Below are 72,089 nucleotides of genomic sequence, written 5' to 3' on the forward strand. Positions count from 1 at the left end.
AATTCAATTCCGTATGCAGCAGGCATGGAGGAGAAGATGGAATGCAGGAAAGGGGAGCGAGCCATCCACAAAGCAGGAGCAGAGAAGGAAGAGCCAAGCATAAGCAATCAGTGTTGCAATGAAGGGACACCCCAGTCTACAGAGGGAAGGACACCTGGCCTAGGGGCGAGGTGGCTTGGGTCACAGGAGGCCTGATCAGTAACTCAAGAAAGGCCACTGAGCAGAAGAAAGGCTGCAGGGCGAAGATTGGTGCTGAGAATGGAGAGCGTGCCCCAGTTAGGGAAGCAGGATCTCGTGGCAGCGAAGTGTCCGAGTTAGACTACAGTCTAGGGTCTAGGTCTTAATATCAGCCTATTATCTCAAGCAAGTGTGAAACAAACCAAAATTGCAAACATAATATACAAACAGCCCCTGAGGGCATTACTAATGTAACTTGGCTGAACACATGATGGAAACAGAAAGTTTATCCTTCAGGCACCAGAATAATAGTGATTTAAACATTCATATCTGGAGGCACTTGGGTTACTTAGTCAGTTAAGTATCTGACTTTGGCTTAGGTCATGATCTTGAGGTCCTGAGATCGAGCCCCATGATGGGCTCTCCACTCAGCATGGAGTCTGCCTCTCCCTCTACCGCTTCCTCTGGCCCGTGCACACATCCTCTCTCTCTCTCAAATAAATAAGTAAAATATTTTTCAAAAGTTTGTATCTGTATACCTAAACACAAAACTGTAATATATTTCAATATAGTTTTATCCTGTTGTATTTTATATAAGAAAAAAAAATCCTTGAGACAACCCCACGCGTGTGAAAGTTTCTTTTGGTGCTAATACCCTTGAAGCTGTTTCTTAAACAGCAGACACACTCCCCCAACACAGGTTAACCTCAGGGACTTTGCACTTGCTGTGTCCTCTGATTGGAAGGCTCTTGACCCAGAGAGCCACATGTGTGTTCTCTCTCCTTCTAGGGAAGCCATCATCAGTCACCCTATCTAAAATGTCAGCCCTTGGGGCACCTGGGTGGCTCAGTCAGTTAAGTGTCTGCCTTCAGATCGGGCCATGATCTTGTGAGTCATGGGATTGAACCTTGTGTCGAGCTCTGTGATCAATGTGGAGTCTGCTCAGGACTTTCCCCTCTGCCCCTGCCCCACTTGTGTGTTCTCTCTCTCTCTCTCTCATAAGTAAATAAAATCTTAAAAAATAAAAATAAAAAATAAATAAAATTCCAGCCCTCATCCTATTGCTTCTTGTCACCCTTCCCTGCATTATTTCTTCCTTTGCATCTGTTATAGTAACATATCATATTCTGTTTGTCTTGTTTATTGACTATCTCAACCCACTAGAATGAAAGCTCCATGTGAGCAGAAACACTTATCTGTTCTATTTCTAGCACCTTGAACAGCCCTTGATGTGTAGTAAATGTTCAACCAAGATTTGTTTTGATGAATAAATCTAAGAAGAAAACTGGCTTTAGAATACCCCAGACCTGAGTTTGGCTCTAGTATTTTCTACTTATGGCTTCTGTGAACTTAGATTCCTCCCTCAACCCAGCTCTCTGAGTTTCAGTGTCCTCATCTATAATATGAGCTAATACAACCCACCTCTCTATGTTGTAAAAAGGATAAAAGAACTGTTATTGACATGGGTGGTGAGCCTGCAAGGAGCATCAGTTGCTGTCCTCTTTCCAAAGGGCCCTTCCCGACTCACAGACATTCCCGTCAAGAAATCAAGGTCCAGAAAAAGTCATGTTAGGAGCTGCTCCTAAGCATGCAAGCTCCACAAATGAGCAAGGAGTAGAGTGAGCCCAGGGTGAGCTCCGTGCTAGAGGCTGCTCCAGGGCAGTACTCTGCCCTCCAGAGGTACCAACAAACCACCCAGTGAAGGCAATACCTGGCATCCCGAGGGATTCTGCTCTGTTTTTGGAAACTGCTGTGTCTTGAAATGTTACTATGCAAATGTCAGAGACTCAACAGCACCATCAGAAAGCCAGGTGCATGGGCTTTAAAGCTGCCCAGCTTCTCTGAGGACCCGGCACTATCTTTCCCTCTGTTACTCCCTTGAACACAGTTGACTCCTCCCGGGTCCAGTTTCCTCAGCTGTACAATGACTACCAAGCCGAGACACTGTCTGGTTCAAGAAGGAAGACCATCCAGAACAGGCAAAAGACCCATCACTCGCCCACCTCTGAGTTTCCCATGGGTCATCACTTTGGGATCTCACCTAAGCGAGCATGGCTGCTTTCCCAGAACCCTTCACTCTTACTGCAAACCACAAACTCCACAAAATGTTTTAATTTGAAAAAAAAGCAGCATTTTATTGAATCCATACATCTGCTCTTACCAACCTCATTGTGTGTTAGCTGCCTGTACAATGAGATTATTGCTATCAGCTTTTATCTTAAACTTCAGCCTGGCCAAAAGAATCTGCAGTAATGCCCCCTTGGCTAAGGACCCACCAGACCCCAGGTAAAGAGAGTGCATTTCCATCCTCTTGGGTAATTAGCAGTAACACGTCAGGATTCGGTGAACTTGCTTCAAAGGAAGTTCATATGTCAGCATATGCAGCTGGTTGGGACAAAAATCAACAGTTAGTGCAACTTGCCAGCCATCTTAACAAAACTTAAGAATGATCTTCTATTAGATTTACTACCTCATTTACCAGACCATCGAAAGCCACTCAACCATTTATAAATAGTTTATAGAAATCATTGGCACAAGGGTCTGGGTATATGGGCATCATAACTCACTTTAGTGCCCCTGGTATGTTATGGGATGGACCACCAAGGCCCCACAATCATACTGGTTTGCTGTGATCTGAACCACACTGGCGAATCATGTCATCCTTCTCATCCTTCCTGTCCCTTGGCCTCCATTCCACAGAGAGCCCTGATCAAAATAAAGGCTGCACAAAAATTGCCCAAGGGGATTAAAACATATTTAGTTCCAATAATGTCTTATATTCTTGAGCTAAGAGAAGTAATTGGTGAGTCACAAAACAGACTTGGAATACCTGATTCATATTCTGTTATTTCCACTGATAATTTTAAGGGAAGAAGGGAATTTTCAGTAGGATGTGTTCGGGTGCCAGTTATTTGAAGCATGAAAACTACCTGTAGGCCTTTAGTTACTACTCAGTTGCTAACTTTTGACAACAATGCCTTGACATATATCAAATTATTAACTATAGTTTTAAGCATAGACACAGAACATTTTGGGTGCCTGGGTGGCTCAGTGGTTGAACATCTGCCTTCAGCTCAGATTGTGATCCTGGGGTCCCAAGGTTGAGTCCCACATCAGGCTCCCTGGAGGGAGGCGTCTCTCCCTCTGCCTATGTATCTGCCTTTCTTTCTGTGTCTCTCATGAATAAATGAATAAAATCTTTAAAAAAAAGAACATTTTTACATGGACTGTTTGTTTTCTTATGGCTAAGTTTTTAGAGTTCTTTATAAATTCTGGACATGAGTCTTTTATCAGATAGGTGATTTGCAAATAATTTCTCCTTGTCTGTGTTTTTTATTCTTGTTTTCTAAAGAGTGCTTTTGAAAAAGCAAAACGTTTTCATTTTATAAAATACAGTTTATTAATTTGTCTTTTTGTTGTCTAATGAATCTTGCTTAATCCAATGATCACAAAGGCTTTCTCCAGGGTTTTCTCCTAGGGGATTTATTGGTTTAGATTTACACTTACATTTATGATCCATTTTGAATTCATATTTGGATATGGTACAAGATATTTTAAAAAGAGGGTATTTTTCCTTCTTTTTTCTTTTTTATCTATGTGTATTACTATTTGTTTAAGAGTATCTTTTCTCCATTGAACCAACATTGCATCATTGTTGGAATTCAGTTGTCCATGTATGTGTAGGTCTATTTCTGGAATCTACCTCATTCCATTGATCTGTTTATTTGTCTTTACACTAACACCACACTGTCTTGATTATTGTAGCTTTATAATGAGTCTTGAAATAAGATAGTCTAGTTCTCCAACTTTGTTCTTCTTTTTAAAGATTTTACTTGCTATTCTATTTTTTGAGCATTTTTTATTTGTATTCATTTTCTTATTGAAGTGTAGTTGACATACATACATTATATTAGCTCTAGGCATACAACATAGTGATTCAGCATCTACACATACCAGGAAATGATCACCATGATAAATACAGTTACCATCTGCCACCATACAAAGCTGTTACATATTTGCTATTCTGCTTTTTTTCATATTTGCTACACTAGATCCTTTGAAGTTCCATGTAAAATTGAGAAACAGTTTGTCAATTTCTACAAACTGAAAGGATGCTTAGATTTTTATTGGAATTAAGTGAAACTTGTAGAGCAATTTGGGAGATAATTTCTGATCCATGAACATGGTCTGCCTATCTATTTATGTAGGGCTCTTAGAATTCTTATGAATCATGTTTAGTTTTCAGATCTCTCACATCTTTCCTAAGATCTTTCCCTAAAAGTTCCACATTTCCAATGCTATTGTGAATAGTATTTTTTAAATTTCAAAATCCAACTGTTCAATGTTAGAATATGGAAATAATAATGGTCTTTTATATACTGATCTTTTAACCCTGCAACCTTATTAAACTCATTTCTTAGTTCTAGAAGTTTTCTGGTAGACTACACAAGATCTTCAACATAGACAATCTTGTAATTCAGGAATATACAGTTTCTTCCTCTCTGATCATACTGTACTTTATTTCTCTTCTGTGCATTGTTGCACTAGTTACACCTCCAGAGCAATGTTGAATAGAAGTGGCAGAGAGGGCATCCTTCTTGCTCCTCAACTTAGGAGGAAAGCATCCAGGCCCTCCCTACTGAGGATGATGTTTCTTCATAGGTACATCTTTATCAAGTTGAGCAACTTCTCTCTATTCATAGTTTGCTGAAAGTTTTTATCAAGAGTAGATGTTAGATTTTGCTAAATAATTTTCCTGTATCTTTTGAGATTATCATGTAGTCTTTCTTTCTTAGTTGGTCAACATGACTTATGTTAAACAAACCTTGCATCCTGGAATAAGCACTGCTTGATTATGATACATCACTATTTTTAATATTGTTCTACTAGATTTGCTAGACTATTGTCTAAAATATTTGTATCTATGCTCATTAGTGATATTTATCTATAGCTGTCTCTTCTTGTAATATGTCTGTGTGGTTTTGATATCAAGATAATGCTGGCATCATACAATGAGCTGAGAAATATTCTCTTCTTAAAATATTTGATGGACAGTTTCCCAAATGATACATGGAGGGTCAATGAGCATGTGAAAAGATGCTCAACATCATTAGTCATTAGGAAAATGCTAACACATTAAAACCCAGATGAAATGTCACTACACTTAGATTAGAAAAGCTAAAATTTGAAAAATAAAATCAGCCATACCAAAATTTTGGCAAGGACACAGAGCAAATAGAACTCTCATTTACTGCTATTAAAAATGTAAAATGTCACAACCACTTTGGAAACAAATGTGACCAATTCTTGTAAGGTGTAATACAACTAGCATATGATCCAGCCATTCTACTCCTGTATATATTTACCCAAGAAAGTTGAAAGCATACACTCCTACAAAGCCTGTACACAAATTCTAATCCTTACTTTTTAAAAAATTAACAAAAATTGGAAACAGCTCAAACGCCCATCAACAGATGAATGGATAAACAAACTGGTACATCTTTATAACAATATACTACTAAGCAATGAAAAGAATGGCCCTACTAATACACAACTTGGAATAATCTCAAATTGTCTATCCTGAGTGAAAGAACCCAGACAAAAGAAGCATGCATATTATTTATGACTCCATGTATATAAAATTGTAGAAAATGCAAACTGATCTAAAGTGACAAGGTGGCAGAAAACAGAGACGTAGGACAGAGGCTGGAAAGGTTGAGAGGGAGGGATTGCCAAGGGGCATGAGGAATCCAGTAATGATAGATATGTTCATTTCTGGATCGTGGTCTCAGCTTGACAAGTGTATTCATACATCAGAACTTTATCAAATTGTGCACTTTAAGTACATGCAGTATAATGAACGTTGACAATGACTTGTAATGCTGTTAAACATAAATAAATACTATTTGTAAAGATTTAACTTTTGTGTAATATCTATAATTCTTTGCTGACCAAATTTAATGTGTCTTTATTGTAGATTTGGGAAAAAGAAAGTGCAAGGAAGAAAATGAAAATAATCCATCACTAAACCATTCCAAAATAATCACCTTTTAAAAATTCTATATACTTTCTTTTCTTTGGTTGTATATACATTTTTAAAAGATTATCTTATTTTGAGAGAGAGAGAGAGAGAGAATATTAGCAGAGAGGAGGGGTAGAGGGAGAAGCAGACTCCCCATGAGGAGCCCGATGCGGGATTTGATCCCAGGACCTCGAGATCATGACCTGAGCCAAAGTCAGACACTTACCTGATGGGGTCACCCAGGTGCCCCTGTATATACATTTTTCCTGCAACTTTCAGATTATAAAGCAGAGGCTGTTATGTAATCTACTCTTCTAACTTAATAAACTAAGCTAAGCATTTCGCTATATCATTAAATCTCCTACAATGCAGTTTTTAATGAGTTCATAATGGACTGCTACTTATTAAGCCAGTGTTTTATTAGATCTAGAAGTTAGGTCTAATTTCTGTTTTTAAAAACACTGTAACAAACATCTTTATGTATATAATTTGGAACATTTCTAATTATTTTCTAGCACAATACTTAATTTTCTCCATGTTTAGGAAAAAAAGTAATTTCTTAGTTAAATAGATAGTAGGCCTTTTATACCTTTTTTTTTTTTTTTTTTTGTCCATGGTACCAAATTTCCGGGGCGGGGGGGTTATTTTTGACAGAATTTGTCCTTTTCCTTGTTAAAAATCAATGCATGCCATCCTTTTTTATATTTTCGGGATCACATATGTCCAGGAAAAATACAAAAATTCATTTTTAGAAAAATAAAATAAGGGACACCTGAGTGGCTCAGTGGTTAAGCGTCTGTCTTTGACTCAGGTCATGATCCTAGGGTCCTGGGATCGAGTCCCACATCGAGCTCCCCACAGGGAGCCTGCTTCTCCCTCGCCTGTGTCTCTGCCTCTCTCTCTGTGTCTTTCATGAATACATAAATAAAATATTTAAAAAAAAGAAAATAATTGATTTAGGATCATTTCACTGCTTAGTGAAAATCAAGATCATATGTTAGAAAAAGCTATTATTTTTAAAGAGCTGCTTATCATAGACCCGAAACCCAAGAATTAATTTCAATATCTAGTTGTTGCTCTTATTGTTATTTTTTTTTAATTGCCGTAAAACCCATAAAAGGCTCACACTGCTAGTGTGGCCTCATTAACACCATCTCCTGACTAGCGGACAGGGAAGGTGTCTTCAGTTCCTTGAGTCGACTGTGATTTTCTCAGGACTGGGAGGAAGCGATAATGGATTGTTAGGGAGCGTGCTCTGAGACAGTGGTGGGACACACAAATAAATTAGCGTCAAGGCCTCAGGCTGAGATACTAATTAACTCTGGCTGTTTCTGCTAAGCTTGGCCCCTCAAACCTGACTTCACCTGGCTGGACACTCAGATTCTCCCCAAGTGGAGGCCCTGCCTCGAGGAGGAGGGAGAGAAGTCTCATGATCTCTCCTCCCTGAAGAGCCACATGCATCCTTAATTCAGTGCCTTTGTTTAATCTGTCAAGGGAGGCAGGGGGAGGGAAGGAGATGCAGGATACAGAAGGGCAAGTAACCCAGGTATAACATTCCAGTGGTTGCCATTGCTCTGTCCTTCTAGAAGATGCTGTGAGTGCCATCAGAAAAGGCTGAGAGGAGGGTACCTCAGGAGGCCCTCCTGCAGGTCGCGGTATACACAACAGGTCCTCCTAGTGACCTGGCTACCTGCCCTTGTCCAAACAAGGTTGCCCATCAGAATCCCCAGTGATCCAAGGGTCTTCACCAACCTCCTCTACTCTTCGGGAACATATTCACCAGAACCTGGGCTGCACACAGCTTTGGTCTTGTGTGCATGGGTGCTGCTGAGTAGTCCAAGCAATGAGCAGAATTTATTTCAGGGCCTATTTGTGCAAGCTATGCATTCTGATTTACACCTGATCCCTGCAGCTGATGGCCTGTGATAGAAGGCACGGAGCACTGAGTGTGAGGCCCAGAAGATCCTTTATGGGGTAAAATGAAAGCAATTGTCCAAAGCTAACCCCAGGGTGACCTAAGGCCCTGCTCAGATTCTACTGACATGGAATGGGGAGCAAAGTTGAGTGGTGATCTAGGGAGGGATCCTGCAGGGGTTCAAGGCAGGTGCTCCCAGCCTTAAGGGCAATCGAGGATGTCTTTGGGGGAGTCAACACACCAGACAGGAAGACCATCTGTCAAGGCTGTGTCTTCGTAGCCAGGGAGCACCCACTTGCTGCTTTGCAGTAAACAGAGGAAGGAGGAAGCAGGACTTCAGCATTTTCTCCCGCCGACGCTCAGGATGTCTTCGGAGGGCAGCCTCCAGATACAGATGCTCTGCTAGCGGTGTATGTAGATCTTCTCTCTGAGGAATAGTCACTCCTCTGATGTTGGTGCAAGGATCTACATTTCTCGTTGCCTGCAGTCCCACATGGATATAGACGCAGGATGCTGTGTGCAATTAGGCAGAAGAACTCAAGCCCACTTTGCCCCTTCCTTTCAAGCTGCATGCTTAGCCTTTGTATTGAGCACTCAAAAGGGCTGTGATTTTTTTTTCTTTTTGAAAAAAAGAAAAAAAAAAGATGTGTGATTTTTTTTTTCTTTTTGGATCATTCTGCTCTGGTTGAACTCATTTAACAACTTTATCTGAATCTTTTATTGAAGGTGAATTAAACTGGATACTTATACAACTGTAATAGCCCAGAATCAGGTTTTCCTTAATTTACACTTGACAAGATATACAGAAATTCCTTGCAGCTCTACAGGAGGTTCCCATTGTATGAGCCACGTAATTACAACAGGACCTGATTTGAGAGGAAACACGGAGACAGCATAAGAAAGACCTAATGTCTGAAAAGACAAAAAGAAAGTGGTAGTGGGTAATTTAAGTATAGCAAACTTCCTGACTCCCAGACACACTTGAACGGGGTGAAGTAGGCCAATGCTGCCCTTAGGTCCCCTCTCTTGGCTCCCAGTGACTTCCTAGGGACCCTGTTTATTGTGCTCAGCTTGAACTGCTCAGGTCTGAGCTGGAGCCCATTGGCTGATGGTCGATGCCCAGACCTCCAGTACTTGACCTGGTCGGCTTCTCGGTCACCACTGGCTACAACACCCAGCCCAGCGTGGCTGTCCCAGTGACCACAACGACCGAGCCAAAGCAGACCCCACATTAGGTGTCGTCCACCGTTACCCACCGCTGGGAAGTTGATCCGTGTCAGTCCCTGGGTCCCTTGGCTGGCCACAGCTTAAACCCCTAGTCAGTCCTGCCTGGGGGAGAAAATACATCTGCAGCCTTTCCTCAGTTTCCCTTCAGACCCCACAGAGCTCTGATTTGATTATCTGCACGTGAAATTTATCACAGGAGTGACAAAAGAGTGGCAACTCCCTCTTCCCTTAAGTTTTGCCTGGTTTCCCAGCTCCAACCTAGTATTCTGGTCCTAGAGATTTAGGGATCAGCATTTAAAGGGCCTGCCTCTCTGCACCCCGGAGCCGCCTGGAAGCCCTAGAACTGGAACATTTCCCCAGAGCCTACGGGCAGATGAAGTATTTCCACCAGCCCGGCCTGATTGCTAAGTTGGACCCTGGCAGCATGTAGTTTTTCACTGCAGCCCTCGCTTCTGGGCTGGACCTGCTGGGACCGGCCAGCAAACCCTCATCATCATTCCTGCCTTATCTGTGCCTTCCATCTCCCTGGTATCTGCTGCAGAGGCCACCTCCAGGCCATGCACCCAGCTCTGCCATCCCAGGCTGCTCCCTCCACTGGCCCTGCTGAGGACTAAAGAGCTTTGCCCCTGATGCCCATGGGAACTTGGCAGTAATTGTACCCAGAGGGAGGGATGTAACCCTAGGACATCCAGGGACATGTGTAAATGCAACTTTGGGAACAGCAAGCCCTGCTTTGCCTCTGTTGCCAGATTAACGATAAGTCACTAGAGGAAATCAGTCTGGTGGGAAGAGTATTTTCTGGTCTGTTGGTGAAAGGCTTAGGGGATCCATCCTGGATCTTTCATCTGGGAAGTGATTCACAAATAAAACTGCTTGTCAATTAAAATGCCATTGGATGAGCCTCGAGTTAGAAACAACTCAGGAGCTGCTGAGTCAGCCCGGGAGCAGAGGGTATTTGCAGGAGGAGCTGCTCTGGGCACCGTCTCCTCCCTTGGCTTCCCCAGCACTGCTCTCACATTCTCAACCTCATGTTCTCCTTTTTCCTCTCTCCACGCTCCAGTGTCATCTTCCTCAACTTAACCTCAACTCGACCACCTTCTCTGTTCACACCCTGATAAGGAGCACTCATTCCTATGCCCTCAGAGCTTTCCTTCGCGGCAGCTCTGGACTTGAGGCTCCTGTGGGAATATTCCCCAGACATCACAGATACCAAGGTCAGTCTCTGCCACTACGTGGCCCACAGCTCAGTGGCCCCACGTCCAACCAGATGCAGGTGGCTGAGCTCTTGCGGCACCCTTGCCTCCTCTTTTCCCACAGGGGGTCGGTTACCAAGCCCACTAGTTCTCCTTGCACATTGGCTGCCCTACATCTCCTCTCTGCTGTCCCAGCCTCCTCGCCCCAGCCTTGGGTCAGGTGCTCCTAACATATCGCTTTCATTACCACACGGGCCTCAAACTGATCCCCGACCCCCACTCCCATGCTCTTCCACCAGAGTTAGCTTCCCACAATATAAGCTGCTCTCAAGACTCCCCAGACAATCCCCTTTGCCTTCTTCAGAATGAAGTGCTCATACATGGGGATGGCCCAAGGAACCCTTCATGGGCCCCTGGCATTCCTCTCCAACTCTTCAATTAAACAATGCTTTTTAAATTAAATGAGCCTTTTATTTTAGGGTAATTTTAGAATCACTGGAAAGTTGTGAAGGATGCTGTGGGTACAGCCCTCACCCAATGTCCCCATTGTACCTTATATGCTAAGACACCATGGAAAAAAACAAAATGAGCATTGGGAAATTATTATTAACTAAACTTCAGATTTTATTGGGAGTTCTAGATTCTGTCCCTTTCTGTTCCAGGCCCCCATCCAGCCTCCCACTGACCTGCTATGTCTCTCCAGCGTCCTGTTGCCTCCTCGTGGTTTGTGACCAGACAGTCTGGGGGAATAGGTCAAGGATCCTGTAGAGCATCCTGTATGGGCTTCCTGATGTTTCCTCGTTAGACAGAGGTGATGGATTTGGGGGAAGGACAGGGTGAAATGACCACCTCATCAGCACACACCATAGGTGAGTGACCTCCACACAACACCAACAGTCATGTCAATCCTCATTACTTGGTCAAGTGGTTTCAGCCAGTTTCTCCATGGAAGTCATGATTTTCCCCTTCCAGACTCCATTCCTAAGACATGATATACCTCTCAGTCCAAGACCTTGTCCAGCAGGCTTTCCATTGCCTAGAAAAATGCAAATCGATGGCAGCCATCAAACTCCTTGCCTTTGCAAGGATGTAGTTCTGCCCCTGCTCTGGTATCCATGAGGATCCTAAATTGTCCTCACTACTGCCCACCCCTCAAGGACTCTCACCCCTGGTAGGTGAGACATAGCCAAGGCTAAAGTCTGCTTACCTTGGCCCTTCTTCACCTTCCCTTGGAAGTGGGGTGGACAGAGGATCATGCATGCTTCTCCACTCCCAGGCCCAAGCCATCAGCAGGCCTACAAGGGAGGAGGTCCTCCTATGTCCAGGCCCATTGCTGGGGAGACCTTGCTGCTGCATGCACGTGAGGAATAAAGCTGGCACCGGGGTCACTTTCTGACTCTCCCTTCAGCTCTCCTGCCACTTAGCTCTGAACTCAAGCAGAAAAGCAGAGGTGAGGGGCTTAGAACCCACCCAGAGATCCACCATCTTTCTGGACTCAATGGTTCTACTTTGAGGAGCTGTCTTAGGGAGACAGGAAGAGCCAAGTTTGGAAATGCCTATTCAAGAATGCCTCTTCCCAGTGTCATTTATAACACGTAAGAGATGGGGGCATCTCTTGTCCTCCACGCCAATACATTCGGCAAATTACTAAATCCTGGAGATTGTGTCCCTTATACGGCTCTTATCTGCTACTCTCTCTACTCATGGCTGCCTTAAAGTTTCCCATCCTAATCCCTTCCCAGGTTCCTGTGGGATCTCTGACACCATTTCTCCCTTCGGATCCATGCTGTATCTAGTTACCCACTGCCCTGCTGCATCTTCAACACTCCCCATTGTCTAAACAGAACAGAGTCTCTGATGTTAAATCTGATAAAATAAATAAAAAATAAAGGAGGACACCTGGGTGGCTCAGTGGTTGGGCATCTACCTTCAGCTCAGGGTGTGATCCTGGGGTCCTGGGATCGAGTCCCCCATCGGCTCCCTGCAGGGAACCTGCTTCTCCCTCTGCCTGTGACTCTGCCTCTCTCTCTTTCTCTGTGTCTCATGAATAAATAAATAAAATCTAAAAAAAATAAAAAATAATAATAAAATAAATAAATAAATAAATAAATAAATAAATAGAAATAGGGGAAAAAAAGAAAAGAAAAGAAACCCTCCAACATGGCTGGCATAGTCCCCCAATCCAGCTACAGGGCAAGACAAGCTGAATATATTTGGATATTCTTCCAAATATCTCTTCTGACTAGGAATAACTTTTATAAGAAAGCATTACTCGTGATATTTTTCATGTAGTGATTGATTATATTTCCTGTATATTTTCCTCATTTTCTACCATGAACTTTGTAGTAATTACTTTCATGTAAAGAAAACATTTTTTAAAAAGAGTTAATATGACCTACTTAGGGGGAATATAAGGCATTTTTAACTTAATCACTTTTTAATGTTTTTATTGAAATATAATTAATATACAGTGTTACAGTTATTTTAGGGTCACAAAATAGTGATCCAACAATTGCACACATTTCTCAGTGCTCATCACATGAATGTCCTCTTGACCCCCTTCCCTATGTCATCCACCTCTTCCCATCTCTCCTCTGACTTAATCATATTTTAATAGTAAACACAAACACGCTGGCCCAAAGTCCAGGTGGTAAGTACAGAAACCATGTGATTTCTGTGCAAAGTTTGACTCTTGGCCGAGGGTGGTTCAGGTTTCGACCTCTCAGATGGAATCGGTGCTCTGAGCACCTCGAAGAGTTCGCCCGCCCGTCCACTTGTATGATAAAGTGTGCGGGGCACGGCCACCCTTCCTTGTCAGTGCCTTGCTTAGTTCTCTTCACTTTCATTTCTGATTCCAAAGGGTCTTAGAGACGGCCAGCCATCGCCTGTGGTTTCCTGAGTCTCGTTTGCCCCCACAAGGTTCTTCTCTTGCACTTCATGCTCTGTCTGCTGCCCTTGGAAGGTCCCTGCCTCTGGAGGACGATGCCCCTAGCCCATGTCTGTTCCTCTGAGAGCCTGCGGGGGACACAGGCTGGCAGTAACCCAGAGCCCCAGGACCTTGCACAGAGGCGGTCTGCTCTCCACATTGAGCCAGCCTGCAGTCCTCTCCATCCTGTCAAAGGGCAGGAGGAGCTGGAAAAGAGATACCATATAGTAAGGTGGCAAGAACACTATGGGGCGGACTTCTGGACCTGGGAAAGATCACTCCCAGACCACAAGGTCTGTGCCTTGACGGCACCAGGGCACTGCAGTCCCCACTGTGCTAAACAGCAAAAGAACCACTAGCCACCTGGGGCTTCTTGCATTTATATTTAAGAAAACTAAATACAATTTAAAGTGTAGTTTTCCTTTGCTGCTGTAACAAATTATCCCAAACTTAGTGGACAAAACAACACAAATGTATGATGTGCAGTTCTGGAGGTCAGAGGCCCAGCCCAGATCTCCCTGGGTTAAAATCACCAGTGGGGCTGTGTGGCTTTCTGGAAGTTCTTGGAGAGAATTCCTTCTCGGCCCCTTCAGCTTCCGGAGGTATCTGCATTCCTGGGCTTGTGACCTCGGGATCTCCAGGGCCCATGGTGACCAGTGGAGGCCCTTTCCCCCGGCCCCTGGCCTGCTTGCACACTGCAGGACCCTTGTGTTTGCATTGGGTCCACCTGGAGAATCCAGGACCAGCTTCCATGATAAAGGTCAGTCCAGTAGCAAATTTCACTCCATCAGCTTCCTCAACCCTCTTGGCCACATAAGCTCACAGCTTCGCCAGCCATCAGGACAGGTGCATTGTTGGGGAGGTCACTACTCTGCTCACTGCAAATTCTCAGCCACGAGCCAGATTGACTGGAGCAGAGTAAGACCTCACCGTGATTGCAGAAAGCTCTAGTGGACAGTGTGGCGCTCATAAAGTCACTCTGACAAGAATTCCCACAAAAGCAGTGGAGACAGTTTGCTTGCTCAGTGGGGTTAAAGAGCACGAGGAGAGCTAGAGCAAGGTCAAGGTGGAGGAGATGCCTGCTGGGGGTGAGGGGATGCAGAACACCACCCTGAGCCCCACTCACAGCCCCCCTTCCATTCACCTCAAGAACAAAGACTGTCCTTGACCAAACTTCAGACAGGCTGCCCTGAGCTCTCTTTTCACTGAAGGCTCATCCCTGGGCCTCCACCTGCTTCCTCCACCTGTAGACAGAATCCCACTAAGTTGTTGAGCAAGAATCTCCAGCCTTGACACCTGATCAGGTCCCTCAGCAACACCTTAAGGGCTGTGTCCTCAGCTGGCCTTTGGCAAGAGTCCCGTCCAGCAGCTTTAGAAGCTCCGGCCTGGATGTCCCCTCTATGAACTGTCCCATCCCTGAGCCTCGCTGGCCCCTGGCGGTGAATCCCCAGCTGCATCCGCTATGTCTATAGTGGAGCTCGTCTTCCTGAAGCTTCCTCTCCCCCATCGCCTGAGCCCTGGGTCAGCACTGTCTCTACTGCCTCAGCCAGTGTCCACTCCAGTCCTTTGGCCACCTCAGCCTCTCTACCTTCAGTGTCCAGAGTCCTAGCCTGGTGCCCATCCTATCCTGCCCTTGTCTACAAATCCTTAAGTAGCCCTTTGCTCTCTTCCCTTTACTGATACGCCATGAAACCAAGGATCAAATGTTAATTATCCGTGACCTCTTATTGAATAAAGTTTATTTTCTTTATTCTATATGAAACTGTTTACACTTTCTGTAGTTCTAGTTCTCACCAAAAAAGCCTCAGATAACAACATGAAGTAGCTCTTAACTCATATTTGGTCTCCAACTTGTATTTTCAAAAATGTAGATCAGCATAACTACATTTAAAAAAGCAAAGACAAGGAGGCATCCTGGGTGGCTCAGTCAGTTAAGCATCCTGACTCTTGATCTCAGCTCAGGCCTTGATCTCAGGGTCATGAGTTTAGATCCCACACTGAGCTGCATACTGGGCATGGAGCCTGCTTTAAGGGAAAAAAAAAGCCAAAATGGAACCCCAAGAAGGATGACAAATAAAGTTGTGTCATAAAGCAACACAAAGAGAGTAACCTGAGGCCAACCCTTGCAAGCATACGGGCTAAGCCTGCCACTACATTTAAACCTGATGCTCTCTTTTAGAGGTGCCTGTTATCCAAATGCTTAAAACACATAGCATCTTCGTGGTGAGAACAAATGTGTCCCCTTCAGCAAACATGATAGTAAACCCTATCTACTTCAGAGGCAGGATGTAGGTGGAGCACAGACAACCATCAAAAAATATTTAAAAGGTGTAAATGAGAAAAGGAGACTAAATACTGCCCATCTCATGCATATTACCATTCTCAGGTTGGTACATATCATTAGGAATAATTAACATGCTCGATTAGAAGCAGAGGTTGAAACTTGTCATATCGCAGGAAAAGGACGAAGGAAGTCAGACAGAGCACAAGGAGGAGGGAAGAAAAAGAAATAAAAATAGGAAAACTCTAGATCTTCATGTATTACCAGGAGAATTTCATTTCAAAGAGAAAATCAAGAGCTTTCAAACATTGAGTTGCTAAATGCATATCAAGAAGGGCATTAACATATTTTCGTTATGACACTGCTCTGAGTCTCATTCAAAGTATGCGTTCCTGAGAAAGTGGCACGCTAGAACGGGATCATAATAACTGGTCAGTTGTACTTGACATACACTGAATGAAATATCAACAAATGGTTAAGCACATAGACTAAGAACAACGATGTATGAAATGCCTACCCGGTGATCACAGATTTACTTAAACCATATATAATATACAGACTATAACAACACTGTCTACACTTCAATACTGCCAAGTGGCTCCGACGCTTAGCTTATAATTATGCAGAATCACTGTTCCTTTATGTTGCTGAGACAGCACTGGCTTTATTTATTTTTCTTTTTTTTTTTTTTTCCAGCACCAGCCTTTTTAAGATTTTCTAGTGGAAGGCTCTGAGCAGCTGCTAAGATCCACCCCTATAAGTATTTACTAAGTGACAGTACTATGCCAGGTTCTACAGTGATTCCAAAGGATGTGAGAGCGTAGTTTCCAGAGTTCATGATCTACCTGAGAGTAGCCAGCAGAGAGCAACATCAGAGGTGTCATCATCACATGGCTTATGGAAGGCCCTGTGGGAGAAGGTTGTGCTGGTTTGCTCACACGGATGTAAAGCCAGTTCCCCTACCAGATGGGTCAACAGACCCCGGCAAGGGTGCAGTGGGAAACTCATCTTGAGCGACAACACTGGGGTTCAGTAGAAGGAAGGAATGGCTCATGTGCAGTGTGCGTGTGTGCGTGGACTGTCTGTCTTCTGGGGGTTGTGTTACTGGGCAAGGGTGCCTTGAAACACTTGACCTGCTTCCAGACTCCAAGAAGACAGCAGCATGAGATAAGAAGGAATCGTGTACTGGAATTCCAAAAAAGACTCATAGGGCTCCATTCTTTGATATATGTCAACGTGAGGGATACTCTATATAGCCAGGCAAGACTTGAGGAAAGAGTCTTATCATGAAACTATGAAACAATGGGAGGGGATCAGTGGCAAGAATAATCTTGAGAATAAACTAACATTCTCCAGGGCAGCAGGTCTTTCTATCTGGGCAAAAATATCTGGGTTTGGTCTATGAGTCAGTCCAGTTAAACATTCTTGAGTAGAACAAGGAAGTTGGGGCAGAGCCAGGAGCCAGGAGCCAGGGTCCTCCTGGAAGGGAGCAAGGGCACCTTGGAGAAACTTGTAGGGATTTGGTAAGTGGAGGAGCCATGTGTGACATGCAGGTAGAAGCACACAGGCAAAGGTGGCTCCAGAAATCCTTATGGCAAAGGGGGTCGAGTCTGGCCAGCTGGACACAGCCACAGGAGCCACCAGTTTTGGATGTTGGCAGACCCGAAACCAAAACCAGAGGTAGGAGGGACTTTTGGAGAAGTATTCACAGCAAACAGGCAGCTGAGGGAAGAATGGGATCATCGGAAAACTCATCTCGGAATAAGTATTTTGCCAAATCCCGGTTGGTTGGAAAGGACAGGAAGGCGTCACAGTTCTGGATTGGACCTGAGTCCTGCCATTTATAGGTGTTGACTTTCTACGAGTTACATAGCTTCTGACCTTCCATTTGTTGGAGATAATAATAACCCTGCTTGTAATGTTATTGTGAGGATGAAATGCCTTTTGATTTGCACAATGCCAGGTCCACAACAAAGATTCAGTTAATTTAGCTGTTAATGAAAATAAAGCAACAGAAAGAGAATCAGATCATAAGCAGGAAAGAGAATGTCCCAGAAGTCCATCAGCAAGCTCAACTGAGCTGGCTCACATTCACCAGTTGGCACTGGCCATTGTGTGCATCCAGACTCTTCCTCAGCTGGATCAGCTGAATTAGTGAAGCTCAGTGCAAAATAAAGATGCAGGGCCCCTCGTTCAAAATATCTTAGAATTTCAAGACAGCACAAAGACATATCCAAGGAGATAAACAAATAGAGTAAAAGCAAATGGATGGAACCCAACACGACAGTTGGTGACTGCTAGGCTGGATTTTTAAATTCAACTACATGCTATATATAAGGGACACATCTGAACCTAAAGACATGGGAAAAGGTGGAAGTAAAATGACAGCAAAATGTAAGTAGGCAAATGCTAATCAAAAGAAGGCTGAGCTCACTGCAGCAACAGCTGTTAAAGCTTTAAGGCAAAAGTATTTTAGGCCTAGAGAGAATCACTACTAAATAATTTTTAAAAATCAGTTCAATAAGAGCATTTAACAATTTTAACCTCTATGAAGCTTGTAAAATGCCCCTAAACAACTTTTTGAAGGTATAGACATATATACAGGGAGGAAATGAAAAATCTACCCCATACAATGTGGTCTTTCCACATTGTTTTCAAACATCGTTAGGTCCAATGGGGATAAAGCCCCAAAAGTATGGAAGAGTTGAACAACACAATCATGATGGGTAATTTTATGTCAACTTACCTGGATGAAGGGGTGCCCAGAGAGCTAGTACATTATCTCTAGGTGTGTCTGTGAAAGATTCTGGAGAAGATTCTCACTAATGCAGCAGACTGGGCCAACACCTGCCCTCAGCACCATGCGCGCACAGCATCCAACGCAGTGAGGGCCCTGCCAGAGCAGGAAGCAGAGGGAGGGTGAATTCTCTGCATCTGGCACGTCCATCTTCTCCTGCCCTTGAACAACAGAACTTTTGGGTCTTGGCCTTTTCGACTTGGGGACTCATACCAACAGCGTCCCTGTTCTCAGGTCTGGAGGACTCAGACTAAGCTCCACCACTGGCTTTCCTGCATCTCCAGTTTGCAGACAACAGACCCAGGGACTTCTCAATCTCTATAACCATGTGAGTTTCTCCCTTTGTATATATAAATATATCCCCTATTGGTTCTGTTTTTCTGAAAAATTCTGACTAATGTAACAATGAACCAGCATGTTTTAATGGACTGTGCAGAATTCTGCACCTTACAATTAAAGAATCACATTGACCTCAAACTCACATGAAACATTTACAAAAATTGGCCATGCACAGAGCACAAAACAAGTCTCCACTCTCCACCGAGCTCAAACAATTTATGTCTGGCAGATCATGTTGCATGATGCAACTGAGCAAGGAGTCAACAAGATAAAGAAAAAAGGCCTCTAAGTACATAAAAAGGGGAGGTGGAAGGGGGATGGGGTGATAGGCATTGAGGGAGGCACTTGACGGGATGAGCACTGGGTGTTATACTATATGTTGGCAAATCGAACTCCAAAACAAAAAATACAAGAAACAAAACAAAACAAAAAAAGTAAAAGACCTGGTTTTAAATGATTTGTGGGTCAAAGAGGAAATTGAATTTAGAAACATGGAGAAATGAATGACCAAGAAAATATTCCGTGAGGGATGCCTGGGTGGCTCAGTGGTTGAGCATCTGCCTTTGGCTCAGGTCATGATCCTGGGGTCCTGGGATCTAGTCCCGCATCGGGTTCCCTGAAGGGAGCCTGCTTCTCCCTCTGCCTGTGTCTCTGCCTCTCCTTCTGTGTCTCTCATGAATAAATAAATAAATAAATAAATAAAAATTTTAACAAAAGAAAGAAAGAAAGAAAAAAAGAAAGAAAGAAAGAAAGAAAGAAAGAAAGAAAGAAAGAAAGAAAGAAAAGACTCTGAGTATTAACAAGTAAAGCATCCAGATTTAAAAGTTAGAAAGGCCACTCATTGAACAGACCCAAATAGAGCAGATGTGAAGAGACAATAACGGGGCAACAGAAATCAGTTAAATAAATAGTGAATAGAGAAAAGAGAGTCAAATGTTGGTTTGGCGGGAGGTTAATAAAATAGACAAATATAAGTAAAGCTAATTAAGAAGATAAGAGAGAAACACCAATAAAAAAAAAAGAAAATGTACTGTGTTCAGGAAAAAAAGATGTAAATAGCACATAACAATGAGTTAATAAACTAAGTATATAATACCGTTCAACTCAATGCATTTAAACCACTTGCATTTTGTTCCTCTTCATTAAAAGCCAAATTATTCTAAGGCTTTCATACTCAAAAGAAAAAAGAAGAAGAAGAAGAAGAAGAAGATAAGAGAGAAGGCAAAAATAAGCTGTATTAGGAATGAAAGTGGACAAACCTACACTTCTAATGCATATTGAAATAAAACATACATAACTATGCATCAACAAATTTGGAAACTTGAAATGGAGAAATTACAGAAAAGCGTAACTTGGCAAAACTGAATCTAGAGGAAACTCTGAAAGCACCAGGATTACCAAGTAATCTGGAGTAGTGGTTAAAAGTGTTCCTGCAGAGAAAATACCAGACTCACACAGTGTTACAGGAAACTCCTACCAAACTTAAAATCTTATGCAAATTCTCCCAGAGCATAGGAAAAAATAATATATTTCCCAAGTATTCTAGGAGACCGTGTGTCTCGACACTGAAGTTAAAACAGGAGCAGTGCATTAAAAAAAAAAAAAAAAAAAAAGCAAACACAAAAGGAAAAAAAAAAATCACAAGCCAAACTCACTCCCAAGCCCTGTTTCAATATCCTTTAAATAAAATATTAGCAAACGGAATCCGACAGTATATATAAAATGATAATCCATATGTATACAGGGCACTTACTGCAGGAATTGAAGCAGGGTTTGATGGGACAAAGTCTATGAATATTACTGACGACATTAACAGATTAAGGACAAAACTGAGTGATTTTCTCCATATGTTGGGAAAATCACCCATTTTCCTAAGGTAACAATACATAGTGATTCACCTTTTTTTCCACGTGTTTCTGAGGTTCTGTTAGATTTAATATAGAAACAAGTATTATAGGAGTTGGGACAAGGTTTATTAAAACTCCTGCAGTGTTTCTGTGGTTGATTTAGAATAGCTTGATCAAAGCGATGTCCAGTATAAAGCAGATAATTACATCTCATCGTTTCTCTGTCTCTGGGACACAGGGGCTCCACGGTGGTCACCAAGGAGCTCAGGACACAGTGCCATCCTGTGTCCCGGGACCCACCCCTGACCTGCACCCCAGTGCCCTGCTGTCCACCTCTGCCAGCGTCACCCCTCGGCTCCGCCAGCAGCTAGAGTGGATGGAATCACAGGTCCCTGCAGGGTGACCTCTGCCTCAACCACACCTGTAAGGACAGTCCCTATGCAGCAGAAGGCTCTGCGCTCTGCCCTCCTGCCCCAGGGTATAGGGAGAAGCCCCAGGCCACCACTCAAGAGAGTCCCACTCCTCTCCTGAATCACAGGAACAGCATGTTCTCCTGAGCCACTCACCATGGGCTGTCACCGGGAACATCCAACTGTGTGGTTTAGGAGCTGCGGCAACTCTCAGTCAGGAGGGCCAGTGCCCCCTCAAGCGCATGGTGTCCCAGCAGCAGCGGAGAAGCTGCTTCCCAGGTGGAGGATGCCAGCAGAAGGGGGCATGGCCCTGACCCCAAACCCCAGGGATCGAAGCAGGGGCTTCACAGAGCCCAGTGCGGCACCTCTCTGCCCACTCATCACTCACAACATTGGGTTGGGGGGGCTTATTCCGTGCAGGTGCAGGAGGACCCTCAGCAGGGAACGGGGTGGGTGGGCTGGGCGGCCTGTTCTTTCTCCAGGTCCTGCTCAAAATTGCGGGAAAAGCAGCCAATGAAACAGAAAATCAATAAAACATGTAGAACATCTGATGGAGGTAAGCTCTATGGAGAAGGGACAAAGAAGGCTGGCAGGGGTGCGAGTGAGTGTCAGAGGTGTTAGAATCGGGAAGACTGACTTGGACAAAGATTTGACCTCAGTGGAAGGACAAACTGTGCATGTTGGAGAAAGAGCGTTTGAGAGGAAAGAAAGAAAAGTCTCCAGGTGTTTGCAGGATTCGGGGTGCTGCTCCCCCAGCGCCCTCCCCCTCCTGCCACAGCTTTGAGCTGCCCGATAAACCTGTCATTTTTCTAATGGCCTCAAAGTTCCCAGTTTTCATGTACACCAAGGGTAGGCTGCAGATTTTATATAGTAATAAACCTCAGCTGCTACATTCTTCTTCTTCCTTAGAAGAGTGTAACTCCTCAATAAGGCATTTTAAATTTAAATTTATTTCGAGGAAGGAGCTTTCTCTAAAAGCCTTTATACTCCTTCAAGCAACAGGTTAGGAACAGCCACAGTGATGTGATAACCTACATTTTCTTCCTTGAGCGATGATGGGAAAGGCTTCTTACCCCGATTCTCTCTGCACACTCACCTTTGGCTCTGCACCCAGAGGACGGTGTATGAAACACGGAAGGAGAAAACTGGAAAAGACACTTTGGACTCAAATATGACGTAAAAATCTCCGAGGGATACAAACACAGTGCAGCGATGGAGGCTGGAGCAGGGGGTTCATTCCAGAAGCGGAATGCAGCTGCTGACAGTCAGCTCCTGTGGAGTGGAGGAGACACACCTCTCAGGCATCAGCGGCCCGACAGGCAGGAGGACAGAGACCGTGTGTCTGTGTGGCTGCCTCCCCGCGGCACACCCCCCTCCACCCAGGCTGAGGTTTCAATAAGTCAAGGTCATTCAAATTCCTCGTTGGCCAGAGGCCAGCAGCAGCGAGTCCCAGACTGAGGATCACATTCCTCCTGAAATCATTTCCAGCCATAGTAAAGGAGCAGACGCCACAAAGCCAACCTCCCACCTTGTCCCAAATTCCAGGAGCCTCATATATTGAGCTGGACTCACGTGGACTCCACTGGGAGCCACATAGCAGCAAGGCCTCCCCTCTTCCAGTCATATTTCAAAGAGCTACTGCAAGATGCAAAGATAAAGGTATCAGTGTTAATATATTAAGAACAAATTTGGGAGTTGGAAAGTTAAAAATAAAACTCCAAAATGCATTAAAACCATGCATGGAGGCAGCCCCGGTGGCGCAGAGATTTAGCGCCGCCTGCAGCCCGAGGTGTGATCCTGGAGACCCGGGATCGAGTCCCACATCGGGTTCCCTGCATGGAGCCTGCTTCTCCCTCTGCCTGTGTCTCTGCCTCTCTCTGTGTGTCTCTATGAATAAATAAAATCTTTAAATAAAAAAAAAAAAACATGCATGGAGGCATCCATGGTAGTTAACGGAAGTAACTAAGGTCCATATTGCATTTGGAGGGAGGGCTGAATAACGAATAACTCGTTGACGTGTATACACACACTATATATATAGGGTAAACGTCAAACATAGCGAGTACGAGAATCGGAAGGAGACCCAAAATCTTTATTCACCAAACACATTTTTCTCTGTCTGCAAAGAATCAGATCAGCAAAATTGCTATACAAATGTAAGCATGCAAACACCAGTTGTACTTCTGTTTTTACGAATAATAACCAGTTACAAGGTAAAATACAAAGAGAAATTACACTTACAGCGGGGGTTCGAGGAAGTAATCCAGTCGCTGGTGGGCCAGCCTTCCTGTGCTTCTGGGCAGCCACCTTCCCGGGGGTCACTGCAGTTCAGAGATGCTGGCAAGAGTCTCAGGCCCTTCTCGTATGTCAGAGGTCTCTGGTGGGCGTGTCACCTCTCTGTTCAGAACCAAGACTGGTCAATAAGACAAAGCCATCGATGCCCCCTCTGTGGATTTTCTCTTATTCTCTTGTTAAGCTTCAGTCTTTTTTAAAAAATATAAATTCAATCCGCCAACATACAGCACATCATTAATTTCAGGTGGAGAGTCCAATAATTCATCGCTTACATGTAACACCCAGTGCTCATCCCATCACATATCCTCCTGGGTGCCCATCACCCAGGTACCGCATCCCTCCTACCTCCCTTCTGAAGCCCTCACTTGGTCTTTTTTTCTGCTGGCCACTTGGGTAGGGCTATTCTGCTCCCACCTGGCACCTTCTCTGATTTCTGGAAGCTTCCAGAGCTGAAGCTGCAGGGTGTTCTTTAGGGAGGAGGGATTGTGCATCCTCTTTCAGGGCTACCCTCAGCTAGCTGGCTAGAACATCTAAACAGTCATCAGAGAGAGAAGATCTTTCTGTAGAGCTGCACTTCTCCCTGCTGGGACAGAGGAGCATTTACATTTCAAACAGAATTCTGGGTATTAGTACTTGACTTTCCAAAATACAACTTAAGGGTGGATTTGCCCTTGATAATAAAGGAGTCATCATCTTATGAAAGGAGAACAGGGCTCCTTTAAGTGTTTTCTTCTCAAATGTTTTGAGATCATTGACAGAGGGAGAAATTAAAAGCTGAAAGATTCCAGGGGGCACCTGGTTGACTCAGTTGCAAGAACATATGACTCTTGAACTTGAGGTTGTGAACTTAAGCCCCACACTGGGTGTGGAGATTGTTTAAATAAATTTTTAAAAAACTTAAAAAAAAAATTTAAAGCGAAAGTATTCCAAATCGCTGTTGATTACATTTATCAAGAATGATAATGAAACAGGAAAGGAAAGTAATAATAAGAAGGAGCACGTCTCTATCTGAATTTTTTCTTCAGTTTGTTTTACTAGACAAAAATCTAAGTTTGCTAACTTGACTTTCTTGCTCAAAGTCAAACGCCTAATGATGCAATCATACCTTTGCATTTCTCCTTTTACCTTGACCATGTCAGCACAGGCTCAAACAAGGTGCATTGGCTGAGGATGCACCAAGCGATGGACAGTGTGGCATTCTCAGAATGATGGATCCCGATGACTACTGCTGCACCAGGGTAGTTGACCTCCTGCCAAGGCCTTCCCACAAGCTTTTCACTAGAGGACAAGGTATCCTTCCCCAAATCCTTGCTAGCCCTCTTTGCAGCCAGGGCCATCAGAAACTTATAGGCTGGCCATCCATGCCATGATCTAGGTCACAGAGCCCCCTGCGTAGAGCAAGGCATGGTCTGGTTTCACTATATTCCTGCTCGGCTCTTGAGTCTTCTAATTATAATGGATCACGTCAGAGGTTGACAATGGCAGATACTATAACATTTGCTTGTGATGCAGACATGAATAAGACAGCCATGGCCTCATGTTCAGAGCACGTAGGGAAGCACAAGCACATGCCCAGGCTGAATACTATGCTGTAAGAGAAGCATGTTCAATGCCAATGGGGCTCAGAAGAGCAAGCCTGGTCTGCTTAGGGGACCAGCAATTCTCTCCAGAAGGACGAGCTGGTGGGTAAAGAAGACACAATGTAGGCAGGGAGTTAACACATGTGTTCACTCATTTATCCATCATCCACTCAAAAGCACTCGTTGAGAGCCTACATGAGCCAGGCACTGCTCTAAGTGCTCAGGCTGGGGAAACAGGAGAGATAAACTCTATGTCCTCATAGGCATTTCAACTAGTATATCTACTGTTGAACTACTGGTTCTTCCAAAGCAAGGGGACTGCTCCAGTTAAAAGGGGGGGGGGGGGGGTTTAAGCTGGCCAGTCTAGGGACCATAGTAAGTGTTCACCAGCACGAATACTAGTAGTTACACTGAAGCCCATTGGGTAAAATAGGAATCCATCATCCTACACCTTCTAGACAGAAGAAAGAGTAATGCAAAACCCCAAGACTAGAAGGAATTTGGCATGTTTAAGAAAAACATGAGGGAAAATGTTCACATCTGATGGGAAAAGGAAGTGTTAATACCTATAATTTAAGGCTCCATCCAAGTCTATAGAAAGACATGATCTTTTTTTTTTTTTTTTTTTTTAGAAAGACATGATCTAAAAGAAAATATGAATATAACTAAGTAGCTCACAGGGGAGAGAATACAATGGGAAAATAAAACATAAAATTATGTTCAGTCAAATTAGTCAGAGGTAATCAAATGAAAATTAGAGTTGTTTTCTTTTTTACCAAAACATTATCAATTTTGGTTATACGTTAATTAAATGTTTATTTTTATTTCACAGGAGTTTTTTTTAAATATTATGTTGAACTTCTAGATACTATTCTCTAGATTGTGCTCTGTTTGCAGAGCTATAGAGAGACTGAGAGAGACGGAGTGACGGGAGTCAGGGAGGAAGTGAGAGAGGGAGAGAGAGAATTTACAAATATTGTATTATTATTGACAATAGTTTTAACACATTGAAAGCCAGACTATCAAAAGGCTGAAAATTTTACTTTCAAATACTTTTTTTTTGAAATATACATTGTTAAAATATTTTTTTGGTTAATTTGAGATATTCTTTGATGTTTTTTAATTTTGGGGACTTGGGAACCATGAGAATGCATTATTTGCTCATGTAGATTACTAGAAAAATATTTTATATATTATAAAAAAATAAAAACAAACTGTCACAGCAAAAATAAATGTTTCCATAAAGATATATTTTCTTTCCACAATTGCAGTCTAGGATTCTATCTTAAAACAATATTCATGTATTTTCCCAAATATAAATGCACAAAGATTCCATCACACCAATGCGGTAATAGCAAGAGTCTAGAAATAAGCTGCAAATTCACCAGTAATCGGCTATTAAAATATACTAGCACATTAAAATTATAGTAAGATACTACTTCATACCCACCAGGATGCCTATAATTTTAAAAAAAGAAATGAAACATAGTAAATGTTAGCAAGGATGTGGAGAACATAGAACCCTCTCGTACCTTACTGCTGGAAAGGTAGGATGGTATGGCTGCTGTGAAGACACAGTTTGACCATTCCTTAAATGGTTAAACACAGAGTCAGCACGAGTCACCATTCCACACCGAGGTATAGATCCCAAAGAACCAAAAACTGTACATATAGAGTAGAATATTATCCAGCCAAAAAAAGGAATAAAAAAAAAAAAAAGGAATGAAGTTCTTCCTACCTGCTATGGTGTGGATGAGCCTCAACAACATGGTGCTCAGTGAAAGAAGCCAGACACAGAAGCTCAGCCACGGTATGACTCCAAATGGACATACAGAATTGGTAAATCCATGGAGATAAAAAACTGGTGGATGCCAACCATGGGCTTTGGAGAGGAGAGAATGGAGAGTCACTACTTAGTGAGTTTGAGGATTTCCATTGGGATGATGAAAATGCTTTGAAACTAGATGGACTAGGGGGTTGTACAATGAGTGAATGTACTAAATGCCACTCGATTGTTCACCATAAGATGGCTCATTTTACATTCTGTGGATTGCACCTAGAGCACACACCCACACACTCATCATAATAGGCTCCTGATTGCATTAAAGACTGGTCCATTTGGTGCAGTCCCAGTGGCCCAGCGGTTTAATACCGCCTTCAGCCCAAGGCCTGATCCTGGAGACCCAGGATCGAGTCCCCTGTCAGACTCTGTGCATGGAGCCTGCTTCTCCCTCTGCCTGTGTCTCTGCCTCTCTCTCTCTCTCTCTCTCTCTCTCTCTCTCTCAGTCTGTGCCTGTTATGAATAAATAAATAAAATCTTAAAAAAAAAAGACTGGCCATTTGGAAAAGAAAAAATCAGAGGATACTCGATGTACAAATATGTAGAAAAGCACAGGCTGTGTTGAAGGGCAAGGTTAAGCCAACTAGACAGTATGATCCCATTGATGAAAAACCTGCCCCATGTGTGGTAGATGTACAGACATTCATACACCCGCTTAAATACATTTATGTGTATGCAAACCAGTCTTGCAAAAACTGGTTACCATGGGAAACAGCAATGAGGAGCTTCAGGGAAGGTGAGAAGGGAAACTTTCCCATTCTACTTTGTTGATATCTGTAATGTTTTGTTTTGTTTTGTTTTCCCTAAGAGAGTGAGACCATGGTTGAGAGGTGGGGAGAGAAGCAGAAGAGGGAGAGAATCCCAAGCAGACTCCCTGCTAAGTGCGGAGTCCAAAGCGGGGCTCGATCTCACAGCCCTGAGATCATGACCTGAGCCGAAACCAAGAGTCAGATGCCCAACCGATTGAGCCACCTGGGTGCCCCTGTAATGTTTTTACACCATGTTTTTTTTTTTCTTTTTAATCTAATTTTAAAAATTAAAAATTTAAACAGTAAGCTGAGAAATCATAAATATACCTCACATGCCATATATGTGACATAGATACGTTTTATATAAGTGTTATCTATCATGCTAAGTCAGATTCTCTTGCCGCACCCCACCCCTTAGACTTAGCAATATACAGTCAGTTCCCCCTCCAGACTTCTCCCGCGTCCTGCGAACGAGTGTGTGGGACCGTCTCCCTCCTGGCCTGGATGCAGGAACTTGGCCACAGTATCCATTCCTTATACACTCGTGCCTTTTCAGGATTAGCACACTGCCTGATGCATATCACATACGGAAGCGTACACACAGAAGGAATTACTTAGCATGGAAATGAGTGCATCACGTTTTTAATAAGTCAACAGTACCCTATTAGGGTTTGCCGAGTGTGGCGCTCCCGTGTAATACTCTAAAGATACCCTCTAGCAATTTCTAAATTTCCACCAAACTGAATAAATTTGTACATTGCAGATATTATTTTAAGAGCCACAGCTTTCATCTCAAACACAACTAGAACCCGTAAGTATTGCCACAGTACAGTATTGGCAGCAAAACTTGGTCATTTCTGCGGGAAGGGCTCTCAAATTTAAAATCAGAAGAGTCTTCAGTTAATACCCCATGTTGTCCAAAAGATGCATGGTATCCTTGGCTCGGTAAGCAAATGAACAGGATATCAATAAACCTCTGAGAATTACAGATTAGCATTTATCACTTGTCACCACAGCATCATCTATGAACCCTCGCCTGGGCAGGATCCAAGCCATGGTGCTCACAGTGACATCAGCTTCCCTGTCACACCTCAGGAAGGCCCTGTGAGCTCCGGCTGTGAACCCACGGGACCCCTCACTGGAGAGTGAGTGTCATGCGAGTTCTCCTTCCACCCGGCCACCCCAAAGCCTCATCATTGCCACAAGCCACACTTCGGGATTGGCAAAGGAGCCCCAGTCATGAGACTCTGGTTCCCCATGTGCATTGTCTGGTCAAAATAAAACCCTTCACTTCTATCAAAAGGTGTGGAGTCAGTTTTGAGGGGCGGAAGGCAGCAGGAGCCGCGGCCGGTGACCACACAGGAGCCCCCGCCCCAGGCAATCCGCAGGGACACGGAGGGCGCCACCCGCGGTGGGTGGACAGAACCTGGGCGTCACGGACAGGACGCGGAGCAGAGTCCTGGCCCCAGGCCCCGGGGTGCCGGTCGCATCTCCACCTGCTGCTCCCGTCCAGGGGGTGCAAGGCCAGCTCCATGAGCTGCCGTTTGCCCGAGCCTCCCGCTCTTTCCAGGCTTCTGGTCTGTGATCTGCCGACATTACTTTGTGCTTAGAGATAGCGGGTCACTGCTCCCCGATCCCTCGCTGCGCGCGGACCTGCCACTGCCGCGGGGTGGGAAGCATCGAGGAGGGGGTAACGTCCGGCCGGAGGGGAAGCGATGTCGGGGTTAGTGAAGTTAATCCACTGCGGCACCTGCCTACGACAGCAGGGTCCTGAGGAGAGAAACAGAAAGTGGGATGGGGGGACACTGAGCCCAAGGTTGAGAGCACCCAGGAAACCGGGGTGGCTAAGTGGACGTGAAGGTTGGGGCAGAGGTGACGTCAGCCCCCAGAGCCCAGTGGACTCTCCCGGGACCCCGCCCCACACCTGAAAGCACACATGGCCACGGGCGGGATTACTTAGGGTCCCCTGGGCTGAGCCAGGACAGTCAGCAGAGGTCGGGAGCTCTGAGCCAGCGGAACCAAGGATGTCACACAGAGAAGCTTCGAGGCTCCGGTGTGCTGGAGAGGCCCAGGCTCCTCCTGCTGGCAAGGCTCTCGGTGTCCGGGCCGGCGTCCTGAGGTGCCCCCTCTGGCCCCACCGCTGTCCACGTTCATCCCCTTTCGATGCCTGGACCTGAAGGGGTGGCTGCCCACAGCCGGGGGCTCGTGTGTGACGGAAGCCCGAGACAGAGGCTACCTGGAGAGCTTGCACTGTCCCTGCCGTCCGGCTCACAGGGCAGCGGGAAAAACAGGCCTCCATGACCACGTCCTCGCAGACTAAAGTCTCGAGCTGCCATCCTACAGAGGACGAGGCACAGAGGGGGTCCCCTGACCACGGTCACCCAGGAAGGACAGAGCAGGGCTGGGAGACGTGCTCTGACAAGCAGGTAATCTAGCGACTGCAGCGATGATAGCAAGCACCCCCAGAGTGCTCCCTGGAAGCCAGGCCCTGTCTGGAGCCCGCACAGATCACTGCATCGCTCACAACAGGCAGGCGACCACGTTCCAGATGCGGGCCTGGACTCACGCAGGAATAAGCCACCTGCCCAGGGGCACACGGCTGGTCAGGGAAGAGCCCTGACACCAAAACACGCAGGCCCCGGCCCTGTCTGTCTGCGTGAATCACCCTGGCACCATCCCCCGAGGGTCCTCCAGGACTCGGTGGTGTCAATAGCCCTGCCACAGCCTTCCTGATCCTTCTATGTAGGGTGATCTCTGGCCTCACCACCCACCCTAGCACAAGGAGTCCTCCACACAAAAAGAACACTTGCAAATCTTCCCTTGCCCTTTCTTAGCCTGGCCCTGCTCACCACCATGTCACGCAGCCTGCAGTGGGGCAGGACAGAGGACGTGCACACCCAGGAGGATGCCCCTGGCCTTCCTGTCCCCTGACCATCAGCAGCACTCCCTGTAGCACTGACAGGTCCCGGGGAGACTCTGCTCCCCCTGCTGCTGGGCCCTATCCCCCATCCACCCCTGAGTGAGGTGTTAGGGCTGTGGGATTTTCAGTGAGGATCCTTTTCCCACAGGGCATCCCAGAGCCCACAGGGAGGCCCTCTGGGCAGGCCCAAGTGATGACTGCACTTGGACATGGGACTTAGACTGGCTATTGTCTGGGCAGGGCATGGGGGTCACCTGGGGACCACTACCTTCTTCTCTTCTAGCTGTGTGCAAGACGGAAAAAACTCTCTAGCCTTTGCCCTCATGTCCCCCTACCTGCAGAAAGCCCTCCTCCAGGACCGGACAGATCATAACTAACATGGCCTGGCTGCCTTGCTCAGCCCTAAGTTGAAGGACTTTTGCATATGAAGTGTTTGCAGGTAAGAACTTGACCGTGGTCCCCTTACTCTGTGGAGCCAAGGAGTCACAATCCCATGACCTCTGCACCTCGTTTTACCTTTTGCCTGGAATGATTTTACAATAATCACGATCTGGTGTAATTTATTTATAAAATAGGAGAAATAAATGACAACATGAAGAGTACATAGACAATGCCTCTTCTGTATCCTTCTCTGAAAGGTTTGGTCGTCCAATAAAGGCATTTACATAATCACATTACATTTATTGCTCACAAGGATAAACTAACAGGGGAAGGAAGGCTGTCTAGCAGATGCCCAACGATAGAAGTTGCAGCAGGAGGATAAACATATATGTTTTCATCGCTATTCCAGGGGCAAGTGCTCTCCCCAAAGTCAAATATTAGAAGAGTTGGCGGTGGTTCTCGATTGACCATTTTTTACTCTAATCACTCACTCTCTATAGATTATCTTCATAGGTAATCTTTGGAAAATCAATCCCCGTGTGGCTGAGAACAGAGTTCATGTTGCCTCTCACTTTGTGCCTGATTTTAAAGGGATAAGGCTGGAAACTTCTCATCCAGAGGTGTAGGTGGCAGGAGAGTGGGAAACAGCACTGAGTGCCGCAGAGAAGCACTGGGCTGTCCTTGGGCACATGAGGCCAAGGCTGTACCCCTAAAAAAGCATTGTGACCTGAGATATAAAACGCACCAGGTGGCTGACATCATGCCTCCCATCTGGAATGGTGGAGATGACAGTAGTTGCCACCCACACTCCTCACGAGGATATGGGAAGAATGAACAAGACGGTGTTTCTGTTAACGGCTCTTTGTGGCTCAGGGCTGTGCTACCTAAAACAGCAGAGCTGGACACTGCTGCCAAACATTTCCCAGGTCAGATTCATGCTGTGCTCCCTCTGTGTTGTGGCCCTAATGGATGCACATTGCACTAATCTCTGGGGACCTAAGGGAGTACTCACCTGTCTTTCTGCATCTTGAGGAGAAGCTATTTGCACGAAATCAGTCAGTTCTGCTGGACAGAATCAGTACCAATATGCACCAAATAAGCCTTCTTCAGACGGGCCTTTCAACAGTCCGAGTTTGTGTTCTGAAAAGTGCTGGTCTGCTTTGGTCTCCCTGCACTGTGCTTGTCCCCTACTGTGCGTCAGAGTAAGGGCATCAGAAAAAGAGACAGAGGGCTTTAGCCCCATTCAATCTGGTTAGTGCAGGCAGGCAATCTGACAAACACAGAACTTGGGTTAAAACAATGCACTCACAATTGTGAAAAGAGTCTTTTATTCCCGGGAGCACCTGTGTGGTGCAGTGGGTTGAGCATCCGACTCTTTGTTCTGGCTCAGGTTGTGATCCCTGGGTCATGAGATCAAGTCCTACATTGGGATCCACGCTTAGTGCAGTGTCAGCTTCAGATTCTCTCCTTCTCCCTCTACCCCTCCCATATGTGTTCTCTCTCTCAATATATAAATCTTAAAAAGAGAGAGAAAGAGAGTCCCCTGTCCCCTCTCCTACCTTTCCACCAGGACAAGTCTCTATTTTACAGAGAATAGGGAGCCACCAATGGGAACAATTATTGACTTTTGCTCTATTGATTTATCAACTATTGGGCTATCCAGATGTTTGGGGGCCGGGAGAAAAATAAATGATGACATTTCTACAAAGCCCTGTCAGTAGGAAAGGAAAAGGAGGTGAAATAGGTCAGAAGCTGGGGAGCATAAAGGAGTCCGGGAGTCCTCCTTGTACAGGAGAGTCCAGAATCAAGCTGGGTCATGCTGCATGTGTGGTGTGTGGGGCCATGTGCCATGTGAATTCTGTTCTCTATGCTCCTAATATCACGAGTTCTCACACCTTTGGGGGAAGGAGAACAAGAAGCTCTAGGAAGAGGCATATATGAACTCCTAGCCCCAAGTTTTCCAAGTAGAGCACATGCTCATACCTCCACCCACAAAAATTCTAATTTACAAGTCAGCAGGTCCCACTGACACAAACCATACAAATCTCTGGGGACAGTGAGTCTGCAGTGATCCCTCTCTGATCATATGCTCTATCTAGTGGTGATGGTACCGAGGACTTTCTGGAGGTCAGGTGCCATGCTAAGTACTCAATGCACACTGTCTCATGCATGCTTCCTGGACACCCTGACCCAAAGACGCATGGCTCACAAGTGCCATAAAATGTGTTTGAATTGGACCCATGTGATTCTAAAAACCAAATAAACTCTTCCAGATTGCCTTTAGACTGACAGGGAGGAGGACTCAGTTGATGTTGTTTGCTCCCTCTGAGATTAGGAACTGCAGCCTTCCTCCTTGATCAGTTTTGTTCTCTGTCCAAGTTTCTCCCTTGACTTTGTTTGTACCTTACGTCTCTGACTTACATCAACCACTTCCTCCTATAATTAGGTCTCAAGACTCACCAACACTCTCCAAGGTTGTATTTTCACTAGATCACTGAGGTTAGGCCTCCTTAGGAGTATGGTGTTCTGTGTTTATTAATATTAATATTTTCCTTGAGAAGAACTTTATACATGCTCATTGTAAAAACATTTTGGAAAATGTACACAAAGTTTAAAGGTAATAAAATTCACACACATTAACATATGTACAGTCTCATATTCACATACACACACTCACACTCCCCACACACACACACACACTCATGCCCACTTAGACACACACCTGTGCACTATCACACGCACAAACATACTCATACATGACACACACATACACATTCACACATATACACACACATACATACTCAGGCATATTTACAAATGAGATCATGTCATAATCTTGTTTATAGTCAATCTTTAGCCTATTCTTATATAATGAAAAATTTCCATTTTATAAATGTGTGTATACATATATACATATATAGTTTTACTATATATTTTATTTTTTTAATGTTATCTCATTTTATGGATATATCACATCTTATTTGTTGAATGTGCCACTTTTGGACAAGAGGTTTTTATTTAGTATTGGCATTTGTAAACAAAGTTTTAACGTACATCCTTGTAATGTGAACTTCGTTTTCTTTTCATTAAGAAAAATTCTAATGAGAATAATTAGACTGATGAGAAGCCACATTTTTAAACTTGAAATATATATACATATAACAAAACATATATATACATTAAATAAAACATACAAATAAAAAAAATATATATATATAAAGTAAAGGGAGCCACGTTATACTCTCCTGAGCATTCTATAAGATTCCCTCTTTTATCACAAGTTCATCAACAAGGGATTATCACCATAGCCACTGCCAAATTGAGATTTAAAAAAATGAGATTTCATTCATTTTAAAACTGTATGGACTTGTTATTGAGGTGAAAATTTTTTTGTTTGCCCTATGGCCATCCAGATTTCAACTTGTCCAAAAAGACCATTTCTAAATGTCACCTATGTTTTTGTCTCTTTTTGTGTGTGTGGCTAAATATGTCTTCATGAGTCTTAAAAACACTTCTAATAAGAAGAAAATTAACCCTATTCCTCTGACCCGTGATACACTGCAAATGCTTCCCCTAGTTTGTTTTTTGTTTTGTTTTGTTTTGTTTTTTGGCATATTTTCTGATTTATTTCTGGTGAGGCTTCTACTTCCAGTCTGGATGGAGTAACACACCCTGGGTTTACTCTTCAGGGTGTGTTACTCCTCTCAGAGGAAGAGGGCCAGTCACATATATTAAAAATTGTTTTCAAACACTGGCCTTGAGGCAGCCCAGGCCAGGGATATCTATGAGACAGAATGCAAATGGGGTGAACCCTGTGATCACTCAGTTTCTGCCCAGAGAAGGCACCCAGATGTCAGAGGGACTCAAGGAAGTCAGGACCACTGGAGTTCTTGGGCAAAGCACCACAGAGGAGAGGACGTGGAGGTGTGCAGAGGGTGGGCTCCGTAAATTGAGTGATGATCAGCACATGTGTGTGAGAATACTACCAGAAAGAAAGGGCAAAGGATCTGTAGGGCTGAGGAGAACACCCCTGGGTCTCTCACAGACCAGGTACCAGCCAGAGGGGAAAATCTCATCAACTATGGGAACAGTCCTGCTAAGCACAGGGGAGGGGAAGCTGACCCTAGACTCAGTGTTGTGCTGGTTTTCCTGAAGTCAGCTAACAGGAAGCTCTAAAAAGAACCACACTGTCTTTATTGTCTCCAAGAACACAAATCAACAGTACTTACAAGAATGCAAAAGTATTCAGCACCCAAGGTAAAATTCACATCTGGCATCCAAGCAAAAACCACCAAGCCAGCAAAGAAGTAGGAAAATACAAATTGCAAGGAGGAAAACTCAGTCAGTCAGAAAGGCACAGATAATAGAGTCAGCAGACACAGATAGTGGGAGTGGTTGTGTGACTGTGCACCATACGTCCAGAACTAAGGGAATGATTGAGAATGTTGAGGAGAGACAAGGAAGTTATGGAAGGCAGCCCAATCAAACCTCTAGAGATTAAAAGTGCTAGGTATTATATTCAAAATACAAAGAGTGTTATTAATAAAAGATTAGACATTGAAGAAGAAATAAATAGAGAATCTAAAGATAAAAAAATTCTAACAAATGAAACCCAAGGAGAAAGGAAATTTTTTTTAAAAGATTTTATTTATTTATTCATGAGAGAGAGAGAGAGAGAGAGGCAGAGATACAGGCAGAGGGAGAAGCAAGCTCCATGCAGGGAGCCTGACATGGGACTCGATCCTGGGTCTCCAGGATCCCGCCCTGGACTGAAGGCGGTGTTAAATCCCTGAGCCACCGGGGCTGCCCAAGAAAGGAGAATTTTTAAACAAATATATGGTGAGACAGCCTTAAATAGCCAAATATACCTCTAACTGGAGTCTCTCCAAAGGATGTGGGAAGTGGGGGTGGAGAGCAGAAAAATGATTTAAAGTATTAGTGGCCAAAAATGTTCCAAATTTGATGAAAACTGCAAACCGACAGATCCAAGGAGCAAATCTTAAAAGCAGCCAGAGGGGAAAAGGCACTTTATATACAGAGGAACAAAGAAAAGGCTGACAGTAGATTTCCTATCAGAAACTGTAAACTATAAAGCAGAAGAGAAGCATCTCTAAAGTACTAAAAGAAAATTGTCAACTTAGAATTCTTTATTTCCTGAAAATACCTTTCAAAAATTGTGGAGAAATAAGGACTTTTTTCAGACATACAAAACCTGAAAGAAATCATCACCAGAAAACTCACACTACAAGAAATGTTGAAAAGATGTCCTTCAAGCAAAGAAAAATGCTATCAGGTGGGAACCTAGGTCTACACTCAGGCATGAAGAGTATCAGGACCCAGCAATTGCACTGTTGGGGATTTACCCCAAAGATACAGATGCAATGAAACGCAGGGACACCTGCACCCCGAGGTTTATAGCAGCAATGTCCACAATAGCCAAACTGTGGAAGGAGCCTCGGTGTCCATCGGAAGATGAATGGATAAAGAAGATGTGGTCTATGTATACAATGGGATATTCCTCAGCCATTAGAAACGACAAATACCCACCATTTGCTTCAACGTGGATGGAACTGGAGGGTATTATGCTGAGTGAAATAAGTCAATTGGAGAAGGACAAACATTATATGGTCTCATTCATTTGGGGAATATAAATAATAGTGAAAGGGAATAAAGAGGAAAGGAGGAAAAATAAGTGGGAAATACCAGAAAGGGAGACAGAACATGGAAGACTCCTAACTCTGGGAAACGAACTAGGGGTGGTGGAAGGGGAGGTGGAAGGGGGGTGGGGGTGACTGGGTGATGGGCACTGAGGTGGGCACTTGACGGGATGAGCACTGGGTGTTATTCTGTATGTTGGCAAATTGAACACCAATAAAAAATAAATTTATTATTAAAAAAAAACCCTTTACCTAAAAAAAAAAAAGAAGAGTATCAGGAATGTTAATGACATGACTAAATATAAAGATTATTTTATTTATTAGTTCTATCTCTCAACGAGATAACCAATTACTTAAAGTAGCTACTGTGTATTGTAGGGGTTATAACATTATGTAGAAGTAAAATCTATGCAAAGACAGCTCAAACTCCAGGAGAGATAAAAACGAAAGTATTCTGTGTAAGGCAGCAGAGTGTTTCCTAAAGTTTGACTGTAGGTAAGTTATTTTCCTTTTTCCTTTCTTTTTTTGCCTTATTTTTGATTAAGTAAATACTTTATTATGTTTTCCTCTAGCATTTTCTCTTTTTTTAAAGACTTATTTATTTATTTAAGAGAGAGTGAGATAGAGAAAGAGCATATGAGTAGGGGCAGGGGCAAAAGAAGAAGCAGGCTCCCCACTGAGTAGAGAGAGCCCAATGTGGGGCTTGATCCCAGGACCCTGGGATCATGACCTGAGCCGAAGACAGATGCTTAACTGACTGAGCCACCCAGGCACCATCCTCTATTGTCTTCTTCATTACATATTCTTTTATTACTCTTTTAGCAGTAACCCAAATCAAAATATGCATGCCTGACTTACACAAAAAATCACTTTTTTTTTTTTTTTTACTACTTCCCTGATAAGGGAATTCAGAGCTAAGAATTCAATTCTCCATCCACTTTCCTGACATTCAGAGTTATTGTTGTCCAGCATTTCCATTACATATTTGTTTTAAATCCCACCAGATAGCATGATTATTGTTTATACCATCAGTACTCATCTATATATTCATTATTCTCATAATTCACCCATTACTATTCTCCTGCATTTCTTTCTGTCCTGCCAGGCTTCCATCTATAATGAGTTTCCTTCTCTTAGAAGAACTTCCTTTAGAATTTCATTTAGTGAAGACCTGCCAGTAATTACTTCTCTTCGTTTTGTTGGACTGAACATATATTTATTTTGCCTCATTTTTAAAAGATTTTACTTATTTATTCATGAGAGACACAGAGGCAGAGATATAGACAGAGAGAGAAGCAGGCTCCTCACAGGGAGCCCGATGTGGGACTCAAGCTCCAGACCCAGGATCATGACCTGAGCCAAAGGCAACCGCTCAATTGCTGAGCCATCCAGGCGTCCCTGTTTTGCCTGATTTTTAAAGGGTGTGATCCCTTGGTAGATGATTTGAGGTTAGCAGTTCTTTTGTTTCAGCATTTCAAGATGCAGATGGATTTCCATGTCTTCTGGCTTCGAAGTGTTCCTGTTGAAAGCCTGCCTTCCTTCACCCCCTCTCCTTGGGAGAAGGTGTTGGTATATCTCATGTTTCTGTGCCCCTCTTGTGTTTCTGCACATCCTTGTATCACCTTCTGCTCCCTCTCCTCTCTGGGAGCCATTTTCTGTATTTGCCCACTTGGTTGGGCTTTCTCCCCTATACTTCCTCTCCCCTCATCACTTCCTACAGAGCCTCAGGATAAACTCTAGAGTTCATGTCCTGAATCTGGCTGTTTACTTGAGATTTGTAATATTCCTATATCCTAAGTATATACTATAGGTGTGTGTTATGAGTGGTGTGGTCTGATTTTCTTGTGGAATCGTATTATTCTATTTGAAAGTGTGTGGACAGTTTGGATTTCAATGACCATCAACATTCTATGGTCTCTCTTCAACCAGACACTCAAATTGGTTGTTGGGAGTTATATCAAATAGAAATATCCAAACTTGTTTATGGGCAAATATTCCTTTTATAATCTGTTGCTGTTTTCATTATTATGATTGCCATTATGTTTTGATCTCAAAAGAATACCCATCCTACTCCCTCAGAACTCTCGGTTCCAGGGCAAGTCAGTGGTCTACAGCCTATGTCTGTGTGCCCTTTCCTCAGATGCCACTTTCTATATATAATCCATAGCTCACACTCTGGTGTGCATTCTAATCTCAATTCACTGAACAGCTCGTTTAAATGCTAATTCTTGGACTGTATCTCTAGAGATTATGATTCAAGGAGGCTGTTGTGGGGGCTGAGAATGTCTGAATTTCTAATAAGCATCCCACACGATTCTGACTCAGGCAGCCCTGGGACCGCCTTTCTAAAAACAGTGATACAGATGTACCTCATAGGCCCATCATCAGGAAAGGAAGATCCCCCACTGGATGAGATTCATGCCAAGATAATGTCATTACAGCAGGACCCAGGGCACCAAATAGGCAAGAAGGCTGAGAACATCAAACAGGATCTAACATTCAGGAGCATAACTGTGCAAACAACTGGTTATCAAGGAACACAAGGCAGGTGCTTTATCAATCATTTCACAACATATCATCTCTCTTTCAAAGGTTAGAACAATGGGTCAGAGGCACTCACCCAGAACCCAGGTATGATGCCTGAAACAGGTGGGCAGAGGCACAGTAAACAATAGGAGTCAAATTACTAGATCAGAGACTGCAGATTGGAACAGAGTCAGTATCCGGTCCAGTCAAATTCTCTTGATTAACGAGGTATGTCCTGAAGCCAAGAATGTCCCTGAGACACAGGACACAAGAGATTCCCTCTGCAGCTGCAGAGAGAACACCCAAGGAGGACATGATAGTTGTCTCTTCTTATCAACTCATTTTCTTTGCAAAAGAAGGTCCCTTTCATAACCCTCTGAGACTGTTATTAAGCTTCAAATTAGTAGGGACCAAACATGTTGGTGTGCAGGTAGGAAGTGCCAGAAGAAACAAAATGGATTGGTCATCCTGGGAGGGAAACACCTCATGAGTAAAAAATCCTCTTCCTTGGAGAAGAAATGAATGATTTCGTGCCTTCCTTTCTTATTCCACAGAAGTAAAAACTGTGTTGGTCAACCAGGTGGTTCAGCTTCCCAAGCTCCTTGCTCTTGACCAGAAGCCAATTATTACCAAGGCAGTGTGTCTGCAACTTGCTGTCCCTCAACACATTTCCACTGGTGAGTGTGCTAATTTAACTCATCCGTTGGAGATCACAAAGCATTGTCTAAGACAGGGCCTTTCCCACTAGACAGGAAATGAATAGCTTAGCAATTTGGGGACGACTAATAAAACCAATAGCCCTTTAAATGCACCGCTACTCTCTGGGAAAAAAAAAATTACAAAAGGTATCTTCATTAGCAGTTGATGAAAATCTCTCAAGCTTTTGTGATGTGAAGTGCACTTTGCCAAATCAAGCAAGGTCTTCTAAAGAGAGATCAAGGAATTATGCCCACAGTATTTGAACAAGCTTGTGAAATAGCTTGTGGACCTCTGTTTGTTCATTCTCATACTGGGAAATTAAATTTTACATACCTCTTAGGTTATACAGAAAGTTTTCATTGTAGAACTGAAATTTCCTAAGTTCCAGAGATAATTTTGATTCAACTCAAATTATCTTTGATTACATTATAATGTCACCTTTGGTCTTTCCTTTGTTCCTAGCAAGAAATCATCATTTCTCTTTGGGATTTGATTCAATTTCTTTTTACAAAGTAACTTTAAAAAATAAAAAAAAGGAGGGGGGTCAAAATTCTACATCACTGGGAAAATTTAAACTTGACTTAATTGTATTGCAGCTATTGTTATAGCTTGGTGATAGAATCAAAAAAACAGCAGAGTTAGTTATTTATAGTGCAAAAAGCTCAACATGCTCTGAATATTTTAATGAATTACTCCTCCCAGAAGCATTGTAAGGTGTATTTTCCTCTTGATCCTTCAAATACACATAAGGACAGTGTGTCCCAGGGAGGACAAAAAGCCTGACCCCAAATCCAGGGGACCTGCACTCATAGTCCTCGATCTTTGAATCTTTAGATTAACATACTGGCACATTGGTTCCTGGAGAAGATAATAGCTCTGAACATTGACGCCGTTCAAGACAAATTAGGCCCAACTTAGTCCCAATTTCAGCTATAAAAAGCTGACAGTAAGCACTATTTGTATGTGGTTAACTAGTAATTTTCGTAATGCTGCTTTTTGTTACTATTCAGGGCTCTATAATTAATACCATTCCGGTATATTAGTTTTAACTCATATTTCACTTGAAGCAAAAACTTGGCAGCCATGTTAAGGGTATAAAAATAAGCAAAGGGATAGACTATTTTTAGAATGCCAAGAAGTTTTGAATCAAATTCTGGGATGATTATGTAAAATATGTAGCAGCAGTCAAGACCGCCAGACCCTCACACACCCAGGGAGTCATCGTCAGCATGGCTGAGCTCACCTGGACGCCAACAGCAGTGGAAAGAGCCCAAGAAAACAGTGCAGAGACTAGACTTGTCTACAAGGGATACATTTTCCAGACTGTCAGGATAAGCCTAAGGGAGGTCCCTGAAAGGCACTAGCACCCAGAGACATGGGGTGTGTAGTAGGAGGGATGTGCACATTACACAATGAGTAATGTCCTTGAAATGGAACATGGAGAGGTTCAATGCATTATTGACATGTTAGGTGTGAGTGTGGTCAGCTGGGATGGCACAGTTGGCGCACTGTGGGCATTCAAAAAGTACTGATGGAAGGACTGAGTAGGAATAAATCCAGAGTGGTGCCTCGGTGGCTCCATCAATAACGTGTCTCCTTTCAACTCAGGTCATGATCTTGGGGTTCTGGGATCGAGCCCCCCATTGTGCTCCCTGCTCAGTGGAGGGTCCTTCCTGCTTCTTCCTCTCCCTCTGCCTGCCTCTCCCCCTGCTTGTGCTCGAGCCCTCTCTGTCAAATAAATAATAAAAATCTAAAAAAAAAAAAAAACCAAAAAACTGAAATAAATCCAGAAAGCACTAGAAAGGCTGATTGGGTCTTGGATATTTTCTGTAATGAGCAAAGGGTTAGCCTCTCATGGATTAGGCTGAGATTAAGGTAGGTTCTAAGAACAGACCAGTGCCCAATTATGTCCAAACGCTCTTTGGGTGGGGACATGGATGGAGGCACAGCACAAAATTGCTATCTATTTCCTTGGATTTTTCCCAGCAACCATTGTTATTCCTAAAAATGTGACAGGGGTAAACATGAAAAATAAATAAAAAACAAAAATGTGAGAGGGGGAGTGAGGGCGGGAGAGAGAGAAGGAGGAAAGGGGGGGGGGAAGGGAGGGAGGGAGGAAGGGAGAGGCTGGTTCACGTGGGCTTCCGCATTGCTCACATTGCTCTGGGGCTGCACTCAGGGTGCTAGTAGGCCCGGCTACCATTCTTAGCTGACCTCTGTCCTAAGTGTGGTGCCTGCTAAAATGGAGTAAGAATGAAGGAGTAAATGGAGTAAAAATGAGCATTTTCATTTATTGAACCTAAGCACTCTTCAGAAAAAGGAATTTCTTTGTATCCACGGCAGAGCACATCTCACCTAAGCAACAACTAAGCTTTGTGTTTCTTTTGGCCAGATGGATTTTATGTAGCATCTGTGGGTAATTCTGTTAGTAGATACCGACCCCTCCATCTGGATAAAGCTTAATTATTACCAAATCTAGTTACAGAATGATAGAAAGACAAGGAGGACCAGGGGGAGAAAGGGAATAGTTCACATCACATGTTTTTGAATTTCATTTTTCTTTTCCAATAATGATATGGTTCGGTAAGAAAATAAAACTAGATTAAAACCAGGTGGGCTAAGTGGAAGAGTCTTGAAATGGAACACAAAGCGATTTCTTCTTCCAATGAACCACACATTATTTTTGAAGCAGGTGATATATTTGGTTGAGATTTTGGCATCCTCCGTGTGTGTCCAGAATGCACGAGGCTCTTTCTGAACGTGCACTGAAAGACATTTATGTTTTTGATGTGAAAAAGTTTTATCTTCTTGGTTTTCTTTCCTAAATCAGGAATAAGTTCCCAAACTTCTAAGACATGCCTATGCTTGAAATACATCCTCTTCACATGCACACACACACAGACACACACACCTCATTTGCTCATCGGACCAACATTGATGGTACTGACATTTGGGGTTGGAGAACTCTGTCGTGGCAGCTGTTCTGTGCACTGTAGGATGTTAACCAGCACTTTTCCCTGAGCATCATGACAGTTAAGTGGACTTCTCTGCCTCCAGCCCCACAGAGGTGGCCTTGAGTGGCACACCAGGAACACGGACACTCCGGGCCCCTGAGCTGAGGTCCAGCTGGGAGCCTCACTTGGTATTTTTTGTGCTCTTATCTCTGTGTCCCCCTTGGGGCTCAGACTGCTGCTGGGAAAAGGTTGATTTGGTTTCTGAACACCCTTTCTTCCATGACCTATCCTCCTTCAAGGATTTTTGAGCACTTGTCGAGTGTCTGACAGGTAGAGATCCCCAAAGGCATTGGGCTGGCATCCTAGGAAGCCGGGGGGCCTGAGCCACCCGCCCAAACCCCCACCCCAGGCTCTGCAGTGAGAGAGCCACCAGGCCCAGGAGGTCGGGTCAGGACCCCCCACCTCACGGTCACCTGGAAAGCCAGGAGAAAGGAGGGCTTTCCATTCTGCTTCCAGTCTGTGGCCATACACCCTGTCTCTCAATCCTTTCTGCCAGCCACTTAAAAAAAGAAAAAGAAAACTTTGCTGTTTTGTAGCCCTCTCCCGGGAGGCACAGAGCCAAGTCCTATATGCTGCTAAATAAACTCCCACATGAAGCATATGCTGTGCATTCCTGTGGCGGCTGTGGGTCTTTGTTTTGGCAGTGTGAGCCCGTGTGAGCCCGTGTGTGCCTGTGTGTGCCTGTGTGTGCTGCACACCGAGGGAGGGAGCACGGGGCAGGGCAGCAGGGCACCCAGAGGATGGTCGGAACAGCCTGGACCACCAGGATCTGCCTCTTACCTCCCTGAGGGTGCAGGGCCCTGCTGCTGCCCCTGCGGTTGGGGAGGGATGTGTGGGTGTCTCATCACTGCGGGGCTTTCGAGGGATGCTCCAAGGTGCTCTCTCTCACTCTCTCTCACACACACAGTCTGGATACTGTATTACAGTACACATGCCCCGCTCCCTGCCTTACTGTGTGAAACTTTGAATAAATGACTAGCAAGCAAAGCACATACACAGACGGAGCCGCTGGGCCCCGAGACACACAGGCCTAGTAAAAAGGAGCCGGGAACCCATGTGAGGGGAGGCCTTGCAAATCTTCTGCAAAAACAGTAAGACAGACTCAGACTCACGGCCTCTGCTGTCATGGGGGCAGGAGGGAGATCCTCCCGATGCCCTCGCCGTGTGGCTCTGGGCACCCCGTGAGGCCCCGGGTCCCCAAAGATGTGATCCGGGAGGCGGACACTGCTCACTGGGATTCATCTCCAGTGGATCCTTCCAGTAGTCCAACTACAGCTTTCAATCCCGTCATCAAGAGTGAGAAAGCCGTCTTGTCATGTGTCCGTATGGCTAGGCACAGAGAAAGATCCATGGCCAAAGGTGGGTCTGAACAGGTCTGAACAGGTGTCACGGTTCAGAAAAATCCAGACACAAGCCTGAATCTAAGGTTCAGGTGAGACATGTGGGGCGATCTCTTCCATTCCCCTTTGATCCATCCGCTGATGTGTCAAGGTGCACTCCCTTCTTACACGACTGGTTTGCTCATATAAATGACAGAGGCGGGTGGCAGAGGCGGGTGGAGGGAAACAGAATAATGGGAGTTTAAAAATACAGCGTGACAAAATTATAATGTAAGTCGAAAATGTGTCTGGGTTTAATTTAGGAGACGAGTTCCACTTAGACACACATGTCCCAAGTGTCTCTGATTTTCAACTTTCTTCACCATGAAACAAAGCTCCCTGGTCCCCCCTGCCCCGCCCCCTGAGCATCATGAAACACAAACGTTCCTACAAAACTCAGGACACCTCTATGGCCCGTTACTGGGGAGATGGGAGCTACCCCAGAAGTGTCCTTCACGGCTTCTCAGGGCACAGTGGAACCCACCGAAATCAAAGTAAGTGTCGTGTGCAGCTGAGAGACACGGCTGGCGGGCCCTTGACTCAGGACCAGGTTGAGGAGAAGATGTGTGGGGCACCCCAGTCCCCTCCCTGGGTGGGTCAGGGTCCCGCATCATCCTGTCACTCTGGCTCCCTCCACAGCACATGCACACACACAGCGCCCCCCAGGCCTGGTGCTGCTCACCAACCTTGAATCTACCCCATATGCCCCACGCTGAGTTTCTAGAACACTGTTCCCATGGGTTGCTGCACACATCGCCCAGTCCTCATCCTCCCAACACTATCCGCACGGCCACGTCTCAGAAGTGGCTCCTCTTCACCTGTGAACATCCTCCCTTCTCTTCTCCCATTTGCTCCCCTCTTTGCCAGGCCAACTTCATCCTTGAGGACTCCATCCATCCAATCGTCCTCTCCCCTTAGTATTTCATTCCCTCTCTTAATAAAAAATAGGCTACCTCACTTTGCAAACACACTCGAGTCTTCACATCCTTTAAGTCAAAAAACATTCTCTCATCTCCACCATGGTTCGGGGTCTGAGGACCCCAAATGCCAGCCTCAATCTCGACTTCCAGTTGCAGGAACACTTGGGGTGCAGGACTCCAAACCAGCAGAGGAAAGGGTGCAGGGGCAGGAGACGGACATCCTGAGAGCAGCTAACGATGGCCATAGTGAGGGGACTCACTCCCCCAGGTCACCCCTTGATGCCCAGGGCCAGGGCTTCGGCCATGTGTGAGACAGTGCCATGCATGCGTCTCTAATTCGAAGAGCATCCAACGAGGGGGGAGTCCATCCTTGCCAGAACGTGGTATCCCAGATGTCACCATAAGGATGTCCTCCTTCGACCATCCCTACCGGCTGTGGGGCAGCTGTTCTGGGGAGGGTATGTGGCGCTATCAGCACAGGCTCTCCACTGTGTCTCTATTGCTAGGAAATTAGGTTTGGGTCCAGAGAAGTGCTGCCCACATGCCCCGACGGGGAGTAAAGGCAATCTTTGTCTCCTCTGATCCTCATTCCTCCAGTGGCATAAAGCTGGATGGCCCTGTCACCATCGCTTGATTGAAACTTCTCTCTTTAGGGTTTCGGATCACCCAGAATTGCTAAATTGCCTGTATTGGGGGCGGTTTGCACCATGACCCCTCCCTCCCGGCCCTCCCACCACCGTGTCCCACTAGCCCTCCAGCATGCGGGCCACTGCTAGGCATCTCTCCTGGCTCCTTCTCTCCTGCCATCTGTTATGAGCATGGCAGCTAGAGACCAGGTGTTGATGAAGCCATGAGTCTGAAGGGCTGGCCAAGAAAGAAAATACAACTGAAGAGAATATAGAAGTCTGTACTGTTGCCAGTGAAGGCAAGATAGAGGTCAGGGCACCCACATTTGGAGATGAGCTTAAAAGAGAGAGAGAGAGAGAGAGAGGTCAAGAATCCTTTGACCTCAAAGTCCTTGAAAGGGAAAAGAAAGGAAAAAACGTAATCTTCAGTGTTCATAAAATCACAGTGAGCAGATGTCACAAATAAAGACAAAATACAGAAAGTATAACCATCACAACTTAGGACCTGGTTCACCGTATCTTCTTTTGAAGCCTGTGTATTCAGGGTGGCACGGTAGGGCAAGCAGCCGTCAGTCTGGCAGGCACACATGCAGTCCCCGCGGAGAGCTCAGAGGACGTGTCTCTGAGGACAGAGGGGATCTGAAGACAGCCCCACGCGGTCCACCCGGGCCACATTCGCTCAGAGAGAGGACATCGTGAAGCGGGCAGGTCTCAAGCACTGCCCTACACGCGTGTCCTTGTCGAGCGCAGACGCTCAAGGGCACCCAGACTCCTCGGGTCTCCTCTCGTTAGAAACAGCCTGGGACTAATTTAGGAAGAGGGTTGTGCACAAGGATGACGCAGAGATTTCAGTGAAGGGTAGGGATCCTGGGACGGGAACAGCGAGGCCACTGAAACACCTGCCTGGCTAAGCGTGAGGGACCCTCCCCCACAGGCGTTAGAGCCACATCAGAACAAGCACCAGCTGTGCCAGTTTGGCCTCACAGCCGGCATCCTGATGAGCTCTCACGTTCCCTTGCAAGCATGTACCCCAAGTGGAGGTCTGGCCCCCAAATTAACAGATCATGTCAGATTAATTAATAGAGTTTCCTCAATCCTGAGAAGGAACTGAGCACTGGCCTTCTCACACTGGGGTGTAACCCATGGGGCCCGTAGGAGCCAGGGGTGGGCGCGGCAGAGAGCTTTGCAAGGGCAGCAAGTTCTGGTCCTCACCCAAGTGCCTTCCTGCTTTTACAGATGTGAATGAGGGCGCCCCTTCCGCTGAGATCTGCTCCGGACATAAACACCGAATCCATTATGATCTGTTACAGAAGGGAGGCCCAGGAAGATCGATGTGTCCAGGCAGCCTAGGAATCAAGCCAAGGTCTCAATATACTCGTCCCTACACACATGCTTGTGCACAAACACATTACATGTGCATACACAGGCCCACATACGTGTACACACAGATGCATGTATATACACCACGACAGAACCCTACCTGTGAGCTCATAAACATGGACGTACGGACACACACGTGGCTTCATACACACACAGCTGCCCTGCTGCATCACATGTGTAGGGACACACGCCTACTGCACACACTCAGCATGCACACACACAGACACAGAGGCTGCTGAGGGACGTTAGTCAGTCCCAGTGGCTGGAAGTCAGGACATTCCAGATCCCTCCCCTGCACTCTGGGAAGTGCAGGCTTGCCCCCTCCCTGCACCACCCCTGGGCATCATAGACACCTGCCTCCCTGCTGAGCCCCCCTCCACCCCCAAGTGGGGGGGGAGTGGAGGAGGGCAGGGCCTGCCCTCTCTGCCCCCTGAGCACAAGGCCCAGGCTGGTGGGGGGGGGCACGGGCCATCTCCTGGGCAGGCACAGTCAGCCACCCCTTTCACAACAAAGCAGTGTTAAAAGGCTGCAGGGCCAAAGGCAGCCCAGGGCTCAGGCCGCCCCAACCAGAAGAGCCAGTTGTCCAGAAGGTACGTTTACAGAGCTCAGAGGGTTGGCACGTGATAGAAGGTCCAGTGTCATTGCTCAGAGTGAGGACACGCAAGGGGTCCTGTTTCTGATGGTCTGGAAAGCTCTTCTCTGGGTTATGGTTACCCTGCGCCTCCCAGAGAGGGTTGAGCTCCATTAGGTAACCCCCCAAAGCTCCACGAACACGTGAGGCATAGAACACGGCTCAGCGGGCAGGTTCCAAGCCCCGGAGCCCGGGTGCTGCTCCCACGGGCCTCGGGTCCCCTTTATTCGGCTCCTCTGGTCTCCCCGATGCCCAGGCTGCCAGATGCTGATGGGGCCTGAGCTGCAACTGCATGGAATACATCATCGCTGCCACCGCGACAAGGCAAAGCCAACCCCCAGCCACCACCCGCACCTAGTGCCAAGGGCAGCCGTGGACACTGCCTGATTTCCCCCTTGCTCCCTCCTTCTCTTCCAGGTCTGAATTCACCGGTGCTTCTGGGGTCTCGGGAAGGTCTGGGACGAGGCCCTAGATCATTCTGACTGGTGTGCTCAAGCAGGGGATTCCTGTGGCACCGGCCCTCACCCCAACAACGTGGGTGTCAATGGCTCCTAGGAGGTGTGCAGTGGGCTGGGTGATGCAGACTCATGTTTTCTTTCAGAAAATGTAGGCTCCATCCATCCTTCAGGGGCAGCCTCGGCTGAGTTGTCACTGCTCCCCTGTGGCTAGGTAGGGACCCAGCACCGAATGTGTTCCATGGGAGAGCTGACAATTCACCCGATATAAAACCCCCCAGATACTCGCTTTTCATGACCATCACAAAGATGTATGTGCACAAGATCTAGAATTAAATTTCCCCGTAATCAGGAAACATTAGATTGGCAGCCTGGAATAAATATTCCGGAGAAGACCAAGGTCCCTGGGTGGAGCTCACCGGTACATTTGCATATCTATTCCTGACAGGATGCAGCTTGTTTCCTAACGAAGCAGGGACCTGCAGCCGCCTTGCTGGAGAACAGTGTCTCAGAGTTCAGCGCTGGGGAGCCCCCATGGGTCCTCACACAGGCCTCAGGTCTCCGTGCAAGGCCGTGGGCTCCATAATCCTGGAAGGTTCTGAAGCTCCTGGAGAAATGAATGATGGATGAAGAGTCACAGATTGTCTGTCGTCTGTGGGAGAAGGCCTGAGCTGTGATTCAGCAGAGAGCTGGCTGAGGCTCTCACCCCTTCACCCCAGGAGATATGAGAGCCAAGGTCAAGCTAAACCAGCTCCAGGGTCAGCTCAGGGCAAAGAAGCAGGATCTCAGCTTGCTCCATCCTGAGCCAGCTTCCGGCCCAGTGTGCACCCTGCTCTGGGGCCCTGGCAAGTGTCCAGAACATTTCAGGGGGCAGAATGACCCTCCCATCGCACTGCTGGGGTGGGCACCCCAGCAACTATGCACGCAGCTGCCCTCACGGCAGCTGAAAGGCAGGGACTCGAAGAAGGGGGAGGCCAGAGGAAGGAACAGGAGATAGTAAGAGAAGCAAGCAGCAAAAGGATGCTCAGGTGCGGCATCGGCCTCTGTCCAGGGGCCCTCTGTCCCGACAGTGGAGATCCAGGACGGGGCACAGGGCGCAGGTGGGCCTGATTGTGTCTCTGCACCTTTATGCTCAATGTTCTGATGGGAAAACAGTCCTGAAGGATGATGGATGAAGGATTGCTAGACCTGCAAACACATCATGCAGGGTGTGAGATCACAGGGCACAGGGTGTGTGGGCACAGGGCACTGTTCCTCCCGTCCTCGTGCCAGGTGCAGAGGCAATCCCAAGGGCTGGGCTTTGTGTCTGTCTGTCCCTCCCTCACTTAGTTTAGTCTCTCTGCACATCCATCATCCATCCCTAGGTCCCCTCAGCATCAGCCCTGGGTCATTCCTCACTCCCTTACACCATCTGAGTCTTAGGGGGCTGGGACGTGGGAGCAGTCACAGCCACCCTAGTGGCCAGAGGCTGGTGCAGAGCCAGGGTGCAGTGGCTCCTTCATCCTCATTCCTGCATCTACCTGGACACCACAGGTGTCTCACAGTTCTCACTGTTGTAAATTCCTCTGCCCTCTACTGGATATTTACCCCAAAGGTTCAAAGATAGTGACCTGAAAGGGCACCTGCACCCCAATGTTCACAGCACCAATGTCCACAATAGCCAAACTGTGGAAGGAGCCTCGGTGTCCATCCAAAGATGAATGGATGAAGAAGATGTGGTCTATGTATACAATGGAATATTCCTCAGCCATTAGAAACGACAAATATCCACCATTTGCTTCGACGTGGATGGAACTGGAGGGTTTTATGCTGAGTGAAGTAAGTCAATTGGAGAAGGACAAACATTATATGGTCTCATTCATTTGGGGAATATAAGGAACAGCGCAGAGGATCATAGGGGAAGGGAGGGAAAACTGAATGAGAAGTCATCAGAGAGGGAGACAAACCATGAGAGACTCTTAACTCTGGGAAACAAACTGAGGGTCGCTGGAGGGGAGGCGGGTGGAGGGATGGGGTCACTGGCTGATGGGCATGAAGGAGGGCACGCGGTGGGATGAGCACTGGGTGTTATATGCAACTAACGAACACTGAACTCTACCTCTGAAACCAATGACGTACTATATGCTGACTAATGGAATTTTAAAAAGTAAGATAAATAAATAAAATAAAATAAAATAAAATAAAATAAAATAAATAAAATAAAAATAAAAATAAAAAAAAAATAAAATCTTCTGTGCTCCCCCTACTCATCCCTCCCTCCCTAAACCCTGGCAACCACTGATCTTTTTTTTTATCTCCATAGTTCTGTGTTTTCCAGAATGTCATAGAGTTGGGATCACCCAGGATGTGACCTTTTCAGACTGTCTTCCTTCACAGAGTAATATGCATTTATGGTTCCTGCACGTCTTTTCTTAGCTTGACAGGTCATTTCTTTTTAGTGCCACATCTTCCACGGTCCGGATGGACCCCAGTTCGCCTCTCCATTCACCCCCTGAAGACTATCTTGGTGAGTTCAGAACGGCCTGCCACAAACACAGATCTGTTGTCCACCCCACAGCTCTGCCCTCCACGGGATCTCCACACCTGCCTTCCCCGGCAGCTACACATGGGGCTCCCACCCTGCACTCCATCCCTTCCTTCTCCCTGCAGGGCAGAGTCCTGAAGTGGCTTCTTTAGTGAGGCCCTCCCTGACCACCCAGAGGAAAGCTACCCTGGCACAGTTTCTCAGGGTCCCCTCTCGTTTTCTTTGGCAGGACTCATGATCTCACAACTGCCTTCTGCCTGTTGATTTCCTGTCTGTGTCCCCTGCACCCTGGCTCTGTGCCCACGAGGACCTTGACTGTGTCAGGCCTGTAGCACAGGTGCTGTTCGTGTCCAGGCACACAGGAGCTGTCCACAAGTGAGGTGGGGGGAGGGGAGGATGAGGCCTGAGTGCTCACAGCCAGAGGGGCCAGCAGTGGCCAGGGACAGCTTGTCCCATATGGATGGTCGATGAAAAGAATCAGAGAGATTCACCCAGGGAAATTTGATTTTATATAGAGAGAATATGTGCTTGAGTGTATATGTACATTTGTACACTTACATAATGAAATTGTAATATGATGCAGGAAGCACACAAAAATAAAGGAAATGTCTCATTAGATTTGCATGGGAAGTATACTCACTCATTTGTCACCGTATTTCATCGTATCCAAGACATATTCTAACTTCAGAGCTGTTAAAATACTAAAATACTACAATGAAAGGCGCTACTGACTCTCAGACTCAGCTCGATTTCAGAGACCTTGGTCCATTTGTCTAGCACCGTCCAACAAATCACAGACACTCAGTGGCACACGCTGAGCCCCGTTCACTATGCTCCCAAACTTGGCAGCAAAAGTATGTCTTTCCACAATCCGAAGCCCCCACTGAGAAGACTTGAGCTTCTGGAAGTAACTCTATCAGCCAGGGACTAGAATAATCTGGAAGGTTATTTCCTGGCCTGGAGTCTGATCTGCGAAGAGGGAAAGGCTAGACTCAGCTACAACTGCACATGGCCTTGTCAAGTGGCGTGGGCTTCTCAAAGCATGGTGGCTGGGTTCTGAGGTGGGTCATTCTGGAAGGAAGTGTCTTAGTTAGGTCAGGATACTGTAACAAAAATACCACAGCCTGGGCAGCTCAGACAGTATTTCTCATAGCTCTGGAAGCTGGAAATTTAAGATCAAGGTGTCCCCAGACCTGGTGTCTCATGAGATCCTCTTCTGATTTGCAGGTGGCCAACTTCTAGTTGGGTTCTCACAAGGTGGGGAGCAGAGAGAGAGAGAGCTCTATCTCTCCCTCCCTTAACAGGGGGGCTAATCCCACTCCTGAGGGCTCTTCAAACCTACCTCCTGTACCTCCAAATAATACCACGCTGAGAACTTAGGCTTCAAACCCATGAATGTTGAGGGGATACAAACACTCAGCCCATAGCAGAAAGCATCCAGAGTGAACCTTCCAGAGAAATAGGCAGAAGCTGTGGGGTGTTTCTAATATATCCTTGAGAATCACAAAGCATCTCTTCTGTCCCCTCTATTGGTACAAGTGAGTCATGAAGACCGGCTTCCATTGAAGGTGTGGACAAGGAATTAGAGCTAGCTTTTGGGAGGAGGAGGAAAACGACATGGCAAAAGAGCAGGTGGGATGGCAGGAGTTCCTACAACCATCCTTGAAAAACTCAATCTGCCATGAGCATTAAAATGTGAAATGATAGGTATCATAGAATTGACTAGACATAGCCTTTACATAAAGGTTATCTTGAAAGACGAAGAAAGAGACAAAGTGCGCACACTTATAGGTATATTTACTCACTTATAATAATTTTGAAACCTAGTGTGCAGACACATTTACTGTGTACCACATGTCCACTTATTATATGACACCTCTCAGCCCCCAGTTTCTCTGAGCCATGGAGCCATTTCTGGTCAACAGCACATGACCCAAGGGACTGTGTCAATTCCACTCCAAAATGTCCCGTTCTCTCTCCAGCCATGGCCACTCAGGTGCATTCTTTTCACAAGTGCAGCTACCTGCAGGCAGATCCTCTTTCTGTAGACACCTCACAACCATCCCCCTGACCCCATCTCACTGTTTTTGTGTAGTGTCTGTGATGTGGGCAAGATATAAGATTTCATTGCATTCAATTAGTGTAACCTGAGGATTTGTCTGCCACCCCACAGGACATAATGGTATTGCGACAATCTAAGCCCTGGTACAAGCATGGAAACCTGCTAAATAAAGCCCCACAAATGTGACACTGACTTAGTGGCAGAGCGGTGTGAGGCCAGGAGCTGATTCCAGAAGGAACACGATTGGGATCCATCCATACTGTCAAATGGAAAAGTGGTAATGTGCACTGGTTATTGCTTGGGTCCAGAGAGGTATTCCAAGAAACCCAAATGAGCCCAGCAAGAATTGACTAGTTTGCAAGAACAGATGAAAGAGAATCATGGGAGTCCAGAATTTGGGGCCCTTGAAATGTTGGGTGACCTGATTATTTCTAGGTTCTAGAAAAATATGAGGCCTCAAAAAGACTTTAAGAGATGAAAATCTAATACAGCCTCAAGGCAGCCTCCATTAGGGAGAGGGAAGTTTATGGGGATGATGTAGCAAAGAAATATAGCACGGGTGAGATCTATGCTCTAACCAGGACCCACCAAAGCCTCCCTGGCTCTTCTGAGCCTGCTTCTCAGCCAGGTCCTGTCCAAGTCCTGCGGGGCCAGCTCAGGGACAATCTCCCCACCCCTGATACCTACTCAGTTCCTGTTAGTGACTTTCCATCTGTGGACTCTCTCCTTCCAGCCACTGACTTGAAATATCTTAAAATATGGCCCAGATATGCTTGCCATATGCTGAGTTGTGCTTCATCCTCCCTACTGCAATGGTCCAGGGTTCTTTCCTAGCTGCTTCAGCCTGTCTGGTGAGGTCCTCCTATAACAGCCTAGAAAGCAACTATGAGGATGTTTACAGAAAACAGACCAGCAGCTCATTAGGTGTTGGCATGAATGATGTAGCCCCATGAACCCTAATCCTGGCCTCAAAAAACATGTGAATGTTTGAAACTTGGGATCCAATATTTTGAAGGCTGAAAGTGGGCCAACAAGGCTATCATCCTCCCCAAATACATGCATGCCCCAAAGCTTGCATCTGATTTTCTGGGATTTCAGAGTTAATTTATTAACACAGCACATACGAACATCACCTAAAAAAATACATGTTTGTTTATATGTACACATTTATATTTATATGTACTTTGAAAATAGCTTAGGAAGTATAAATCTTTTGAGAATTATGTCTGGAATACCACCATCCTATCAAATGGCCTGAATTACTGTGTATGTGTGTATTGTGTGTACATGTATGTATGTATAGATAAGTGCGTAGATATGTATGTGTGTTGTATGTGTTTATGTGTATATGTGTAGGTGTGTGGATGTATGTGTGTATGTATAGGTCTATGTATGTCTCTATGTATGTCTCTGTGTATAAATGTATGTGTGTGTATCTCTGTGTATGTGTATAGATGTGTCAATGTTTGTGTGTATGTGTGTATATGTGTAGGTGTAGGTGTAGGTGTGTATATAGGTGTGTGTAAATGTGTGCATATGTGTGAATGTATAGATGTGTATATGTGTGTGCAGGTGTGTGCAGGTGCGTATACATATGAGTAGGTGTGTGCATAGGTATGTGTAGGTGTGTATGTGTGTGTAGGTATAGGTGTGTAGATGTGTATATGTGTGCGTGTGTAGATATAGGTGTGTAATATGTGTGTGCTTGCACATAGGTATGTGTGCATGTGTGTGTGCGTGTGTAGGATGTAGGAGATAAGTAGACTACGGATTTCAATTATTCTTGGAGCAAATTTCCCCTAGAACCTGACCTGCTGCCCTCATCACTATTCCAGTATTAGGATCACAAAACAATAAGTGGACACAAAGTAATGAAAACAAACAATTCCTAAAAGGCACAGACATTTTTGTTAGTGTACTGCTTGGTCCCCGGACGGCATCTGCACGTTCCTGCCTCCCGCAAAGTGTATTGCACGCTTCCCCGCCGAAGGGGCGCCCTGTCCCCCGCCAGCGCAGACCCCTGCCTCCGTGGTCTCCCTCTCGGCCGGGGACGGCCCGCCCCTCGGGTGCACTGCAGCACCGCCTCCTGTTGGGATCGCGCGGCCGAGCTGCCGCCTAGAGCTGCGGGCAGGACCCGGTGCGCACTTAGGGGCCCACTCGTGGGTGACAAATGCTCTGTGATGAAGCAGACGATGTCAGCAGGGGCCAGAAGCCGCGAAGCTGTAACCTACCCGTTATCCCGGCTGCGAGGGAAGATCCTGATCGCTGTCTTCCCATTTGACTTGGTGTTTGTCTCTAAGGGGTCGGGTTTGAGGCAAGTACTGTTATTGCTGGTTGTACCAGCACTTTGTACTTTTTCATAGTTCCAGCTACAAGCACGAGCCAGCCTAATGGCACGTGGGAGTCGCATGACCTTCCTTTCAAGGGCAGCAAGCAGGGCACCTGCTGATGAAAATGCTTAGACGCTCGCAGTCACAAGCAGCTAAGTCCCTCTTCCCTCAAGTGCTAATGGGACATTTTTTAGACCTGCTTCTCCTGCCATCTATTGATTTACTAGCCAATTTCGTCACATGCTTGCTGAAGCCTGTAAGATGCAGCCTGTCACCGGGCTACCATCAGCAAGGGTCGTGGTAAATGTGAGAAATCACAGCTGAGGGTACAGGAAATGGAGGCACAATGGTCCAGCCTAGAACATCCAGATGCTCTTGCTGCTTTCTGATATGTTATAAAAATCTACAATTGCTTATTTATTTTATTTGATTTGTTTTCATTAAACCCATTCGGCAGCAATAACTTAACCATTGAAGGTGCATGTTTGGTGAGAAATCATTCCTGTTTTTTAGGAACCTTGGTGATAAATTTGTAACCTGTATGGCTTATTGGTCAATATTTGCCACACACCCTGCCCAGGGAGGACATGGGGACATCACAGCCCAAGCGTGCATCCATTTCAAAGGCACAAATCCCCTGGGAACTATCAGTGATTTTAACGAGATGACTCTGGAAGGTGCCAATTTCACAGAAGCAACCACAGAAGGTGAAGTCAACTTTCCCTCTGACTCGCTGACCTTTAAATCAGATGATGGCTTTCTAAATTAATTTTATCCATTTTCAATTCCAACTTTTCTTGTTCCTGGACAGAAAGTGAAGAAATATCTATTAATAGTTTGGCTGCAAAGCAGAAACACTTCACAGTTAAATGACGCAGTTTAGTGTCAATGTCATCAGATGCTTCAAATAGAAAGCCAGATAATTACAATAATTGTTAAATATTTTATGCAATTCACTGAGTCAGAGAAAAGCTTTCTGAAATTTACTGATGAAGGTAAAACATTATTGTTAATGTTCTTGTATATTCAACACTGAACATAGAACTATTTGTTTTGCATAATGTGAACACAAATTTCGATGGAGCAAAATATTATGGCAAAAACAAAATTCTTACTGAAATAAAATTCTATGAATCAGAATTTCACTTCAAATTGATTATGGTGCATCCATAATTCATAACTGCATTCAAGCCAGATGAGAGATTCCACTAGTCAAAATAGGAGCTTCATTATTAGATGTACACATTTTTAACATATGCACAGAGTCACCAAAACACATATGCTCTGGTTAAGGATGGTGTCAAATGTAAAAAAGTGTGTAATACAAGAAATGGTACTGGGACAACTAAACTTTCACGGAAATATAAATAAATCTTGGCCTCTACACTATGCTGTATTAAAAAGTTAATTCAAGGTGGCTCACAGATCTGAACGTAAAACTAAAGCTTCTAGCACTATTTATTTCTATTTATTTTCATAATAACTTATGGACATAAAATACTAAGCAGAAAAGGGAAAAAATTATAGGTCAGGCTTTATCAGTACTATGTTAATGCATGCTCCTCAGAAGACACAGAAAAAGTCAAGACATAGGCAGGTGAAATATTCACAATAAATATATCTGACAAAAGACTGTATCCAGAGTTTAACTCTTTAAACCCCAACAAATCAATAATTAAAACACCCTAACCTTAAAAAGAGACAAAAGATATGAACCCACCACTCACTAAAGAAAAATCTGCTGGTCTGTAAAATCATGAAAAGGAGCTCTACATCCTTATTTTTCAGGGATAGGCATATTCCAATCCCCACTAGAATGTCTACAGTTAAAACAACTCATAATACCAACTGTTATGGTGAATTTGGAGCAACTGAATCTCTCCTACATTACAGAGCATAATTACTTTGAAAGATAGGTTGGCAGTTTCTCATTTAAGTTACACACACATTGACCATGCAACTCAGTGCTCCCAATCCAAAGCATGAATACAAAAGAGATGAACACGTATGAGCAGAAAATGACTTATAGAATAATATCCATAGCAGTTTTATTCATATTAGCCCCAAACTGGAAACCATCCAACATTCACCAGCAGGAGATCAGATGACATATAATGCCAAGGAAAAGAAGCCAGACATAAAAGAATGCCCACTATGACTTACGATTCCATTTATGTGAAGTTCAACAGTAGGCAAGCTAATCCACAGGAACAGATGTCAGAGTGGTGGTAGGCTCTGGGGACTAGAGTGGGGATTACCTGGAAAGCAGCTTGAGGGAACTTTTGAGATAAGGGAAATATTCTCTGTCTGATTGAGATATTGGTTACATAGGCATTTATTCCATTGTCAACTTTTATCAAAAATGGTAGCTTGTAGAGGTGGCTGGCTGGCTGGCTCAGTCAGTAGAGCATGTGACTCTTGGTCTTGGTCATAAGTTTGAACCCCACATTGGAGGTAGAGTTTATTTTTAAAATATTTTAGGGACTCCTGGGTAGCTCAGTCAATTGGGCATCTGCCTTCAGGTCAGGTCATGATCCCAGAGTCCTGAGATCCTCATCAGGATCCCTGCTTGTTTCTCCCTCTTCCACTCCCTTCCTCGTGTTCTCTCTCTCTCTCTGTCAAATAAATAAAATTTTTAAAAATATACTTTTTAAAAATGTACGCTTATGATTTGTACCTTTTACTTTAATTTATACCTCGACAAGAAAGCAAAAATACTATCCATTTCATGCATGAGATATGCTTTAAACTAAATATTTGCATCCCCCCCAAATTCATATGTTAAAACCTAATCCCCATTGTGATGTTATTGAGAGTGGGGCCTTTAAGAGGTGATTAGGTCATGAGAGTGGAGCCCCCACAAGGGGATCAGTGCCCTTATGAAAAGATCACAGAGAGCTCCTTCACCACTTCTGCCCTGTGAGGACATTAGAAGTCTGCCAGCTGTGAACCAGGAAGCAGGAGCTCTGCAGGCACAGAATCTTCTGGTGCCTTCCTCCTAGATTCCCAGCCTCCAGAAATGTGAAAAATAAATGTCTGTTGTTGATAAGCCACCCCTTCTAAGGTATTCCATTATAGCAGCCCAAATAGACTAAGACAGGGTATATTAGTTTTCTGTTCTTCCTGCAATAAATTACCACAAATTTAGTGGCTTAAAGCAACACAGATTTGTCATCTCAGTGCTGGAGGTCAGAGTCTGAAATGAGTCTCCCTGGCCTAAAAATCAAGTTGCTGTCAGAGGTGCCCTTCCTCCAGGAGACTCAGGGGAGGATGCATTTTCTTCTGGCTCTTAGAAGCTGCCTGCATTCCTCGGCTCCCAGCCCCTTCCTCCACCTTCCAAGCCAGGGATCACCAGTAGAGTCTTTCACATATGGTATCACTTCCACTGTGCCTCTTCTGCTTCTGTCATCCACAGATGAGGACCTTGTGATCACACTGGGCCCATCATATAAATCAGGCTAATCTCCCCACATTAAGGTCAATTGATTAGCAACCTTAATTCCATCTGCATTTGAATCCTATTTGCATATCACTTACCATATTCACAAAATTCCAGGGATTAGGACCTAACATCTTTGCAGGCCCTTATTCTGCTCCCTATGTGGGAATAGAGGCCAATTAAGGGACACCATTGCTGACTGGAAGAGACATGGGCTTTGAGGGGAGCTGGTGGAGAGAATATTCTTAATCTGTATCTGGGAGCTATGTATACAAGTATGTTAATTCATAGAAAAATCATCAAGATCAAGCTGTATGTATAAAATGTATCCACTTTAAATATGACATATGTCAAGAAAAGGTTTTCACAAAAATAACTGTGCCTTTGAAGCACTCACTGCAAATCATCAGTGTCCTGCAAAAAGATGGAGTGAAGTCTTTGGAACAAAACTGGAAAATTCTAAATCTGAGTACTCAGTAACGTAGGGCAAGAAAAACAAATCTCTGATGTCAAAATTTGGTGCAACTTCAAAAATTCATAAATAGAGATGATTTATTTAAAAGATTTTATCTTTAAAAAATATTTGTCAAAGAAGAGCACTCTGAATGGAGAACGAATGTCAGCATTTATCCTGAAATGTTTATGTGTTTCAAAATAAAAATTAAGAATTCCCTCTTTTGGGACTCCTGGGTGACTCAGGAGTTGAGCACCTGCCTTCAGATAAATAAATAAAAATCTTTAAAAAACATATTCCCTCTTTCGTTGAATCATTTGTTTTGAGTTCACCATGTATATCTTCATCTGTAGGAAGAATGTTTACTCAATTAAAAACGGTATGAGTCACTTAAGGACATCAACAACTTCGAATTTATTATAATAAAATGCAACTATGTAGACTATTACAGCTAATTTTTTGAAAATATCATAAAAATAAGATCATATTAAAAACACAATTTCCAGAAAAATATTAGTGACTTAATAGTAGCAATAAATATGTTAAATAATTAATACATTTTGTGAATCTATACCAAAAATAATTATTCTGCTAATATTATTTTAATGTAATATTGTCAATAAAAGATTAAATTTCCCCTTAGTGTACATGTTATTTCAATATTTAGACTATTTTTATGTTTTTTTTCAAAGATTTTATTTATTTATTCATAAGAGACGCAGAGAGAAAGAGGCAGAGGCATAGGCAGAGGGAGAAGCAGGTGCCCTGCAGGGAGCCCGATATGGGACTCAATCCCAGGACCCCCGGTCTCTTATATAAGATAAAGCAGTGAAAGATGGCAAATAAAGGATACCATGCTCAAACTACCATTCTGCAAATATCATTAAAGTACATTTGAGAACCAGATGAGGACCATTTTTTTTTATTTTATTTATTTATTCATGAGAGACAGAGAGAGAGAGAGAGAGAGAGGCAGAGACACAGGCAGAGGGAGAAGCAGGCTCCATGCAGGGAGCCCGATGTGGGACTTGATCCTGGGTCTCCACCCAGGCTGCCCCCACATGTGCTGAGGACCACATTTTTGAGGGGCAGACCCCAGGCTTGGAGCCAGGGCGATGCTATAAGGCCCATTCATTCATACAGCTGGGTTCCCCAGAAGCCAGCTTTGGGTGAAGATTAGCACACGATCAAGCTTATTAGTAGGGGCTCCTATAATCATGACTCATGGGAAGCCCTGGGCTGAGGGAGAAACCAGGATGTGATGCCATCCCTGGCGGGGTGGGGTGGGGTGGGGGTTCCAGTCCACCAGAGGAAAATCCTGAAACTGGCAATAGACGTCAGGTTTCCATCACCACAAGAAGGGGTGCGACCTCAGCCAGGGCACCTCCCTCTGGTGAGGCAGTTCCCAGGTGGGCTGTCTCCACCAGCATGCCTAGCACCTGAGGAGGGAGGTCTTCATTCCAGAAGGTGGCTCTGGGCACCACATCCCAGCATCCACCAGGCTCATCCGTACGCAAGCGCCTCTCTTCACCCAAGGGCAGCCCTATTTTCACTTATGGAGAAAGTAGTAGAAGCAACTGGCAGCACAGTTCTCCCAGGGGAGGCCATGCTTCCTTGTCCTTGACCTGGAGGACACTGAGATGGGAGAAGCTCGGGTTTGCACTTGTCCTGCCAGGCTAAGCAAGAGCTCCACATAGCACGAGTAAGAAGACAGGAAAGTCTCCAGCCTGCATACCTCTGAGCTCCATCTCCCTTAGCCCAGGAGCCACTGCAAAAACAGGGGTAGATGGAATGCGGGGGATGCATGCAAATGCACAAGACCTCCTCCTCCCTGGTGGACGTTAGCCCAGAGCCAGGGCAGGACTGCCAAGTGACGCTGGCCACAGTTACATCAATGATTACCTCTGCCCCTTCACCATTCATCTGCCTCTTGCACGGTGAAGGTGTTTGGCTGGTTATAATTCAGAACAATCATTTTCTAATCACATCTGAAGCCAGCAATTTACCAAAATGCCATTTAACAAAATGCTGTGCACCAAAAAAAAAAAAAAAAAGAAAGAAAAAAAGAAAAAACAAATGATGAATTATCCTCACAAAGGAAAACAACCAAATTCCCAAAATAGCCTTTGCTGTAAAAGCTTCTCTGCTTTATGTGCTTCATCTGCTGATTCATTCCATTTCAAGGCCTGTTCTTTCTGAACATTTTGGTGTGAAAGAAAATGAAAGCCCAATTTTCCAAAGTAAAAAATCGTAATTTGGTAAATATTGTTTTCCAATACTCAGCATTATAAACCCCATTAATTGATCATAAGCAATCAAAACTTCCACATTTTTAAAGGTTCTGCTCCCAACACTAATAACTATTTTTTTTCTTATAGATCATTTCTTTTTGGCCCAGATCACCAATTTTCATGAAGGATGATTCTGGATCTGAAACTAGGGAAGAGTTTTATAGCAAAGAGAGCAGTAAGGAAAGCATTCGATAGCTTGTAAACTACTTGACTATGAGGCACTGATGTTACTCTCTTCAGTAGTAGTAGAAATGATGCTGAGACCACCACCTGACAAGGTGTGCAGGCAGAAACCAAGGGTGAGGATGTCGAGAAGTATGACACAGCACATGGCACATCTGCTGCATCCCATAAATGTTGGGTTATGCCCATGTAAGGGCACTGACATGACCTACATAGGAAAGCTTTCCTGCACGAACCCTGGGCCCAGAATGGCCAGAGGGAGGGACCCCGCAGGTGTCCTTTTCGGCCCATGACAGTGAGTCCAGGAGGCTGTCCGACTCCTATGAACTGGACAATTAGGGCTGCGGCCCTAGGTTTAAATTTAGAAGAACCTTCCACATCCTGTGCACAACATGAGCCTGACTCTCGCTGCCATGCCAGGCCTGAGTGCCACTGCAGACAGTCCCTGGCACATGGCTTCTGAAACAGCCAGAATGAGTTGCAAGTACCCTGCCAAGGAGTTCCTGTGTGGCCTGGGGCATCTAACCAGATCCTCCTGAGCCTTACATGTAGAGCAACCTGGCCCCTGGGGTCCTTGGGAACTAAAGAATATAATTGTTAAGAGGCACCTACCAGCTCTTCATAACCAGAGGTCTCAGGAACTCTTGATGCCTGTCCCTTCTCCCTCCTTTGTTATAAAGGTGTTGATCTTTCCCACCACCAGGGATGCTTCCCTTGTTTATTTCTGTCTTGAAACACTCCCCAACCGAGGCTGGTGTCACCCTACTCACAGTCTGAGCACATCTTCCATGGGTCACCCTCCTTCTGTGAGCTCATGTGGGCAAAGGCAGGTTTTTTAGAGCAGTAAGAACCCTGCACCTTTCAAATCTACTCGAGCTCTATCATCAGTCAGCCCATGCTGATATACAACCCACCAGGAAAGCCAAGTTTGGTGGAGGATAGCTAATATTTTCCTTACTTCAAATAACACCCAACAGAACTAAATTTCAAGATGATTACATAATTAGGATGCCCTTTGAATTAGGCTATGATATTCTCATTCAACCAACTAAGTGAACTAAAGCCAGTCGCTCTCACGGGTCTTTCCTTGGAGTGAAAAGACATCGTGGCCATTCTGTACTGTGAGAACAGAGTGCTGGGCACTTTGCATAGATGGTGATTCCCTCTTACCCAGAACCTGAGGTCGGTGTGCAAATTCACTAAAAGTAGCCCTGAGATGCATCCAAAGGGTGTGATGATATCGGGATGTGTTGATTCTCTTTGCTCTCCAGGCCTAGGAAAACCAGACAGGTCCTGGGGGTCCTGAGGGGCCTGCTACCCAGGGAGCACCGGGAGCCAGCTGGCCCTTTCTGGACCCACCACAGACTGATTAGCAGCAGATTGCACCTGCCCAAGGTGCTACTGGGGTGGGGGGTGAAGACTTGAGTCCACCATGAGGCCCCTGGACCCAGAAATGAGCTGATTTGTTTCAAACGATGACCACAGGTGGAATTGCCTTGTCCAGATTCTCCTAGATAAAGGAAAATATTTTTTATTATTTTTTTTAATTTTTTATTTATTTATGATAGTCACACAGAGAGAGAGAGAGAGGCAGAGACACAGGCAGAGGGAGAAGCAGGCTCCATGCACTGGGAGCCCGACGTGGGATTCGATCCCCGGTCTCCAGGATCGCGCCCTGGGCCAAAGGCAGGCACCAAACCGCTGCACCACCCAGGGATCCCAGATAAAGGAAAATAAACATTCATCCAATGTGAGTCAAATACTGTGCAGTGCCACCAAACCCCTTCTACCTCAATTCAGTCCAGGCTGGGTGGGACCACCAGTCACATGGTACCCCTAGATGCCATAAACACCTGCAGTAGAAACAAAGGAGCCATTTCATGTGTCCAAGGAGACAATTTGGAGCCTCTGGTACTGAGGGGTGTTGGAAAGCTCTGACTGGCCTGCCTGGGCTTTCACGCGGCAGGAGGAAACTTCTCCCTAAGGCAGAAAGCTGCTACAAAGGACAGCCTTGGCCCAAGGTTTTGGGCCAATGGAACACCTTGCCTGGGGACTAAATGATGGCATAAGGTGGACCAGATGGAATCTAAAGCCTCAGAGGCCCAAAGTGCCAGCCTTGTTTCTTGCACTCGCGTCCATAACAGCAGAAAAACACTACAATTGCAAACTTCAAGACAAGCCTGGCCTCCACCACCACGCAGGTGCAAGGTCAAATCTTCCTGCTGTTGAGGTCTTCAGAGGTGGAGAGAAGATGTGGGAAGACAAGACCTGCCTCTGCTGAGCAGAACCCTCCAGAAGACGGGGGGTGTGTGATCCTGGAGCAAGGGGTTTTCTCAAAGTGTAAACACAGTAAACCATCAGACCTATGGAAACAGCACCCGTTCAATATCATTCATAAACACAATCTTGGTCTGTTGGTTTAAGGTTCGTGGCATGCATTATTTATCATTCGAGGTTGCTCCACCATCATGAAGAAAACCTGTAAGGCACTGTAACGTCATGAGTGAACAGAAGAGGTGATGCTGGGAGGCGCATCTAACGACTCCATGGGCCACTGGAATGAGGTCAGGAAACTGTGGTGACACGTGAGTGCAAAGTCCTGGCCCTTCTGGGCAGTTGGGGGTTAGCCCAGGGAGGGAGGTTCGATGCCGCCGAGCTCCCGGAGGTTCCAGAGTCTACACTCTTCCTCCCCAGAACGTGTTCAGGCAAGCTAAGGGCTCCTCCTTTTTAATGGAAAACATGCCTTAGCAAAGGGTGCACATCTGGAGGCGAGGAGGCGCCCAGGTTCCCGCAGGCCCGCTCCCCTCCCCAGTCCTGGGACCCACAGCCCCAGAGGGGCTTGGGGATTGCAGGAACGGGCCTGCGTGGATGTCAGGAGATGTTTGGGAACGTCGCACATGTTTGGCAGGATCTGTGAGGACGGTCTCTGCAGCACCTCTAAGAGCTGAGTGTAACACGAATCCCAATCGTCCCTTTCAACATCGACATCACCGCAGCCCAAGAAGAGCTTGCTGCAAGCAAAGGCGAAGAAAGACATTCCCAGTTCCTTTCTTACCACACCCAGCTCCCTTCTTGTTTAAAATATTGCTGTCCATCCTTGGACCTGAATTATAGTGGCTTCTCAAAAACCAAGAGTCCTTTAATAAGGGAGTGATCACATAATTACATGTATGAACGATCACAATTTTAATTTTTAAAAAATGGCAAACTGATCAAATGATAGTAATAGGAAGGTATATACTTTTAAATGTTATTTATTTATTCATGAAAGACACAGAAAGGGAGGCAGAAGAGACACAGGCAGAGGGAGAAGCAGGCTCCTTGTGGGGAGCCTAATGCGGACTCGATCCCAGGACCTTGGGATCATGCCCTGAGATGAAGGCAGATGCTCAACCGCTGAGCCACCTCGGTGTCCCTAGGAAGGGTATATTTTTTCAAAAAATAAAACTGGCCTCGAATACTTTTTTTCTCTTTGTTTCTGATTTCTAAAATAAATTTAATTCTTGGTATCACCCTGCAACAAGCGTTTTTGTAAGTGGACACTGGCTATAGGGTCTGGAAGAAAAATCCAAGCCTGGCAGTCATAGAAACACACCAGGAATGTTCTCTCTGATTCCTTGCAGGGCCAGAAAACCAAAAGTTGAAACACAGTAGCAGGATCCGCAGAGGATGGGAGTGAAGGGCTGTGTTGCAGGCAATTGGGTCTTCCACCCTTAAAACAATGCCTTGGATATTGTCAAGGCTCAGTAGAAGTTGTGTGACCAACACACAAGTAAAATAAAATGAAGTAAATTTAGTGTTTTATTACCAAATGATGCACATGATTGTGTTAAGTTTTCCATAAGCAGACAATAAAGTGGAAGAAAATGATGACAAAGTATAGATACAATGTCTCAGAATATTGTTTTTCTTTCTAATGTTTGTTACATTCATTTTTTCCTTTTTTTTTTAACAAACATTAAATTCTATTTTGACTACTGTTTGGTAAGCTTTATTATTTAATATGAAACAAACATTTTTCACATCATTAAGAAGACTAGTAAAAAAACCCAACTGAAATCATCAGATTAAAATGTATTCATAATCAGCCTACGAAAGAGTTCTGCTAATGTCTTCTGGAACAATGAGCATCATTACGAGTGAATCAATGTGGGCACATGAGAAATACGTGATTAATGAGCTGTAGGTGCTTTTCTAATTCTGAGGATGAGTCTGGAGAACATTTGCTATGTACACACACCTCTATTCTACTTTCCAGCACTAACATGCACAGGAATGTAAGGCCCCTGAGGGGTGTTTGCTCAGAGCTACCCAAGGACAGGCTCTGGACCATCACAGGTACTTGGTCAACGCTTGCTGGATGCACCTATTCATCACTTCCAGTGAGCAAGGGCACCCCAAGCTTCATTGTCTCATCGGTGACTAGTCAGTTGTTCATCAATGACCAGGCACCTCAGCCATGGAGAATGTGAATGGGATGATAAACAAATCTAATTCTGTGAATTCTTTGAAGGTTCTTTGAACATCCTGGGTTTCTAAAATGCCACTGAATCAGCAGCTGCCTGACTACACGATCCCCTCTGGAGCCCAGCATCCCTGCAGCTGTGTCTGATTGGTCACTCGAATGCTGTTTAGTACCCTGTGGTGTGCTTCTCTGTGGTGCGGCTATACCCAGGTGCTTATCTGTTATACCGAAGGAGCACTGTTTCCAGGTGTTGACAGATGTACATGGTGTTGAGACTGTGGAGGGTTGGAGTACTAAAGTGGTGCACCTCTGCATTCCTATCCTGAGGGTGCGAGACAGCCAGGTTCCCCACATTTTGCCAAATTTAATTCTGCTTTATCTTCTTCTTTTTTTTAATTCTAGCACCCAATCAGCTCTTCTCTTTTTTATTTTTAAAAAAGAAAAAAGAGAGAGAGAGAAGCAAACCATAAAAGACTCAACTATAGGGAACACACTAGGTTGCTGGAGGGAGGGTGGTGGGTGGTTGGGCTAGATGGATGATGGGCATTCAGGAAGGCACGCGCTGTGATGAGCACTGGGCATTGTATATAAGCGATGAATCCCTGAAATCTACTCCTGAAACTAATATGACACAATATGTTAACTAACAAGAATTTAAATAAAAATTTGAATAAATGGGGAAAAAAAAACCTAACTGGGATCACGTTGCACTGATCCTGTAGAGCAATTCAGAGACAATTGACATCTTCACATTCCATCCACCCGTGAATATGGAAGACAGCATTTATTTAAGCTCTTCCTCAATTTTACTCAGGAAAGTTGTATGGATTTCAAAGTATAGGCCTTGTACACCTTTTCTACTATTTCTTCAATTCTGATTATTCTCCTTGTGAACAGAATACAGTTCCATTTTATTTGTTATCCAATCTGGCTGTTCAAAGCTTTTCACTGGAGTGTTTAGTCCATATACATTCAAAGGAATGACTGATAGATTTGGTTCTATGTTCCACCATCTTACTTCTTTTTTTAAATTTGAGAAACACATTTTATATTTTATTTGATCTCCTTTATTGTCTACTTTTGGATTAATCAAATACGTCAAATGGTGGTGTTTTCCCATCTACTGGATTAACAATTAAATATTCTTTTAGAGGGGGCAGCCTGGGTGGCTCAGCGGTTTAAGCACCTGCCTTCGGCCCAGGGCATGATCCTAGGGTCCTGGGATTGAGTTCCATATCGGGCTCCCTGCATGGAGCCTGCTTCTCCCTCTGCCTGTGTCTCTGCCTCTCTCTCTCTCATGAATAAATAAATAAATAAATAATCTTTAAAAAAATATTCTTTTAGTGGTTACCGTAGACATTATAACACGCATCCTTTTAACTTTTATTTATTATACTTTTAGCACTATCCCAACAGTGCCAGAATCTTAACATTTTTAACCCCTTCCCACTTTATTATCATCTTGAATTTAATTCAACACATATTAGATTCCAAAAGACAATATTATAGTTACTTTATGCAGTCAAAAATCATTTCCATTTATTCACATATTCGTCTCTTCACATGCTCTTCATCTATTTATGCATTTCTATACTTATAATTGCAACATTTTCCTTTTGCTTAAAAAACTCTTTTAATATTTTTAGCATGTATTGTTGATAACAAATTCCCTTAGTTTTTATATGTCTAGAAATATCTTTATTTCATGTTCATTTTCTTCAACACCTTATTATGAAAATGTTCAAGCCCACAGCAAACCTGCAATAATTTCACATTAAACACTTATATACACACCCAGCTTCTACTGTGAACATTTTATTCTAATTGATTTATCACATATATAAGCTTTCATCTATCAACTTACCTTATTTCATTACATTTTAGAGTAAATTTTAGGTATCAGTACAATTCCCCCAAAACGCTTTATTACTGATATTATTGTAAGAACTTAGTATTTGTTAAGTTTCTCTCTTTTGATGTAAAATGTATATACCACAAAATACACAAACTTAGCTGTACGTTTCTGAGTTTTGAGGTGTGCATACCTGTGCAATCCAACACCCAGCAAGATAAAGAGCAATATCACCCCCAAAGTTCCCCACATCTTTCTCATCAGTTCTCATACAAAGCCACAAAAGGTAGGCACGTTTCTGCCTTTTCAAATCAAATATTAATTTCCTCTTAAAAACCACAAAATATTGCTAGATGCATTAAAAAACACCTATATGAATGGACAGATAGGCCATATCTGTGGATCAGAAAACTCAACATTAAGATGTCAGTTCTCTCCAATGTGACCCAGAGCATCAATGTGATTCCAATAGTCTGGTAATCTAAAAACTGAAAAGCTGATTCCATAATGTACATGGAAATACAAAGGACCTAGGATGCCCAACCGCCCATGCAAGAAGCTCAAAGCTGAATGACTTGCACAACAAGACTTACCATGAAGCTATAGTAAGTAAGCCAGTGCAGGACATACATGAAGACAGACAGATTGATCTACAGAACAAAATAGTGGATCCCAATTGAGATCCATCTTAAATCGTCACTTGACTTTTCAAAATGTTGCCAAGACAATACAAAGAAGAAAAATCAGTTTCAATAAATGATTCTGGAAAACATGGATACAAAGAGACACATGGCTCCCACCTCATGCCATGCAGAATAGATCTAAATATAGAAGGTAAAGTTGTGAAGCTTTCGGAGAACATAGAGAATAATGTCATCACTGTGATGGGTAAATGTTCATAGGTAGGTCATATGAAGCAATAGCCATAATTTCATCAAATCATCAATCCTGGTGATTAAAAGTCATCTTTAAGGAAATAAGGACAGTAGCCACAGAGTGAGAGAAAATATCCTCAAAATCTTTAGCTGGTAGAGAACTTGCATAAAATATATAAAGAACCTTTATTTTCAATAATAATAATAAAGATAATAAAAGAACAATCCAATCTAAGGGCAATTCTTTAACAGATACTTCACAAAAGAAAACCACAAATGATTAACAGGCACAATACAGACGTTCCAGTATTATCAGCTCTCCCCTCGTGAATTGCAAATGGAAACCATGAATGGATAGCATTTAACACCCCCTAGAATGGCTAAAACAGAAGTGACTACACAAATGCTGGGCAGGATGTGTTCTGGCGGGAATCCTTGGGCATTATTACTGGCAATGCAAGATGATACAAACCCTTCAGGTGAAGACCTGGTGGTGTATTTCATAAAACTAACTGTACTCTTACTGTGTGATCTCATAATTACACGTCGGTGTTTATCCAAAGGAAGTGAGAACAAATCTACACTATGTTTGAAAAGTTCAGTCAACCTATTTTCTAGAGTATAGACTTTATTCGAGTGCATGTTTCCTGAAGACACACAGGTTTATTATGACCACAACTATGGATTCCCCCACTTCACACAAAGCAAAACGTACTTGCATCTAGTAGCCACCCAACGCATATGGTATTATATATGCGAGTGAATAAATGGTAGAGTAGAAATCATCTAAATGATAAAAAGTCTTAATGACTTGGTCTTCGCTTAACTGCTCCTTTCACAGACAGTGTGTGTGTGACAAGGCGTGGGATAACCCACATAGTTCCCAGAGCAGTACATGTGGGCGTGCTCTCCTTTCACTGTCCAGACGACAATTGTCAAGCAGCCAGTGAGGACATCTGTGGTTTGTTCTGGTGCTAAGTCCTAGCATTGGTGCTTGGCCAATAGCTCTACACTCAGCCAAGGCCAGCAACTTCCACCTGCCCGAAATGTGATCTGGTGCCATTTAGAAAAAGTCTACTAGGAGGAGGATGTGAGGATTTATTCGGTCAAGACAACTGCTCATATGCACCTTCAGTTTTCCAAAAGGTTTCAGAGTTGAGTTGAAAGTGGAACAGCATCCTTTTTTTTTTTTTTAAAGAGTTTATTTATTCATGAGAGTGACACAGAGAGAGAGGGGGGGCGGGCAGAGACACAGGCAGAGACAGGCTCCATGCAGGGAGCATGACATGGGACTTGATCCCGGGTCTCCAGGATTAGGCCCTGGGCCAAAGGCAGACGCTCAACCGTTGAGCCACCCAGGGTCCCTGGACCAGCATCCGTATGGCAGAAGTCCTCGATGCTATGACGAAGGGTGGCATCATCCGCTCTGGGCTCACTGGGTTCACAGCTCCCATCACTCAGTGAGAAAGGTGGCAACTTCAAGAAAAGAGGCCTCTATTCGCATCCCCAACTTGGAGAATGATTTGGGAAGTAGAATTTTTCTTTAAGCCAGCAAGATAGCTTTATCCCATTTAGATTATTCTCTATAGTGCTAATAATTAAAAGAAGAAAAACCTTAATCTCTAAACTTAAAAAATAACTCTACAAGTAGAGAAATTCCTTGAAAGAGCAGTCATTTTCCCACCTAACGTATTATTAGCAAACACTTCAGCACGCTAATTATTTTCACAGGAACTCATGGAACACAAGTGAAAATGTCACTGTTAATGTCTTTCTGAGAGAATTCAACAATGAAGACAGTTTAATTGGCTATTACATTCCTGAAATAAGATGCAAATTATGTAAATAGTTACAATCCTCAAAGTATATGCAAACACACTTTAAGTGAATTGCTCACAGTGAAAAGGTCCGGTTCCCCAGTGGGGTCCCACTGCAGCCTCAGACACTCACACGAGGCCGGGGAGCAAGGGGCCTGGACCAGCGGCATCTGGCCCACCATCCCTCTCTGAAAATGGGGCTGTTCGTTCCTGCCCCAAAGTCCAAAGTCTTCTTTGAGTTTTCAAATCTCTTTTTTTGACTGCAATGGAGCAGATTATAAGTCCACTTGGGAACTAGATGGAGGGAACCAAATAAAATTAACATCATATCCTTTCTCTTAAGCTAGTTTCAGTGGGTTTCTATTTCTTACTCCACCCAGTCCCAGGCGGAGCTACTACTCAACGACGTTGGTTTCCTCTCTGTCCCCATCTACTCAGGGAGCCACAGGGGAACGGAGGTGCCTGTCATCTTCCCCATGGTATCCTAGGGAGTCAGGAATGGATCTGGGCGTGGGACCAAACTCTCCTGACCTATTAACCAGACCCATTGGAGTACCTCACATTTATTTCCTATGTTTTGATAATGAGAGAATACATTCATTCAACAGGCTATTAATTATTTTACTCAGCATGAGCATGAAGTAACTGTATCACCTTATAAGAACAAATGAGTATGGGGAATTTCAGAATTGACCTTGTAGCTACTAATTGTGCCTCTAAATATTCAACAGTACAGAGTGAATACTCTTCCATTTTTTAATCTCGAATTTTAAAAAAAATGTTTGATCTCCAGTGAACCAAAAAGCTCATACTCAGCATTTTGGAAAACAATGACGTTATATGAATAATGAATAGCCACGGTACCAATACAAGCTCACGTTGGGAGCTTACTGTGTGGCATTTTATAGACTGGGCACAGAAATGAACTAACTTGCCCTGTGCACCCAGCCGGTAGTAGCAGAATTGGGATCCTACCCACATGCCTCGGGCATGGTAGCCTCTCTGGTGTCTGACGCAGGTCCTCTTCACTCGACTGGTGCCCACCTACCAATGCTGTGAGGGTTGGCTGCTAGTGGCACCTCACCCAGAAGCTATGTCCCCCAAACTCTGCGGCCACAGCCAATGGTTTACTGGTTTAAGTTACAAAAGACTGCCCCCAGCCTCAAAAGGGTCACACTTCATGGTGTGATTTTGGATCCAAAGGCTCCCCCCATCCCTGGATCTTTCTCTGAGACCATAGCCTGCTCAGCCTTCTCCTTTTCTGTCCTGAATTGCTTTGTCTTTCACGGCCTTCCTTCCTGAGGAGCATGACTGCTACGCCCATGTGCATCTGAGCCTCTGTCTCAAGACTACTTCTTGGAAACGTGAGCTCACACGATTGGTGCTGTGTCATCAAAGTCATCTGGAAGTCAAGGGGGAAGAAGTGGGGAAGTCCCAGCCACCACACACCCCCCAGGCACCCACTTAGAGGATTTGTATTACCTGCTCAACAAATTCTGGCTCCGTGGTCAGTCTTCACACAGGGTGCAAAGGGCCTGTCACCAAAAGAGGTGATGCCACCCATAGGACACAGGGCGAGTCCTCCTAAATGTGAAGCAAGGTCTGATACCT

The 72,089-nt window shown here is 44.7% G+C and overlaps 2 long non-coding RNA genes across 4 annotated transcripts; one reads left to right on the top strand and one right to left on the bottom strand.

Annotated features, from left to right (window-relative positions):
• Nucleotides 1-2,309: 2,309 nt before the first annotated feature.
• LOC119867428 lies at nt 2,310-22,488 on the bottom strand. 3 transcript variants are annotated; one of them, XR_005383508.1, is made up of 5 exons: nt 22,231-22,488; nt 18,488-18,634; nt 11,742-11,960; nt 11,221-11,570; nt 2,310-2,562 (listed from the first exon to the last, which is right to left on the bottom strand). It is a non-coding gene; the product is annotated as an uncharacterized LOC119867428 (long non-coding RNA). The 3 variants fall into 3 exon arrangements; XR_005383509.1 differs by lacking the exon at nt 11,742-11,960; XR_005383510.1 differs by lacking the exons at nt 11,221-11,570; nt 11,742-11,960.
• On the top strand, nt 18,646-28,876 carry LOC119867427. Its single transcript, XR_005383511.1, has 3 exons — nt 18,646-18,866; nt 24,574-24,719; nt 28,615-28,876. It is a non-coding gene; the product is annotated as an uncharacterized LOC119867427 (long non-coding RNA).
• Nucleotides 28,877-72,089: the final 43,213 nt, after the last annotated feature.

This window comes from Canis lupus, chromosome 34, assembly GCF_011100685.1.
Source record: "Canis lupus familiaris isolate Mischka breed German Shepherd chromosome 34, alternate assembly UU_Cfam_GSD_1.0, whole genome shotgun sequence".
NCBI classification, from domain to species: Eukaryota; Metazoa; Chordata; class Mammalia; order Carnivora; family Canidae; genus Canis; species Canis lupus.